The sequence below is a fragment of the Sander vitreus genome, chromosome 9 (genome assembly GCF_031162955.1).
Source record: "Sander vitreus isolate 19-12246 chromosome 9, sanVit1, whole genome shotgun sequence".
Lineage (NCBI taxonomy): Eukaryota > Metazoa > Chordata > Actinopteri > Perciformes > Percidae > Sander > Sander vitreus.
Genome location: NC_135863.1, coordinates 15,768,467 through 15,840,555, shown reverse-complemented (window position 1 = coordinate 15,840,555; position 72,089 = coordinate 15,768,467). Strand labels below are relative to the sequence as shown.

Genomic DNA, 72,089 nt, shown 5'->3' with positions numbered 1-72,089 from the left:
CTATACAAATAAAGCTGCCTTGCCTGTATCCTCAAAATGACAACAAGTTTAGCCAATGAAAAGGGCTAAAATGAAATTATAAACATGTACATTTAGGTAAAACTGACTAAAAATCACACACAAAAACATTTCCTGAATTGACCTTGACAAAGAAAGAGGCAATTGTTCCAGTCTTTATCAAAAATCAGCAGGCAGGTTTCCTGTAACAAATAAATGTCTGGGTGTTTATGTGGATATGAAATGGCCACATAAGTGAAAATGTGTTGCTTATGAAGGCACAGTGCAGGTTGTTTTTCTCAGGAAACTAGTCCTTTGAGATCAGCTGTAAACTCTTAACTGTTTTCTGTCAAAACGTTGTGGCCAGTGCCTTGTTTTATGCTGTGGTACGAAGCTACAATGGATTGGGGTAACAGCATTACTATTAATTAAACGGGAGCAGGATTGCTAAACTGCAGATGGAACACAAAATCTTTTAGCCGTTTTTTTTAATGCAACGAGCTGTGAAAGCTGTTGTTTACGCACAAGTGACCAAACCAGTTTTCCCTCTTAAGGTATCTAAGCTATTCTTTCATCTTCTATCACATCTATCAGCCTTGGCAGGAAGTAAAGACCACACAACAAACACTTAACACAGACACACTCAAAGTTGTCCTTTTGGGAATTGGAACATTACTTTCTACACATCGATTTACAACTTTGGGGTGATGCGCTCCTGTCAAATTTAATTCAATTTTCTTATTTTTTCTTTTTATTGATTAGATTACAGGAAAACTGGGCGGTAATAAGCACAGTGGATATACAAATGCTGACCAAATGTTGACTGAGCCCTTTTGAAGAGTTCAGTGGTTACACAGCAAAGTCAACACTAGTTAAATTACTCTAGCAGACACGTTTCACTGGAAAACAAGTGCATCTAATTTACAGTAAAATTACTTAGTATCATCATAGTTCCCTGTAAAATGACTTGTCCTGCCACAGAGGATGGAGGTCCCCTCTTTCTCATTGTCTGACTTCTCTGGATTTCTGTAGTGCTGCCTTATGCTTCCCATCATCCTCACACAAAAGGAGAAAGTCGATATTGGGAGGAGTTTCAGTGTAATCTCAGTTGTGGCAGTGAACCATTGGAGTTAATTACACCCACATATTTATTTTTCTAAGTTGCTAAGTAGAGAGGACAGAATCGAAAGTAAGTTAAAGTCATGTGGCTTTCTATAATGTCTAAAAATACATTTCTCAAAGGGGACAGCAGCCAACTGATGCTAGTTGAAAAAAGCTCCTCAAACCCAGATCAAGCAAACCCTACATTAGCAAAGCCCATAGACAGTTATGCAACTTGCAAAGTGCTGCTGAAGCTCTTGAGGATGTCGCCATCTAGTGGCCTTTCTGAGCAGAACAACCACCAGGAGCAGGTGTGACTGAGGACACAACTGAAGACACCTGTTACAGACTTCAGTGTCAGTGTAGTAGTTTATAGTTTTGGTCATTTATTTACAACTATATTATTATTTACACAAATAATATATACATGTAGTATCTATTGTATACCGTATGGTATAGATTCTATACCATATTTGCAATACGTATACTGCAATACTTGCAATGTTGTACAAACAGTCAATCAATGTGTAACCAAGTCACTCAAACAAGTAAAGTTTTGACTGTACAGAAACAGCCATTCTTACTCGGTTCTTTTAATTAATGTAGTGACATTATCTCATTCTCACTTGCCAGTAAGCCTTTCTCACATAAGGAAGGTTTGCCTTGTCAAACAATGGTGTAACTAATAACATTAAGGATGGCTACAGTCCAGTAGGTGTTTCAATGCAAACGCTCTGGTACTATATATAGGCTACAGTACACATGGGCATTTCCTGCAAAATCACATCGCCTGGTTTTACAAATATAAACAAGGCAAGTGTTGTTAGTGTGCTTTTGAAATTGTGTAATAGTTTTTACTTTTATTTACTGTGTGGCTGGGTTGGTTCAGTGGGTAGAGCAGGCCCACATATACTTTGAGGCTTATGCCTCGACGCAGCAGTCCAGGGTTTGAATCTGACCTGTAACAATTTCCTGCGTCTGCCCCCTCTCTCTCTCCACTTTCTCACCTAGCTGTCCTGTCAAAATAAAGGTGGAAAAGCCCAAAAAATAATCTTGACTTTTTAAAAAAAAAGTGTATTGACTTTATGTATTTTTTATGCTTGTTGGTTGGTGGGGATTCACTCAGTTCAGGCATTCATAAAATGTGTTACCAGAACAATATTAAAAATACAAACTCACCAGAGGGTAGGCAATCTTCTTAGTGACTTTTAATGCAGAATAAAATGATGTAAGGTGCATGGAAAGTCATGATAAGTTCTGACAGAGAGAGATGTTTTACATTAAACATGTAAAATCAAAGTTGGTGCAGGTTTTTCCTGACCTTAGGGTCCTCTAAGGTCAGGGAAGCAATGTCTTTGAACACAACATTTTCAGCATTTTAACAGCATGTATTGTATGGTCTTTTGCTTAAAACTGCAACTGTACCAGTTGATCAAGAACCGAAAATAAGTTCAGTAGTACTGTGTCCTTTTGTGCAAGCTATAACAAAGCACCCGAGGATTGCCTTGGCAGGCACACAAGGGTGACTCCCTGCGAAGATGGGCCTTGGTGCTTCTCTGAACCAGTCCGATGTCATTCCTGCATCAGGCACAGCACAGAGCGCCTCAGGGCCAACGGCCTGCTTAATTTATACACCTCTCTATGAATGTTTGCTTTTGTCAACATGCCAGCATTCAGGAGCCCCTACCTTTATGCAGCTTTATTTCAACCTTTACAATATGACAACCACTCCTCAAGGGCTGTGAGAGAGTCATTCTACACTTGATTAGGTTCATACAAGAAGTTTTGAGAAGGGGAAAGTTAAAAAGTGTATAGATGAGATGCCCATTATATATGACCACACATATAAGTGTCATGCCTCTTGCATTGATATTATGGGCTACCTCATATCAAGTGATCGGAATTTACTAAATGTATTCACAGACTCATGTTAGACCACAAGCTCTATTCTGCAAATTCGTTTCTGTGATTTACATTTTTAACTGCTGTAATGATTCCCTCCCACTCAAAAAAAAGACAGCTTAGCGTTCCTCTGTTGAGGGTTGGATCAGTTGAGCGTCTGACAAAATAATTCTACCTCAACCGGTTTTTCCTGAAGATGCGCCCCAGGCTTCATCAGGCCGAGAGAGAGAGAGAGAGAGAGAGAGAGAGAGAGAGAGAGAGAGAGAGAGAGAGAGAGAGAGAGAGAGAGAGAGAGAGAGAGAGAGAGAGAGAGAGAGAGAGAGAGAGAGAGAGAGAGAGAGAGAGTGTGCGCACTGAATAAAATGACTAGTGCTTTTTCCTTTAGTCATATCAGTGTGGCGGAAGCGCATGTTTTTTTTTCTCTCTGCGAAGGATTTACATTTAACCTCCAGTAAATATTTATATAATAATATATAATATGTATGACAGAAACCTCCAGTATGTAGGGTAATTGGTAGTAGCTCTCTCTCTCTCTCTCTCTCTCTCTCTCTCTCTCTCTCTCTCTCTCTCTCTCTCTCTCTCTCTCGTAGTGGGTGTGTCTTCGTGTCTCAACACGGCGTGCAGCAGTTGATAGACAGCTGCACTCACCTTTTTACCTGCCAGGTGAGAGACGGAAAAGACATTCAGTTCTCAGAGTTGATTTCACTCGGTGAATGCAGCAGCTCGTTCATCGCTCTCGTGCACCGTGAATGATTGGATGACAGGTGAGTTCAATAACCTGTCAGTACATATTGTTCTATTTTGCAACACTGTTAACAAGCAGTCCTGCTCGTTATGGTGGAAACACCTGTTGGGGCTGCGGAATGAGAGTGTCGGCACACAGCGTTGAGTCAAATGAATAAACTAACATATTAAACGAGTTTGAGAACACGAATCAGTATTTGCTCGCAGTTGTGATCTACAGGATTGTTGTGTGTATTTTGTGATGCAGCCAGTAGGCCAAAAATAAGAGCACGCTCAAACGTGTGGGCCTAATAATGACGCACTAACTGTTGATATACAAAATAATAACTTATTTTTTTCTCTTCGCAGAATTGTTTTACGGCGTTTCTGTTACCCGCACAGCTGGAAACTTTGCCTGGGAATTTGTGCTTAAAAATTTCAGTCATTGTTTCTGGTCGTGTGTGCAATAATGTGCATCCGAGACCAAAGAAGAGAGGTGCCACACTGGAGGTTTGGATGGATTGTTTCTGTTTGAGATTGACTGCAGTTTTCAGGCTGAGGTACAACATTGAGCTCTGCTTTTGATAAGTTTCTTATGTTTGTAAAGAAATTGACAGCCAAACGGATGCCAGCTTGGAAAACTGCTGAGGTCGGCTGTCTGGAAAGCATAGCCAACACCTGCATCGTCATTGTAGAATGTGTCTGTGTTAAAGCTGCATTGGAAATGACAAGCTACCAGCCAAATATTGGTAGACTGTACTCTACCTTTTTGAATACATCAGCTGTCTCATCTGAAGAGCATGTTATTTTAAAAACCCAAATACTAAAGCCACCAGACAATCCTGTCTGATTTCGAAACTTTTTAAGCTCCAAACAGCAGCAGCAACTTTTCTGGTTACGGAGGTATAGCTCCCAGTTGTTTGGTTGTGACATATCCCACTGAAGGCATGGCAGTGGTGTTGCCACATGCAGACAAGGCCTCAGTATGTCAGGTATGTTGGTGAACCAGATCCACTCAGCCGTTCTCAGATGATGGGTGTAACTCTGTACTTTCCTTGACTGGCATGATTTATAAAAAATGTTGACAATAAAAGACTACCCGACACTACGCACACGGAAATTATTTCACTATGACAACACTGAGCACATGATTGAGTATAAGAGTCCAAGATAAAGAGATGAAATAATTGGTCCTGGATCAAGTATTTGTTTCATTTAAAAAAAATAAAACAATGTTGCAAATTACCTTATGCTTTCAGTGAATGTATACTTGTGTATCTGTTCCTACTGAAATAAATGAGAAACAAATGCTTGTACAGCAGTTACTGTGTATGGAACGGTTTTCTTTTCTCAATAGTCTTGAATTAGTGTAGTTAATATTTGCACAAACAGCTGGAGGTCTGTACCCGTAGTTTAAACAGGTTTTTTTTTTTTTTTTTCAATAGGTTCCCTTTTGTTTTGTATTGCTGAGGTGCAGAGTATACTTGTGTGAATATTGACCAGCATTACCTGCGTCAATACTGGGAACAGGTGAGTAAGACAAACATTCAGATGACCCTGGGTGTCAGCCAACTTGGGCTCAATTTAAAATGTAAGTATCTTTTGTTGCTTTTGCTATGTAGATTTGCTCTGGGCCAAAAGTTTCAGCAGGTCAGTGGCTGGAGGAAGAGTATGCAGCTGAAGATAACACAATGTCTTCGTGGCTGCTGTGGGCAGTTTGTCTTTCTTGGAAAAGCTTAAAACCTGCACTACAGGTAGACAGTGTGTCATCTTTATGATTCGGTGACATTCTGAAAGTAAAAGTGGAAAGTGTGGTATATAAATAACAAAGAAGCCTTAAGGTATTTCCTGAAGGTTATTTGAGGCCTGATCCTCTCCGTTTTACTGGTTGAACTCGCTGAGCAGCGTAATGTGTTTCAGTGTCCTAACTGTGACTTAATGAATGAGTCGTATTCGTAAACAGTGGAAATGCTGATAGTTTATTACATTTTGAGATGCTATGAGTAAAAGCAACTTGTTAATTGGTTTTACTTAAAATAAAAAGTTCTGTTACAGCAAATGCCAACATATGCGTCGATTCATGATTGGTAGATTGCATACAAGCCCTGGATTAAAGAAAAATAATGTAGCACTCGATTCAATGTCTGATGCACAACATCCACAAATGTACATCCTGATCAGATCAATTTTGTACATTGTTTTGCCATTGTCAACATGTCCACACGGTGGTGCTCTCACCGAAGAATAAATAAGAAGTCCCACCTTGGTGGGTGTGGTAACTCTGCTACAACCACAACAACTTTAAGTTTTTCCCATTTTCAAGTCCCTGAAAAAATTAAACGTATGGCACAAATCTCATTCTGTCAACAGCAATTAGCACATATAATTTAATAACACCTGCACGTTTGTCCTTGGCAATACAAACATCTCACACTTTCTCTGAACAGGGAGGGAATCATTTTGGAAGCCGATTTATAATTTCAGCAACATTTATTACAACGCAAGAACCTTGAAGCAGCACTAAATGTTCAAAGACTTCACTTTGTGGCCGTCACAAACATTTCAGTAAACTCAAAAGCTTGAATGTGCTCTTCATTTTGCTTATCCTTATTATTCAATATGAACAGAAAACAATGGATCCTGGAGTACTAAAAACTCTAAAATAGGTCCCTTTGAGCAGTAATATATATTTTAGCTGATCCTGGGACTGATTTTCCTGTATCCAGATGCACTTCTATTGTGGGAATGTTTTTTCTTTTCTGTAGGCAGGAAGTGATGTCTGCCTTTGAGCTTGAGACAAAGAAGAGGATTGGAAGCTCGGGGTAATGAAAATAAAGGGAACAATCTTGAGGAAAGACTAACAAAATATTGTATAAAAATAAAATATAAGGCTCCCTTTCTGAACAAAACTAGTGGGACACCAGATAAAGGGACTGAAGAGAGGATCTTGTATCCACGATGGGAAACATAATTTGGTAGCATGAGTGAAAGAAGAAAAAAAAATGGATATTTTACATTTAAATAAAACGAGCAAATATTCAATTGCACGTTTGTGCCATAAGCACACGCACAAATTCAGGTTTGACACGGACAAGCAGTGTACATGCATTTCATTTTGGTACTGGTTCTTTTATGGGCCAGTTTTGGTTTGTAAATGATTAGTGGATATGAAATGGTGGCAGAAAAGTGATATTTTGTACAGCAGTATATGAGCCAACATATACTGTTAATTCACAAAGAGATTATTGGCTTTTTGTGGCTTTAGCCCTTTCTGAGAATAAAGAGGGAGCCAGATAAATTGATATAGAGCTAAAATGCATGTACACAGTTGTACACTTTCAGTAAGCATGCACATAGAAACAGTGAGTCATACACATATCATCATCCATCTACACTTTTAAAGGGTGATGGGGTTAAAAAGTGCCCCCAACAAGCAGAAGATGACAGTCTACAGCCAATTAAATGTCCATGGATCATTACAAAGCTCCACCTCCTCTGCAATGGAACAAGGTGGTAAAACATGTCAAAGCCAAAACTACCAGCATCTTGATAAAGGCTTATACTTTTGTTATTTGAATACAGCAACAAACTCGTATCCCTCCAGAGGCGTATGCTGCGTGGCACATGGATAGGGCCTGTGTGGCCTCGTTGCACAGCATGACAAGAGAACAGAACTGCAGCATGGGTGTACAAAGCAGCTGCCATGTTGGTATCAAAGACACTGTAGCAGCCATGTTGGACCAGACAGGCCCATCCTATAAAGAGTCATGAGGAATTTTGAGATTGCATGGTTATATCCAGCAGAGGCCTTGAGCCCTTGTGATGGCATGGTCCACAGATGGGACGAACATCTGCACATGATGACCACAGACGGTGAGGAGCCGGTTCCTCTATTTCAACAGCTAAGAATCAAGGGGAGTTTATGTTTATATTACAAGACTGCTATTTTGGCTTATCTTGATGTTGAGTTGAAAGAAATAATATTAAATCACAATTTAAAAAAAATATATAAAAAAGAGGAAAAGATGAGTGTGGTTCCAGCACTCACAGACCCACTTCTTTAAACTCTGGGCCAACTTTGGAGGGTATAAAAAAAAAAAAATTCCACTGCCAACTCATCAGATTGTCCCAAGGCTTCTGGTCAACAGAGTGCAAATGATTGAAAACCAAAAGATAAATAAAAAAAAAAAAAAATGAAAAGGACGAAGGAGGACTGACAGCATGTCTGGACATGGTAGAGAGCCTGAGTCACCGCTTGTAATAGGCACCTGGAAAGGATGGAAGAGACAGAGATTTATCAGCAGCTTTATACGTCACACTGGAAGCTAAGTTGTATAGTAGTTGTAGTGTTTTTTGTTGTTGTTTTTTTTCAATTTTCATACATCAGTTTGTCTTCTTTGAGATCTGGAACATATTTCTGCTGTTGGGTTTCTTCACATAACTCTTCTACTTATCTAACTGTTTAAGAATCGAATCAATAAAAATAATAGTGTGTTGCACACCTAGTTTTTAGCACATGAAATGAATGAGGATTTTTATTTTAACACCACCAGCACCCTAAATAATCAAAAAGCATGATCTGAAAGCCACAACTCACTTATTGAGATAGTATTGTCATTACATTATGGAAAGGGTGTGCGGGTTGAGTAAATGTATTTGCAGATTTTTAACTTTATGTGCATTTAGGACAGTCAGTCATTCTCGCTACAGCCAAGAGTGCCAAATTAAACCAATCACATAAAGAAGTCCAAAAGAATAAACATTTGATATGCTATATAAAAATAGTAAGCAGTAATGGTAAAAATGCAACTAGAAAGTTCTGCAATTTTTTTTGACAGTGTGCCTACTACTTGGTGCAAATCCCAATAACACTGGCTAACAGTAAATCTGCTGTTTAACATATCCTGATAAGAGAGGACAACACGGCCTACAGTAAAGAGTCTCCATTATAGGAGGAGTATGTGTTTGATTATTCAGAACTTTAGAGAAACTCCATTCAAATTTTAAAATGTTCCACATCTTAGTATTCAGTAGTGTAGTATTCAACTTCACATTAATACTTTTTAAAATATTCAACATTGTTTGAGGCTTAGAAAAATGCCCTTCTGACATCTGTATATTAGTATGTATTGGATGGAATGTTAAGACTCTGAGTGGGGGGGTCCAACTGACAGAGTGAGGAGCATTAGACATATAGACGCTGCACTGACTGTGTCAGCCTGTTGCTGCTATACGTCAGCGGCACCGCTATTTTGGACCGGGCACGACGAGCCTGTTCTCACATAAAAATAAACAGTGGAGCTGTGGTTTTTCTTGATAAAAATCTATATTTCTCTGTCATGGGAAATTTGATTATATCGATTTTCTTCTCAGCCTTCAAAGCTAGCTAGCGTTATCGCTAACTTAACGTTAGCTAAAAGCGTAAAGAGGCTATTGCTTATAATGTAAGTCTGACTGGCTCTATAACATTAACGGCCAACTAGTTAGCTCTCAACATAATGGTATAATGACTCAATACAACTAAAAACAACAAAACAGTCTAACCTGGGAAAAGTAATCGATTGTGCGACGATGTCGATGACGGCTATGGACAAGTTGCCCGGTCTAACATGGCTGCGACGTTGACGTACATTCCAGAGGCCAATGCGACGTCTATGTATAAATGTATAGGGTGAGGAGCAGCAGATGCAAATTTTTTTTACTTTGCTATACCATCCACAATTTTAACTCCTCATACATTAATTCTACATAAAGAATGTAGGGAATGTTGTGCCCTTTCTAACAATTTACTTAGGGAGGCAAACAGACTTTCACATGAGGCACAGTGAGCTTCCAAGTGAAGCGGTGTCCACCAACTGCCACACTACCTCCTGTATTAAAAATCATACAAGAAATACCAGGAGGAGAACAGAAACAGGCCCTTTTCGGACAGCTACTGTCCTCACATTTCTTACACAACATTCTTGCACAGGATGATCAGCAGGGTGTCATATCTCTCACAGTATTAAACATTAAGCAATAGGAGTTAGGGTTTTCGAGCTAGAAACAGGACTATCAAAGATGCACCAGAGCCTCGTCTCTGTGAAAACACCTGTTGGTGTTGAGACCTGAAGTCAGTTAGGAGTCAGTCAGTTGGTCAGTTAGTCCATCATGACATTGTGTTAGCTGACAAACAACAGCTCTTCTCCTTTCTTCATCTCCTCTCCTCTTCCTCTCCTCCTGTGTGTGTGTGTGTGTGTGTGTGTGTGTTAGTACTTGTTGCTAAAGTGATTTGTGCAGTGAGGGAGTAGACATGTGCAACACATGCACACATAGCTGCATGTGTTGGCACCACTGCGTGACTAGTAGCGGGACGAAAATATGGCGGAAGATGAAGAATATTATTAAGTATGACGAATAATAGTCATTGTGCCGATTGCTGCTCCTGCAGCACACCGGCACACTGAATAATGAAGAAAAAAAAAAAGTGTGGTCCTTAAATACAGGGTCCATCCTTATTTAGTTAGAAAGCACTTTGTTAGGATTAAGTAAATACAGCCATTCTGTTACAGAATGGACATCATACCTTTGTAAGCAGCCTCAGGTCTGGTGGGAGCGCGAGGGGGAGCAGGGTGGTCCGAGTAGCCATAGCCAGAGTTCACATTCTCATAGTCGTGTGCACGAGGCTGAGGAGGCCTGAGACAGAGAGATAAAAACAGAGACAGAGAATTAATGAAATACTTGAGTTTCTACTTCTTGACTCAAGTAAGAAGCAATGAGTCTTGTACCTGGCAGGCTTGTTGTGGTTCCTCTGCCTCTCGTACTCATCTCGTGTTCTGGGTCGGACTACTTCCTCCGAGTTTGGCTGGAAACCAACAAAAATGATGGTTTCTTAAATATTACGGTTCTAGTACCACAGTGGAAATACACTTTTACATAAAATAAAGTCATTGGTTGCAAAAAATATTTCACCCCAAAGCACCCGTTCTAAAATGAGTATGGTTAGGGCAAATTACCCTGTGGTCTCCCTCTAGCCGCCTTCTTTCCATTGCCATCCTATCCATGGCCAACCTCTCCCCCTTCTCTTTCTCCCGCTCTCTCTCCTTCTCCCGTTCTCGATTCTTCCTGTACTCCTTCTTCTCTTGTTCCATCAGCAGTCGGGCGATTTCCTGCCAGAGCGAGACATCAGACACATCAACTGGATAATTAACACAACCACAGAAAAACTGGTGTGATTCGTGTGCGACACGTCGATTGTGATTCGTGTCAGTACATAATTGCATTATCAACTGTATATATGAGGAAACACCCTGTTCACAGCCATATATGTAATTAAAAGCGCATAAAATAACTGTCACTAGACATGGATTTATATACTCAGGGGTATATGACAATAAAGCTGATTTAATTGGGTCAGCTCAAGAAATGTAAGGATATAAGGACGACAGACAGTATATAAAGTTTCCAGACTTCATTCCCACTCACCTCATCCTGCGCCACTTGGGCTGCACGCACATGCATCTTGCTGGCCTGAAACCAGAGAAAAAAAAAAAAAGAAGTCACATTTCCACAGAGTGTAACACATGTTCCAAGGTTATATAACAGGAAATGGCATAGAGTATATCGCTTTATCACAGCGTACCATTCCAGTGCTTTGTTCATACAGTTTTAGCTCCAGATCCTGAAGCTGTTGCAATGTTTATTCAAGCATACCAAATGAAAAGTAGACTTCAACTATAATTTGAATAATCTAAACCAGAGATCTTCAACAGGGAGTCACTGAGTAACTTTAGAGTAACTGCAGGGGGCCACCAAATTATTGATCACTTTTTGAAAGTTTCTTCTTTTCAAAAATGAAAATGTCTGAAAATATACATTAACATGAATCCAACATATTATTAGTAACAATAAATCAACCTTTTGTGAAAACAAAAAAAAACTAATTTACACAACAATGCTTACTATAGGCAAGGTAGCCATCCACAGATACAATTTAGTTTAAAAGAACTAAATGTGGCTTCCACATGTTTAACATTAAAATAGGATTTATAAATAATAAATATAAATCCATCCATTGTCATCCATCTGGCCCAGTTTAATATGCAACTCAATGTTATACAATATATGTAGGAGGGGGTCCTTGCTCCGTCTCTCTCTCAGCTTAGGGATCCTTGGTTTAAAAGAAGATAAAGAGCCCTGATCTAGACCAAAACCTAACACATTTTTCTTTTAAAATTAGTCTTAAAAAATATGCCCCCAAAACCTCATTCTATAGAAATCTTTATAACCCCAACAAGTCCAATGGTGTGAAGAACTGACATTGTACTAGTTACACTGAGCCTAACATTTTGATACCACACTTATTATAAGCCTACTGTCAGACTTTTTATATTATCAGCTCAATACCTTCAAGGACTGACTTCACCTTCAAGGCTTATCCAGAAGATGGGAGTTGCTCTTTGTGGGCTTCAGTAAACCAAGTTTAAGTGTTTTGAGGTTGGTCATGGGCTTAAAGAATTTATGACCGTATTAATGTCTGCACAGTTTGGAATTTTGAAATGTTTCAGAAGAACACAGCAGTGTTGGGGACGAGTTGTTAAATGTAAAAACCTGGTGTATAAAAACATATCTTCAACATATCCAGTTTCTATGTTTTTCAGGTTGTTGGATTTGATTTCAATCTCTCAAATAAAACTGTTCACCTTTTATTTGCAAAAATAAACTAAATCTAATACTTGTCTGGTTTCCATCTTCACCTTGACTTCCTCCTCTTGCAGTTTCCTGGCCACCTCCATGTCCTTGAGCTCCTGCTCACGGATATCGAGCTTTGCCAACCCCTTGGTGGCCTCGCTCACTCCATACTCCGTTTCTGCTACTACTACTGCTCCACTCCCTCGGTGCACAATACGACCTGCGGATGTTGGCACATTATATTAATAACAGAAATGGCCTGCAACTCACTTTTTCATTAACGAATAATGAGTTTTTAATTTCTTTATCTTTACTCGTTTAGTCTTGAAGACATCAGAAAATTGTGAAAAAAAATTAAGATCACAACTTCCCTGAGCCCAGGGCTATGTCTTCAAAATGTCTTGTTTTGCCTAATTTCTTTGGTTGCCATTTTCTTGATAAATGACAAAATAAATGATTAAAATTATCAAAATAATTGTCGGATCAAGTTATCGTTTCAACACTACAATGGATACAATTGAAGTTGGATTAAAGCCATGAGGCACCTAAAGGACTGCAGTGCATCTCTACTGGTGTTTATGACTGCGTTTTCTCCATTTACATTACAGCTTCGGGATAAGATAACACAACCAGCTCACCAGCCCTGAAACCCTTTGTGAATGCCAAAGTTTAGCTTATCCAAATCCAGGAGGCTATTTCACTAGAAAAATCACAGCACACATTTCAGTGTAATCTTTTCCTTGCTTAATGCAACAACCCAGCAGACAATACAAGAATGAGCAAACCCCAGAGCACAACAGCAACAAATCCAATTATTTCAAACCATCAAAATCTGAATTACAGTCATCAGAAACTACTGTGGACATGTCGTCATCCTCATGAAAACAGAGAGGAAATTAGTGTCTTCATTAGTGATTGCAATGTTAGAACAACCCACCACCTGAGATTGCCAAAGCAAAAAAAGCAACTCCAGCACACCACACGAACACCCCCGCAGAGCCCAGAGGTGGGCTCACTGGGTGGTACCTGTCTCTCCGTTGGCGTGAGAATGACTGCGTTCCCTGCCAGGAACCCCGCCCTGCTCTTCCGGATCATCAAACACCTCTTCGGGGCCGGACTGGACACGCTGCCGGGCCCCGGCCCTCCGCTCCCTCTCACCATCATCCCCATGCTCCTCGCAAGAAGCCCTGCCCTCCCTCGGCCAGTCCCTGCTCCGCCCTGGCTCCTCTTCAAGTCCCCTCTCCGTGCTCCTGGTTCTTACTCGTCCATCTTTGTCTTTCTGTATCTGCCGGTCTCTCTCTCTCTGTCTGTCCCCACTCCATCCTCTTTCTCTGGATCTTTCCCCGTCTATTCCTCCTGCTCTCGCCCCCCTGAAGTCCTGCTCCCTGTCTCTCCTCTGCTCTTTTCCCATATGCCTCTCCAAATCCAGGTCTCTGCCTCTGTCTCGGTCATGCTGCCTGTCCCTTTTTCTGTCCCAGGTCTTGTCTCTCTCTATGAGACTCTGTGGTAGAGGTGGTCTGGCTGGTCTCTCCTTGCTTCTCAACACTCTCTCTGTGTCCCCCCCCTCTGGGCCCCTGGCTCTTCCAGTCTCTGTGGGCTCATAATCTGGGTACCTGTCCCCATGCTTGCCTCTAGAAGCCAGCAGGTGCTCTGGATATGGATCTGCATGCTTGCCTCGCCCTCCTTCTGCCACTAGGCAGTGCTCAGGGTATCTGAAGTGGCTGTGGGGTGCTGCTGGGTCCTGCCTTGGGTACCTGCTCCTTTTGGGCTCAATTGAGCTATAATCTGGGGAGTAATCACGATGTGAGATCACTGGAGCATGTGCATCACGGGGGCTTGGGGAAGTGGATTGGTGACGGGTGTGTTTGTCCAAATCAAGGGGTCTTCTTGCAGCTGAACAGGGCAGAGGAGAAGGAGTGAGGGTGGGAGGAGGGCGGCGTGGATAGAATGATGGTTGATGACAACATGGAAATGTGGGGGGAAAAAACACAACAGGAATGATATAAGCTAAGATGGTTAGTAAGCTAGAGTAAGACGCAGCACCTGTGAGGAGGACAGTGATGATGAAAAGACAAAGTACATGCTATAGATGTACAGTAAAGAGTGTAGGAATTAGCTGCACCCAAAATGTCCAGAGACTGAGAACACTTACATCTACTAAGTAAATCAAACTATACAAAACTTTGAATTAAAACAAATGACTGTAAAAGCAAATTGAGGAAGCACACAGCAGAAGCCAGTACTCAGTCAGCTCAATGGAATTCAAGTTCTATAACCAGCTGGTTGACATCTAATGGACAGGGCTTTGTTGGCGTTCAAACCTTTGAAAAAGGAGGCAGGTACAAAGACATCCTGACTAGTACATGCTCAGAGCGACTAGGCTAGTTTAAGTGTTTGCTCTCTTCTGTCCAGCCTTACAATTTTTTCCACATTTGTGTATCTGTCAAGCGGAGACGGGTTCTGACCCCATGTTGGTTTGTGTGCAACTGTAATCCTCATTTCCTGGGAAGAGCAGCCAATTACACAGCCAGATGAAAAGCATGACATCTTCAGTGAAACATGACTTCACTAAAGTGAAATATATATATATATATATATATATATATATATATATATATATATATATATATATATATATATATATATATATATATATGATACAAAAACCAGTGGTATGGAGATTTAAAATAAAACACCCACAGACACAAGATGTTGAAATTGCTCAGATTGAGTCTCAAAGTAAAAAACTCCTAACCTGTCTGTTTACTCACTGTGATGTCAGGCCCTCACAGCGTTAGAGGCAGTGTAAACAAAGGACCTGAATATTTGTTCTACTGCACGCACGCACATCTTGCAGACAATAACCAACACAACAGCGCCCTGGGTGCAAATGTAAATAATATTGTGTCTCTGAAATATATTTGCATTGCAGAGAATGGAAAGGTGCTGGCAACAAAAAAAAAAAACAAAGCAGAGAAAATGGAAACTTTTTTTGGTATTATTAATTATCATCATCGATAAGTTGACTAAAAAATTATTTTCCTCACGAGCATCCTGGCTCAAGAACTATACTGAACTGCATTCAGACCTAACCACACTACTGTCAGATAGCTTCTACATTTCAGCAGCAGCAACATTTCTAACGCTGACAAACCGATAGTGCTTTAATATAAAGAATTGTATTGAACCCCTAAACTTGAGGTGAATTTCCTGGACAAGTTACTCGACACAGGGCAACAATTTACAAAGTAAAAAAGGAAGACTAAAATGCTCCACTGTTTCTCGTTCAGTAGAAAATGAACAGACCTCCAGTGGGATGAATCATGCAGTCGGGTGATGTGTGCATGAAAAGACTTGAAACAGATTCCAATATGTGACACTAAAACGCTCACCAATAGCTTATAAAAGAAGCAGAACAAAAACACATTTGTGGGTGTGTGACATTAGTTCGTAAATCTAAATCCTTTTTTTAATGCATTCATTACCCACTAACTGGATATTCATTTAATATATGAAAAAAAATCTGCTATCGAAGCACATTTAAGCTGTATCCTGAAACTGGAGCACTGTTAAACCAATTTACAGCGGTGTTTGCTCTTGAATGGGAGCAAAATGACAAATGATTTCCCTGTAGGAACATGCAAGCCTCCCTTCAAGGTTAATTATGTGCTTATAAATGCATTCCAAAATCTTTGCCTCGAGTCAGTCTCAACAATCTCCAGCGCTGTGCAGCATCAAAAGCACAGCCTCACATATCCTGAGCTGAAACAGAGGAGGTATATCTTCTCTCATGTCCTCACAGACAGGAGATATGCACACACAGACGCAGGAACAGCCACACATTAACATGAGTCAGTGGTGCTCGCCCTACCTCCGCGATCCTCAAAGTACTCCTCCTCAAAGTTTGCTTCCAGCTGCTTCTGTCTCCTCCTTTCCTCTTTCATCTCCTTCTCCTGCAGCTTACGAGCTATAGCCTACAAACAAACAAGGCCACAGTAAACATGTTGTCCCACATGAATACGAAAAAGTCCCCGTTTGGGCCGATCTGTAACAAATATGTCACTTTGTTTTGGGTTGTAGTTTTAATCTTTTGACAGTGAATGTAGCTTCAAACATATCAGATTACAGTGGATCATTCCCTGATGTTCTCCAGAACTATGAAGCAATGAGACCCATCTCTCCCTCAACTTAGAAGCAAGAAATAATCCGTAGCATCTGAGATAGTTTGCAAGATTTGCAGACAATTTTACAAACCACCCTTTAAGACAATAAGTGTATAATAAATATAAAACAGCGGCAGTTCATGATTGATGGATCACTACTGAACCACAGCCCAATCTCATTGTGGGGGGAAAACACAGACACACACTGTCTCGTTATCAACAATTACGAAAACATCCTGATACTGTAGCATCAGAACTTCCTTAAATCTCTGGACTTTATGTAGGGCATAAATATTGTGATTAACACCTTGAGAAAAAATACAGGTCAGGTCACTATAACTGTCATTCGATTATCACAATGGAGAGGCACAAACAAGGTGATTATTTAGGTGGAATGACCCACCCAGTACAGTACATCAATACCAGAAGTCAAGTCATTAATGGCTGGATGTGAACGTTGTGCTTGAATGGGCAAAAATGTCTGCACGTGTGTTTGCATGTTTCTTACCGCATCCTTCTCTTCCTGACGTCGCTGTAGTTCTGCCTGTCGGACCAGTTGTTCCTGAATCTCATATGCGATCTCATTGTCTTGACGCTCACTGAGGTTCCCAAAGGTTCATGTGTATATGGGGAGAGGTTTGGAACATATTAAAAACAGGCACAACTGTTAATCTAAAATGTTTGTGATTGTACAATTAAGGATGCGGATGGCCAAGATTTTAGCAAGTTTAAATCTATTATGCGTCTCTTACCAGGAACCAGTGTTTATACTTGTAATACAAGCATATCATGTACAGTAAAAATGTTTTTTTTTTTTTTTTTTTGCCTCTATCTCTCATACACATTTGTTTAATACTTCATTGTCTCCCTTTTTGAGCACTCTCTGCTGATGCTTCTGTTGGCATTCTTCTGACCATTAAGATTTTTATCTCACTCTCCGAGAGTAGATACATTTTCCACTGACTTGCCATGAGATTGTGGCAATTATCAACGATGAAAACATAAATTCACTATGTATTATATATGACTAAATGCACAGTGAACCAAAAGCTGCACAAAAGTTTAACTGATCAAGTTACACTGGAAAAACACAGAGCAATGAACTCACTACATGATCAGCAGTGAAGTTATCCAACATGTTGTAAAAGGTAGCGCGTGCACTTCAGGCATTAGACGTATTCTTGCCTGTTGCGATGTTGATCTCAACAGCTCACTTTGGCTAACTCGCATCTTTAAACAATTTTTAAAACAACACCATCTGCCTGGAGGTCTGGTATGCAAAGATATTTTTTGCGTTTGTATGTGTAGACATACACAGGTGTAATGTTTTACTTTAAGAGCAACAGTAACAGTTTTACTCCATTGCGCTTCTCCTGTATTTGACCCGAGCAGGAGGACTTTAGATGGCAAAAGTAAAAAAACAGAATGTAGCACCTTAATATCCCCTTTATCGGGACGTATGAAGAAACAAGTGATGCTGCATTCCCCTGTGTGTGTGTTTAGTCAAACGAGAGTGTGTGTCTGTTTAGTCACACAGGAGTGGGTGTATATGAAATGGCATTGGCAAGTGTGGGGTGGATGGCAGTGTGAGGCACTTTTTACACCAAGTGGACTTTGTTGCATCTCCTGGTCTGGACCGTAGCACAGGCGACACTCCCCTATGTAGGAGCTGTCAGCCAACTTTGTGTGGAAGCTGCATAACTTTGTACTTGCAGCTGGAGCTGACCCAAACCCCTTAGAAAATATAATTATACTTCAGGGATATGGAGATACCAAACAGAGACCAAAACCAAAAGCTGCTTGGGCCGCTTGTAGCAAAGACGTTAGCAGCACTTCTCCACACAGTTGCTCTTTAGAACAGTGCGAGTGTAGAAATGTAAAGGCAATTACATCTTAATTATACTGAATGCATGACTCAGCAATCCTCTTCAGTAATCAGAAAAATAAGTATTTCTGACCTGCAAAACATTCGCATTTTTGCCCTCTAGCACAAACTGAACGAAAGAGCATAAATACGCTAGTAATGAATGCAAGACATCATCTATTTATTTTATGAAAATAAAAGTGCCAAACCTACACTAAGCAATAAATCATTTGAGTTATCTATGCAGGAGTAATGGATCACCTCGCTGGTGGAACATAAATCTGTCTAGGTATACGGTTTGAAATAATTACTCCAGATTACAGTAATCTGAAACAGATGCCATCAACAAAGCTACAAATACTGTACACAGCAGCCATTTTCAAAACCGCATACTATTACTAGCAGTGCATACTGATTTGGCCAAAATGTAGCATGTAGTATGCCAACAAAAGCAAAATCTGCAGTATGCCAAAAATAACCAGATTTCGTACGGATTCGGAGAAAATCTCCAGTATGCCTTGGACCAGTCTATCTCGCCTACTGTATCCCACAATGCAAAGCGCCGCAATAATCACAACATCCCCATCTTGCCGTTGTGGCCAACAACTGGAAACTTTTCACAAGTTTCCTCTGCTATTTCATCACTAAATTCACTTCCAAGACTTTTTTTTATGTGAGAAATCAACTGTGTAGAGCTCCAATTTGGGCAGTTCTATGAAAATTGATGCCTGGCCGCCCGGCCTGTCCACCTTCACAGACCAGCTGACAGACCCCGAATTTAAGAAAATAAGTTTCAGTTTGTACGGTAGACAAATAAACAGTTGTAGCAACAAAGTGGTAACATGCTATGGCATATATTATGTAGACTTAAGGGGACACACCAAAGCATATTATTTTTATTCATTTATTGGAGAGGCATTATCAGATGACATGACTTTTCAACATAAGTTTTAAACTGACTAGACCTGTTTTGTTCATGTAACTGAAAAAGTTTGAGCAAATGTTGTCGAGCAATGCTTTATATAACAGTCTATAATATCTTGTTTGTCTTAGGTCACCATGAGCTGTTAGAAAAGTTTAAGGGGTGGGGGAGCTAAACCATGCAGCATCTTATAAAGTAAACAAAACAAAATTAAAAGCTCAAAAGGTTTTATTTTTCATTTGCAATAGTTTTGTTGTCCGGTGCTTTTAAGAGCTTGTTCAAAGGCTCAGCCTGGCCTAGCATTCTGCAGAATAAAATTATTTAACGGTTTCCTACACGACGTTTCCTACTACGACAAATGCAGTATGCAGTAGGTACTGCATACTGCATTTGTCTGTAGTAGGCCATTTCAAAACGGCCAGCTATTATTGCAAAGTATAATTCGAAATTACACCAATACAGTTTTGTATTTCTGCTATTAAAAAGGATAGCTACAGCTAGATGATTATACTGTGTATAATTATAAATGCATTAACTAATATAGTCAGTAACATTACTAATTAATTTATAAAATGTACAAGGTAATCACATAGGTTGCCTTCTCTACATCCACCTACTTCTGTGTGTATGGTTGTATTGTCAATTTCTCATATTGGGATTATGTTTTGATATAATCAAATTGAGAGTGTGTGTGTGTGTGTGTGTGTGTGTGTGTGTGTGTGTGTGTGTGTGTGTGTGTGTGTGTGTCACCCACATGTCAACATGCTGTTTCTGGGCCTGGCCCTTGGCCCTCTGATCCTCCTCCTCCTGCAGCTTCTTGGCCACCTGCAGGTCCTTCTGTACCAGACGGCTCTTGTTGACGTTAGACGCCAAGTGGCTCTCAACTGTTAGACACAAACACATAAAACCTGCTCTTAAAACTTGTGTACACACAAAGCAGGATTACGTCAGCCAATTGCTGGACTGCACTATGATGAGGAATAACGGTAGATGAATGATGAGCAGCAGAGCACTGAGGAGTCTCTTTAAAGATCCACACATTCTTGATGGTTTCCTCTATGAGGAGCAGTAGTGTTGTTTATATGTTCCGAAAAGAAGAAGATAAACGCAGAGGGCACAGACGCTTCAGTCTCTGGTAATAAACGGAGAGCACTCTTATTCGCTGAGAAATTAATGTTCGCAGCTGAGGTGCCATCCCAAGGTTGTTTGATGGCACGTTGTCTGCCATAACAGATGATAAATCCTGCTTGCTGACGCACTCCAAGCACTTGGTAAGCATGGAGAGCATCACTTACTCACTCAGCTCTGTTTCACCTAGCTATCGATCTGTTCCGAGCTTTCATGTGAAAAGGACCAAATTACGTTTGGCAATTTACCCCGTGAGAGGCTCCATAAAGTTTCTGCTTTCTGACTGGTGGGATTAAAAGAGGAAACTGAGTCACAGCTGTGGCGACTTGATAAAAAGTCAAGGGGTTGACATCGATTTGTTTGGATGATGCTGATCCATTGTTTAAGTTGATGACACCTTAGACAAATATATGTGAGGGGCAAAACTCAAGATAAGGCTATCTTTTATTCACTGCCACATCATTTATCCACTGCCACATTCCTCAACAGGAAAATTGATTCACGTTTCAAGACAGCAAAAAAAAACAAAAACAAACATGCCCGGACATTGTGACATTTGTTCATTCAACAAACCCAACCTTGAAAAGGTCTCGCGTCATTCAAGAAAAGGGGAGTCAGGGTAATAATTGTTGGACTAGCTGAACCTCTGACATATCAGTGGGGAGCTGTACACTGAAATAAAGAAAACACATTCCAGAAACAAGCATGCCAAGTGCTGACACAGTCATAAAGAAATGGTTTCCATGCGTGATTTGCTCAACATTTTTGAATGGAAATAAAAGCCAGCTTTAACTACACGTTAACTTGAAGTGAATTTGCTAAAAAGCCAGTTTTGGGATGGCCATCTGTTGATGTGAAAAAAAAAAAAAGAAAGAGTGTCAGGCTATGTCAACCAGCTATCGCCTCAGTGACCTCTGGGGTCAAAGGAAACAAAGATTTTCCCAGCTCAAAGCAGATCAGTTAGTGTGACAACAAAAGGAGCAAAAAGCCATGGATCACTAAAGCTTTAAACGGGTCAATGGCAACACAAAGGCAGGCCAGCCAAAACCGAATTAATCACAGCTAAAACAGAGCCTACGCTGCACTTAGGGTATGGCTGGGTGACATCTGGCCTTCTTTCTTGCAGATCTTGTTGCAAAATTTACCCTTTTATGGTGACACAGAGTGACATATTTATGGAAACAGAAAAAACTATTGTCCAGTGCAGATAAGTAAAAGTGCTCATGTTTCCACTGTCTAAACTCTAAATGTATCCATCCCTTCAAATCAAAAGCTCACCAAAGAAATCTGAACAGTAACTGGCCAATGTCCTGCACAAAATAAAAAGCAGTAGCTCCTTTCTGTTGGTTCCTGTCATTTCTTTATGAAGGATATGAGGAGGTTGGTGGCCATTGTTCATCTGCAGATTTTTTCTGAAAAGGAAGGCCTTGCATGTCTGGGTCAGAAAATGTCCTTTCAACCTGACTCAGCAGGAGATGACCTACAGTGAGGGGACAGCAATGCCTAAGACAATTTCAACATGAAACAATAAAGGAGAAGAAGCTTTTGATAAGAGAATGGAATGTGTAAGAGTTGTAACCACGAGATTTTAGCATTCATAATGCACATACCAAAAAGCAGCAAGGGAACAACCCCTCTTTAGTGAGTCTCCAAAGTGCCTTTTCAAATCATGTGAAAAAGATGCTGGCTAATTACACACATATGAGCTCACATAAAAGCACCAGCTAATCTAATGAGGCATGCAGGGACAAACTCTTCACTTCCACACCCACATACACAGTTAGAGACAATAGTATTTCACAGTGTGTTCCATATAAAAAACCCTTGCTAAGCTGACTGTGCCGTCTAACTTCAGTTCAGATCCAGCTTCTCTGTGCTACAGCTGTAACACAAACTAATTAAATGTGATCCAAACAAAATCACATGCACCAGTCCACTGTAGTCTGCCACAGCCCAGCCCTGATACAGTATTGTTGGAGCATCCTGCACCATTCACACAGTTAACTGTGTGGCCTAAGCAGGGTTTATGTAGGCTTAAGCAGGCAGCAGCCACTGACGCTGCAGTTTGTTACACTTGAAACATTTTCCAGAAGAGAAAAGAGGAGCTATGTGGATTGCATTCATTTTTCTACAGGTACTCTCTAAAAACATCTTATCATAGCTTGTTCTTTTGCATTAAGTGACCTACAGGAGGAATGCAGCAGGGTAGCTTGACAAAAACCATCCACAGTGACGTAATGGGTCTGATGCAGAAAACATTACAATAAATGACCTAAGTCTTCAAACAGACGCCCAGTATTTGTATGAACTCTACTAATGTTTTCTTCTTAATAAAGCAGCGAGCTTTTCTCAGACTGAAGTTGATCACAGATCAGCGATCAGTACCGTTAAAAGCCGCAAAGCAGGAGTCCCCCGTTTGAAACAAAGAGTTCACCATCTCTTAAGGGTAAAGCATGGGAGCTGGGAAGAAGAAATCAAAAAACATGGCTAGTTTGTAGTTTCTTACACTCTTGCTCCTGGAGGTTGTAGGCCAGGCAGTGGTCCTCCAGCACAGCAAAGTCCCGGCACACTGGGGGAAAAAAAGAAAGACTGAAACTGAAAAAGAATACTGAGAAATACAAAGTTCAAAATGAGTTTCAACTCATTCAGCTACGTAGCTATAGTAAAAGTCAAACAAGCCAAGCAGTTGAGATGTGAGATCTCAGACATTCACAGTTTCAGGCGCTTAACATCCGGCCCATCTGCCTACACAGAAAAATTACCTAAAATCTAACTCACAATCAAAAACAAGAGGCCAAGTTTCATGGGTTAACCAGAACACACAATCAGCCAAACGAATCTGCCGTCAACGTAATTTAGGAGAGATTTATTTGATGAGCTGACAGGATGTATGGATTTGCCTTTGGATATGACTATTAATTGATATTGAACCAAAATCAAAAGATCTGTTTAATAATTTATTGAATAGTTTAATATGATATGAGACTGAGAATCTTTCACAGATTAAAAACTGGGCCAAACTGTTTTTCTTAATCTGATAAAAAGTTTGACCATCTGTCAAGTGATGTGTGGTTTGGTTATTTTCGATAACGACATGAAGTGAAACTGTGAATGAGGAACCATCATCCATCCTCAGACAGTAAAGCCTAAATAAAGACTGATGTTGTGGGAGTTTTTTTTGTTGCTTTTTCTTAAAAGTTGTTTAGAGGCGCGAGGGGCATTAAGAAGCGAGAAGTAGGCTTATTACTGACAAGCTGCCGGTTTAAGTCCCTGAACTGACTGACAAAATGTGACAAGCAGGCAAATACAGTACATGAGTAAAACTCCCCCCTATGAAAAACACTGTATCAGTACAGACATAGATACATGGATATTCATGTATTTTACAGTTACAATATGCTTATCACCCACAAAGAATGAATGAGTGAATGAATCTTATCAAAGCTCGAACCTAAAACATTGCAGACAGGATAAGATCTGATAATCTTTTGAACAAACCTATTTACCAGTGAGTCACATTTACTAAAGTTTTTGACAGCAGATTCTAATTTTATTTTCCGGTTTTCTCAGCTGTAAACTCATCAAACTACACATGTAGGGCTAAAGTCATGATCTTAATTATCTGTATACAGAGAGTGAGATATTGTACTGCTCGTTTTCATCTTACATCTTCACAACAAATCTAAACTAGAGCAGACTTTCCATTTATGGTTTCAATAGTACAGATACTGCCAAAACACTGAACATTCATTGTGGAAACAATTGTGCAAACGGTTGGACGAGGGGAGTTTTCCCTCATACAAACCTGATACCAACACACTACGTATCCATCTGAACTGTACTGAAATGAGGCCACTTTTCTTTCTTTGAATATTTCGGATCCACCAGTCTTCCAATGCTGACAGATTCCTGTGTAGGAAACAGTAAAAGCTAAGGGGAAACGTAAGACCTTTCTCACAGCCTCAGCTAACTGTGGATGTGGACTCTATAGCATAGGACGCTTCTACGGTTCAGTCAACATGGATTTATCCACCATCTGTTTATCATATATCTTAAAATACTGCAGTAAGAAACTCTTATTCAGCTGCAAAACTTGTGTAAACATCATTGCATCAAATATAGAAGAACAAAATTAAGCCATGATTTCATCTTGCATCTCTCTCTCTCTCTATATATATATATATATATATATATATATATATATATATATATATATATATATATATATATATATATATATACACATATACACACACACACACTTGGGGTCACAGAATTTTCCATTCCACTCCATTATAGACAGAATACCAGCTGAGATCAGTTGCATTGTTTTTTTTAACCAGAGCAGCAGTTTTCAGATTACATTATGTGCTTACGTAATTGCAAAAGGGTTCTCCAATGTTTTCTCAGTTAGCCTTTTAAAATGATATCAGATTAGTAAACAGAATGTGCCTTTGGAACATTGGATGAATGGTTGCTGATAATGGGCAATGTAGATATTGCATTAAAGATCATCCACTTCTTTCTACAACAGTTGAGAACCCTTTTGCAATTATGTAAGCACATAATGTAATATGAAAACTGCTGCCCTGGTTAAAAAAAAACAATGCAACTGATCTCAGCTGGTTTTCTGTCTGTAAATGAGTGAAAATTTACAAGTGACCACAAACTTTTGACCGGTAGTGAGTGAATAAATAAATATATATATATATAATTTCTTTGACACTAATCTCAAGTTTGCAGCTCTCTTCCTCTCAGCTTTCATTACAGAGCCTAGCCACACTCAATAACCACACACTGCCAGGCTCACAGTCCATCATCTGCTCTCACAAAGATGACCTCATCCACATAAAAAATTAACAACCAGCAACAATCTATGACTATGTGTTAGTGTGCATTATTGACAAGCACAAAAACACCTGGTATTCAAATAAAACATGTTGCGTGGTCCAGATTTTCTGATTTGAAACGATGGGAGGTGACCAGGAGGACTGTTGGATTCAAACAGACGCTGCGAAGAGAAGAGCGAGACCTCCACAAAGCACCCCACTGCCTCCGATCAGTATGGGATTTGATTAATACAGACCAGGCCTTTTTCAACCATATGCTTAATCTTCTAAGCCAAGAAACTTGAGATTTATTCTGGCTTGTATAGCGCAAAACACTAGTCCTTTTAACTACAGTGACAATTTGGGTTTGTGCGACAGTTCCTTAAAAATCTTTTGAAAGTCAACATTTTAGAAAAAAATGCAGTATTGAACTGGGTCTAATTTTCATGACACCAAGCAACAAGTGACGGAAGGATTACATCTGCTACGGTTTTTATTAATGGTTTTTATCATTTGATCATGTTGCGCTGGAAACAGAAAATCTGCCTGACACCACGATGCACAAAGACTCAAGTCTCAGTGCTTCATGTGCAGAGCGAAAAGGACAATTACAAGCCCAGATCATCTGTGATTTACAGTATAGCAGTACAACTAGACAGCTCACTTTCTTTCTTTTTTTTTTTACCATTTTCCTAACACATGAGGGATGAAATTGAAACTTTTCCAGCAGCTTTCCCTCTGCAGACTAGCCAAGCAGTGGGAATGCACAATCCTTCTCTCTCTCTCTCTCTCTGACCAGAATAACAAGCATCCTGCTGAGCAGCTGCTTCACACTAACAGGACGGGTCCTTCCCTCCAGCACAGCATCCCATCCAAAATCTGCTTCAGTGTAAAAGCCACACTCTCCATCTGCTTTTCACCTTCATATCAGTTAACAGCAGAAGAAAGTTTTGAGTGTGTATAAAAGTTATGAGGGATGGGGTTGGCGTTGTTTTTTTTCTTGCTGGTGACAAAGTCTTTCAAGATAATGTTTCAAAGCAGACTTTACAGCCAAAAGCAAAGTGTAACCGGATATGAAAGTCAAAAACAGAGAGGCCACTGCCCATGCTGCTTTCACCATCACAACAGACAATGCATCTTGTACTCCACATACCTCACAACAGGAAAACACCTATATGGGATTAGGTTACAAATCACCTGGTTCCTACACTGTATTTCCACAAACTGGTGTCGTGCCAGATTGTGTAAATCAGAATAAGCTTTAATTAAGTGTGAACAATAGTATTTTGAGTACATACACAGAAATAGACATACGGGTAAAACAAAGACAACAAAGCTCAACATACGACTACTATGTACAGATATAAGTACATACGTACAGATACACATGTAAACAAAGAGTTTTATGGAGGATTGTAAACCGTAATACAATAGGGCAATGCAAAAGTGCAAATGGTGCTGGAATAAATTAAGAATTATTATTATAACAGGTTGCTTATATATCCAAGTTAGGTGGATATGACAGATATTTACATGTTTAAATTATGTGTTTAACACTATTAACGTTACATATATAATCTACTTGAAAGGTATCCATTACATTGTATGTCCCTTTGCCCACAAACCATTTCACCAAACTCCAAACCAATAAACGTTATCTGAAATGTGAAGATACATTATGCCAACCTCCGTGCTAAAATTGTGTTTCGCCTTCTAGCCCTGACTGGAAACACACATCTGGCACGGCGCCTGTAACCGATGTCTAACCAGTGCTGTTCTACCTGACTCCAGCATTAAGACTACTGACTTAGCATCAACTAGCAAGCTGTGCTAACAACATCACAACCATAATACCAAAAAGAAACACCTGTGTTCACTCATTAGCCTCGCTAGTGTCACCATGCTAAACAGCTAGCTTACTTCACATTTAGCCAGCAAATATCTTATGGACGTTACCCTCTTTCACTCCAGGTAGTTTATTCTTGTCGATGCTAACGTTACATTCAGCCATGTTGTCACCGATAATAAGTCAAAAGAAACCGTTGACGTTGAATTACACTCCCGCGTTTCACCGAAGGTTAACCGCAGGCAGATTGATCGCCTTTACTCATAAACCCGATTGATGGTTCAGGTGCTGGACGGCCCTTTTGATTAGTTTCGGAGGCCACCCTCTCTCGATTCGTCGCTGCTGTAATTGCCTAGCAGCTACTATGTTGAAGAGCTACAGTGCCAGGTTGTCTACGAGCGTCCGTCCGTCCCTCCCTGAACCTTCATTCAACCAACTAACCAACCCACCAAGTCAGTCACGACGACTTAACATACGACTTCCGCTAGAAATGTCAAAATAAAAGACGTGAAATTGTAAAGCCCTTGGAAATGTAGCTTTAGTTTTAAATGTTTATGTATAACAATAAAAATGCACGGTCAAATAAACGACAATTAAAGTGAAACAAAACAAACAAAAATAGTAGGTATTACTTATCAAGATTGTTACACTAAAACTCAGCTAACCTGCTTCATCAGGACAGTGTGGGTGTGTATGTGATTGTCAGTGGCTGATGTCAGTTAAAATACTGTCAGTACAGTACATTGCATCATATTTTTCCAATAAGCCCTGTAACTTCCAACCAGTGAGAAGATCACAGAAAAAAATAGACATACATTACATTTTCATGTTAAAATGTATTAAATGTAAATGAAAGATTAAGAAAAAATAGTTAGCTCATGTAGGATCTCTTCACTCTTAGAGAGAAGCTTATAAAGAAAACAAGTTTTCAAGGCCTGTGATTAATCCAAACATTACAACTAAGCATCAGGATTTGACACCCCTACATACATTTCTGTTTAAAATAATTGACAAAAGTTCTATAGCCTGTATAGCACCAGAGCAACTTATATTTGCTCAAGTAAGTAGTGAGATATTAGTCAAAACGCTAATAGTGTAGGTAATAGTAGTGCTGCAGTTTGTTAAAAACAATAATGGCTAACATACAAAAAAATGTCAACACTTATTGCATATTGAGTATTAATAGCATCCAAAATAAACAAACTGTAAAATTCACAATTCATAGAATAGCTGCGAGAACATTTCTTACACTACCTAAATCCAAGGATATTCATAACATTTTAGAAAGGCCTACCAGCAGCCATGCTTGCAACTTTCGATTATTTTTTAAGACCGAATTATCACACTTCCGGTATAGTTCCAGCTACAGCAGGTTGTCTTGACGCAGCTCTCTCCTCAAGGGACTTAGACATCTGCAGCTACAGGAAGTCTTCATCACCTCCCTGGGCTATATCTATCGTCCAAATTAATAAGCACGCACGCACGCACGCACACACACACACACACACACACACACACACACACACACACACACACACACACACACACACACACACACACACACACACACACACAGCAGTTGGTATTATGATTGCGTTAATGTAATTGCTCCCTCTAGTGTTCAGCATTTCAACTTGCAGGTGTCAGCCACACCTGCATAACACCTGTTTGTTTCCAATTCATTTTCTTTACTGAACGTAAATTATAATCACCTGGTATTAGTGGTCCATGTTCTGGCCTGTCAGTAACACCATTAGACATCCAGGAACTGTGTCCATACTTAATGCTAAATTAGTCTTGCGGTTTATTTTTCAGTGACATAATATGAGGCCAACGTGGCCCTGGCCTCTTTCATTAGTGATGCAGTGGACTTGCTGGGAGCAGAAACAGGATTGATTACTACATGACTTCGGCCCACACATTTCTCACACATGAATAGAAACGTGGTTCAATTGTTGGTAAAAGCTTTGAACAATGCTTTATCATTTAGAGAAAAAATAAGGCCTTGGTGCATGCAGCTGACATTGACTTGATTTGAACAAAAGGCTAAGCCCTCCCTTTATTTATTCCCCATGTTAATTATGTCTAGTTTGTCTGTATTTGTGACATAACTGTTTCAGGTCATCAATCCATTTCATTTTACTTTATATGACTTAAACTACTGGTTCGATCCCTAAGACTCTTTCAGGTTGTTCCACATTGCTGGATTTAGTCTTCATCAGGTCCTTGAGCTGCTCTGTATTCAAAAGATGCGTGGCTAAAGTGATGGATTCATGTAAGGATCTTGGATGCGAGACACCACACGTCACCAGGCTCCTAAATCAAGTCTGAAGGGGTGCATGGCAGCTTTTATGAGACCCTCACAAGCCAAATTCAGTAGGTGGCAGCTAGCTCATTTCCCTAACACTGCACAAGCACAGTGCCTGCTTCTCTGGCAGAGGTATGAGATGTGATTTCCTTCAAGGAGCTCATCTCCGACTATGATGCACTTCAATTTATTTTCGCCCTTGCTCCCCAGACCAACACACTCCCAAGTATCTATTTAAAGACGCAATTAATGTAAAAGAAAAATATTTGAAAGTGCCAAGAACATCTGATTCTGGTCTCTCATAACCAACAGGCTGATTGATACCTTCCTCTCTTGGTTTTGATTTGCCCATGTCAGAGTGATGTAGGGTTACTGACCTCACCGTCAGATTACCATATTTTACTCAGACTCTCCATGGTCCATGTAAAAGGTGGTAAAGGTATTGACGAAACCCACGATGACTAGCTATTGATTTAGTACGCAAGGGGCTGACTGGCCCCTCCTCCTGGCCCCTGAGAGGATAAATATATTGACGGGATGGACCCAAGGCAGTCTTGCTTAAAGGAGTGCTCGTAGTGCATCAATAGTTTGGGACCTTACAATGAGTACAATGGATAGGGTTACAGTTGTGAACTACTGCTTAGGACTGCTGGGTTTGTTACTACTGCAGGGAGTGCTAAATGTGGAGGGACGGAGCATATTTAACCCTGGTAAGTGTGCAAAACTATCATTGTTTTACATCTATATATAATGAAAATGCTGCTAGGGGATGCTGTAAGCTGCATCCATTAAATTTGTGCCATTGTTGGTGTAATTGTTCAGTTTTGCCAAAATGCAACAACTTAGGATATGATGCCTAACTATGAAATGGGATGGATGTGACATTTTCTGTTTCATGTTTTGTGATATTCAAGGTTCACTTTTATTTGCTTTGTATGTGCAGGGAACAATGTTTTTAATCCAAAAGAAGACACAAATCATCAGAGCAAGATTCTAGCACTGTTACTGCACAATAGCTTAGTTCCTATTGAAAAGGATGATCCTCAAGGTGAGAGATAAAAAAAATAATTGTGAAACTAATATGAATGACACAAGTGCATCCTTTGCTTTGATGATGACTGAATTTGTTATCTGCAGGTCTGCAGCTGGCCAATAAATTAGCTCAATTAGAGGAGGTAAGAATATTTACAGATTTACCTTGAAGCAACTTTGGAAAAAATTGAAATTGGAACATGGTTTAACCACAGTGTTAATATATTGTGTTTGTGTATATATGGAGTGTTTGCATCTTATTTTCTAAAGAAAAAAAAAACACACGAGTACACATGAGGCTCTGAATGAAAATGCGTCAAACTATACTTCCTTACAAAAGTCATTGAATAGATGGTGTATTGATACTGTGATGTCGTGGTGCGTTTCATTACTCTGATCTCTGCTTGTAGCTGCAGGCGCTGAGGGAGGACCTGGAGCTGGAGAGGGAGATCACAGCCAATTTGGCAGAAGGAAAATCCATAACAAGGAAGAGGGGGGAACGTGAGTTAAATTTGGTACTTCTGGATTAAAATGTATCATACATACTCATTAATATTTATAGTTAATTCTAACCATTGCAGTATTAATATTCTGCATGTAAGATGTCTTTGTCTCCTTTCATCTGCAGCTTGCTTCTGGAAGTACTGCGTCTGATAGGATGCAAGAGCAGGAGGACCACTAGCTGCAAAGCCCAACATAGCCTTAAGACTCAAAACACCAGTAATATCACACTGTATTTATCCCAGCAATATAGAGTTGTACCATATTCAAAGTCATCAATAAACATTTCCACTGCACTGAGGTGCTCTCATGAGAGATCTAAGGACTGCGGCTGTACATCTTTAATCTGTCAATAATCAGCTACTCCCTAGAAATACTTGAGGGTCAGATATGACTAAATGTACTTGACTGCAAAGACATATTATTTTTGCAGGGATTTTATTTGCCTACTGCTTATGTTTATGTCGCTCTCTTGTGGCAGTATTGGGCATAACCTTTTGTACCGCTGCCAACAAACATATCTGTCACTGCTTTTAGAAATGCACTGCTGTTCATTTTACAAAATAAATACAATTATATCTAAATCTGTACTTTTTTCTTTTTTTCTTTTAATGTTAAGAGAAAATGACTGAATATGACCTGGTCACTGAATGGACTCTGTTTAGAGGTTTGTAAACGGAGACAATTATTTGCATGATCACTTTCCCATCATACTCTTAACCATTATACCTACTTTTATTATTTATTTCCTTCAGATATCAACTAAACAGTGGAAATAAACGCCTATGTAAAGGAATGTGGCACATGTTGCACATCTGCGGTGAGCGTGTGAATTACTGCACAGTGAAGTTCAGGGTGACAAAGCTGAATCACAGGCTTAGTCTAAATAATGGGAGACCTGCTGTGAAAAGATCTGAATCACACAGAGAATGATGAACAGAAGAGGTTTCAGGGAAACCAGACTGAATGTGACGCTCAGCTGCATTCACAGCAGCATCAAAGAAAGTGTTGACTTTTGCTTGCGCACACAAATAGCCACATGTACACGAGTAAACATGGGAAATATGGTATGACAAAATATCTACAGTAAAGGGATGATAACACATTCTTCTGTGTAAGAAGGCAAAAATAATTTTATCAGTGAACACTTCTGAAGTAAATGTCCAAATAGTCATTTTTTTATTTCAAATAGTGAAGGGAAAGAAACAAAGAACCAATCCATGGTACAATAGATTACTATGCATGTTTTTTTATCCCAGTTCAGCAGCTTACAGCAACACAAATTCACTCATTGTCTCCATCATCACTATCAGCTCTCGGAGGACTTTTGAGCTTCTGAAAAGAAACGAGAAAAACATAACTTGATCAAACTAATCCGCAATTAATTGCAAATTACTCTGATTGAAAAATCTTTCCCAAGTTAACAATTCAGTTTATGTTTTGCACATTGCTGACATGATTATTTTGCCCCTAAATTCAAGGGGGTGTAAGCATGCATCTGTTGGTATCAGAGTAACTCAGCAGTACATCATCACTGCCTGGAACTCAGTTTAACTGTGACTGCCAGTGAGAGGCCAATCAATCACAAACACTAGCAGAGCACTTTCTTTCTCTCTCTACACATACGCAACATTTTGAGAGGTGACACACTGAAGAAGAACCTGTATGTGTCAAATTCATACACATCTAAAACAAAAGTCACAAAAGTGACTGCCCTGTCACACTACAGGCATAAGACACAAAACAACCTAACTGACTCAATACAGAAATTGGTGTTATCTGTTTCAGTTCAGTCCATAAAATGGAGCGCAGCCAGAGTGGAGTTAACCCATACTGTTGAGATAAGTCTACAGGAAATGAGACAGCATCCTCTGTGTCACTCACACAATAGTGAATAATACTATGTACCAAAGGCTTAACCATTTCTGACATAGACTCTTTCCTTATGTGCTATGTTTTTGGAGGTGTTTTTTTCCTTCTTAGGCTATGTGAAAGGCAATTCAGAATTAAAGTAAAATATGGGTCCAGTGAAATAAGCCAAACTAAATACAGTCATGTGAAAAAATTAGGACACCCATGCTTAAGTTGACTACAAAGAGGAATAAAAAAATCATCTTTTGCAAATTGATCTTAATGCCTTAATTAAAAAAATGAGGAAAAATCCAACCTTTAAGGACACAAATTTTCTTTGTGAATGAATAATGTATCCTAAATAAATAAATGTTCTTCCTTAAAATACAGGGGGCATAAGTAAGTACACCCCTATGTTAAATTCCCATAGAGGCAGGCAGATTTTTATTTTTAAAGACCAGTTATTTCATGGATCCAGGATACTATGCATCCTGATAAAGTTCCCTTGGCATTTGGAATTAAAATAGCCCCACATAATCACATACCCTTCACCATACCTAGAGACTGGCATGGGGTACTTTTCATAAAATCATCTCTCAATGCAAATCAAACCAGCTATTAAGCTAACTGAAATAAAACCATAAAACCTTGACAATGGATGATTTTTGGGCGGGCTCTGCTCTACTAAAATGCCCGCCCAAAAATCATCCATTGATAGACAGGGTGCCCAGCTCTTTAAGATAGCCCTGAAAGAGCAGCACAGATCACAGCAACATGATCATAACATCAAACAGACAATGATGGATTCTCACTTCAGAGGTTGGTAGAATATTTAACTTGTTTTGGTTTTTATCCCAAGTCAGGATAGGATCAGGTATTTTACTGTTATTAAAGGGAAGAGAACATATCCTAAATGTTTTTTTTTTATTGTTTCATAATTATCCTTTGAAAATGTGTCAAGAATGTCAAGAATTGATTTCCAGGGTACCCGGATAGCTCAGTTGGTAGAGCGGGCACCCATATACATAGGTTTACTCCTCGACGCAGCGGTGCTGGTTTGACTCTGACCTGCAGCCCTTTGCTGCATGTCATTCCCATTCATGACTTCAGCTGTCCTGTCAAAATAAATGCCCAAAAAAGAAGAAAAAAAGAATTGAATTTGATTGGAAAATGGATCAAATCTGAGTTGAAGAAAAATCTTTGGCCTTTTTAATAAACAGTGAAAGACCTTTACTACAGTATATACTGCTATTTGAGGGTGGTTTAATGAGACTTCATTTTAGATTTAATCTCATTTGTCAAATCTGTCTTTATTTCAACTTTGCAGGCACCTTGTGCACGATAGTTGTCTTCTTCACACTGCCACACCTCAGCTGCAATATGCTCTGCCCCAGCAGTTGCCAGTGTAATTTTAAAGGTTCAGTCAGGTGTGTTGGAGACACCATCACAGATATACCAAAGCAGCTGCCTGTCCACACATACCTGCTGATGCTTAATGGCACAAACATGAACGTCATAAATGAGCAGAGCTTGGCAAACATGGACCTCCTGTTGCGTTTCAGTCTGACTCACAGCCATTTGCACACTATCCATCCCAGCGCCTTCCATGTTGCTCCACAGCTTAAGTCTGTCAAGCTGTCGTCCAATGATCTCTCTACCCTCCCTGCTCGGGTTTTCAGTCCACTGACCACTCTGGAGCAGCTGCATTTAGATGGGAACCAGTTGGAGACCATTGCTCCGGATATGTTTGAAGGACTTGTCAGGTTGCTGGATCTGAACCTGAGCTGGAACAAACTCAGTAGTCCTCCTTCAAATGTTTTCAATGGACTGACCCAACTTAAATTTCTGAACCTTGCCAGGAACTCCATAAAAAAACTTCCACCAACTATCTTTCACACCTTGACTAATCTTCACAAGCTTATGATCTATAACAATGAGCTAGAAGTGCTAGAAGCTGGGATTTTTGATGAACTTGTCAACCTTGTGGAGCTAAAAATCTATCATAACCAGATCACCAGCCTTCCACCTCAAGTGTTCTGGTCACTGAGGAACTTAACAATCCTGAACCTTTCCTCTAACCGGCTTCAAGCTATCCCGGCAAAGAGCTTCTACAACATGCCAAAGCTGAGCAAGCTTACCATTTACAACAACCCGTTATTATCTCTACCAGACCAGCTGATGGGTCACATGCCTGACATGACAGAGATTTATCTGTATGCCACTAACCTCACCACTGTTCCTGGGAATTTGTTTGCAAACATGTCTGGGCTCCGGAGCCTTAACCTTCATTTTAATGACAAGCTGAGGGAGTTGCCCTCAGACCTCTTCTGCTGCATTCCCAAGCTTGAGAAGCTCTCATTGAAATTCAACGACCTCCGTTATCTACATCCTCAACTGTTTTCCGGACTAACCACACTGGGCATGCTGCTTCTTAATGACAATAAGCTGCAGAGCCTACCGGAAAACATCTTTCAGGGCCTCGGAGGGGTTTTGTCAGTTGATTTGAAGAATAACCACCTTAAGACTCTACCAGGAGATATTTTGTTGTCAAATACAGCTTTGAAGGCTCTTACTCTGAGTGGCAACCCCTGGGACTGTACTTGTAGTATCAGAGGTATTGCAAAATGGATAAGACATAATGAGCATGTGGTTCTTGACAGACAGGATGTGATATGTCATAGTCCAGTGTACCAACTGCGCCGTACCATTGATTCCCTGCGTGATGAGGAGTTCAACTTTTGCGATGCTAGGATAGTCAAATCAAGATATTTTTCTATACATGAGCCAATGAAATCATTCCACACTATTACAAACAGCAGACAAACATCAGTTGTAGCTTCAGTAACCACACCGCATACAACAACATCAACCCCCACTCAAGGAGCTACCCAACAAGTCACAACACCAACAACCACTCCAACTATAAAACCATCTACCTTACATACCACCATCCTACCAACAACTCTCCAAACCACCACCATCACCCGGCCTAACGACAAGTTTCATCTCATCAATGAGATTGCCTTGTCTGATCACATGTCTCGTCCTTTCTATGACACATTGGTGGTTGAACAGGGGCCCGAGTTTGTTCACCACAAACTTCAAAACGGCTGGGTGTACGTATGGTTTCTGCCCTCAGATGAGGCCTTGACTGGGCTCCTAATGTTTAGTCACATCCTTCTTGTGGCCGCAGGCTTGTTCCTCATTCTTGCTGCCATGTTTTGCATATGTCGCCTCAACAAGACTATGGATGAGCTGAAGGCGGAGTGTGCACATCCTCCAGGGTAACAAAACATGTTATCAGGCTTGGTGCACAAGAGACCAAGATAACAGTCCTTTTCCAGGGGTTGCACTTCATAAAAGATCCCTATTAGGTGTAGGTTTTCTAGACGTGGTTGTATCTTCAAGTGTTTCTTTAAGGCAGTCAGACTTGGAATATGGAATTTTAAATATTGTGACAAAATTTAAGATGAAGGTATTTTAAGATAGCAAAGAATCACAGTACGATAATACAGTTTTTAATATTATATAATACAGTACAGTATATATAATACAGCATGCAAGCTTCAAAAACAGGTTTGCTGATGTAAGTTCATATTTTTTATTTGTTCATAATTGTATATAATTATGTAAAGCTGTAAGGAATGGTTACTTCATCGATCAATTATCCAATCAAAAGAAAATTTATCAGGAACTATTTTGAGAATTGATCAATTAGTTTCTCTATCAGCTTGTCAAATGTAAAGATTTTCTGCTTTTCTTTGTCTTATATGATAGTACATTGTGTGTTTTGTACTGTTGGTCGGACAAACCAGGCAATTGGAAGATGTCACTTTTGGAGGTTGTCATGAGCATTTTTCACTTCTTTTTCATAGACCAAACATTTAATCTTTAAAATAAAAATATGAAATAAAACTTTCTTTCAGTCATCCTTTATTTGCTATCTCCTTAAGATTGCATGCTAAATGTGATATACATACTAATGTCTAACAGTATTTGTAAGTTTTACACATTTTATTTTTCTGTTTTCCTATGTATAGTGAAATGTTAATCTTCATTGAGCAAAGCTCAAGCCAATGTAGTCAAAAGTGATCACAAGTCATTTGTTTTCCTCTAGTGGTGAAAGCTTCAAACTGCATGAAGAGACATCAAATGTGCAAATGTCTTTCTTTCATATTTTTTTTTACATCATATGTATTATATATACATATATATATATATATATATATACTGTATTTAATATTATATAATACAGTACAGAATTTATAATACAGTATGTAAGCTTCAAAAACAGCTATGCTATGATGTAAGTTTATATATATATATATATGATATAATTGAATCAGTCAAATTAAAAGTAATTAAAGTATATTCAAGAAACCTTTCTCTTATGCAACCTGGTCGAACATTGCAGTGTGTGTTCTGGTCCACTCCTATGATCACATAGCTGAATATATGCACCAATCAAGTGTCAAAGCATATTTGAAATGTGTTGTTTCCAGTGTTGTAATGTAACGAAGTACAAATACTTTGTTACTGTACTTCAGTAGAATTTTCACATTAACAGTACTTTACTTCATTATTTATATTTCTAGGAACTTTTACTCCATTACATGATGTTTAAGAAGGCGAAGAAACCCTGAATGTTATGCTTTACTAAGGAAGCCACAATAAAGTTCATAATCAAAGTTTTTTTTTTACTTTTACTTCTAATACTTAAGCACATTTAAAAATCAGAAAATTACTTTTGATACTTAAGTACAGGAAATAAAGACAAGAAGAAAAACTTAGTATTTAGTAATATTCTAAAAGGTGACTTTAACTTCTACCAACGTTTTTTTCTGGTAAGATACTTGTACTTTTACTCAAGTATTGCTTTCAAGTACTTACAAGATGTTTAGTTGTTTCATAAACCTGTGCCAGGGCCCTAGTTGTATTTGAGAAAGCTGCTTATAAAAACATCCCTTATCTGAGTTGTTTGGGTGGGAACAAGGGAGGAAGGTCCAAAATTACTCATATCTCGGACACCGGGAAGTACAACACCATCATATTCGTCAGTCTTTCAGATTTCACAAGGTCGTGGAGCAGAACAACTGTTGAGATGACTAAACAGTGCCCCTGTAATTTCACAAGCCTCCATTATGAAAACAGAACCACTACAACGTGCAATGTGCAGTTATGATTCCCTTTTTTGGAGTGGTCCCTGATCACTTAAAATAACTTACAATATAGCCTAGAAAAGGACTGAAAAAACATAGTTGCTCTATAATTGTATCATTAAGTTTTCATACAAATGTTTTTAATGATAATAATAATATTATTCTTTTGAGGTGAAATGATCAACTGCTGGTCAAAAAAGCTTTCAAAGCTTTTAAACCTGCACAAAATGACAATGGATGCCACAAATTCCACAAGAAGTGATTGGACTTTAAACAAACCACAAACAAAAGAGGACGAATTGATGAACGGCACCCAAGTTCATTGCTATGGCAACGGGTGAATAGGCCCTTTCAGTATGCTGAGCTCACACAACAGTGGACACACACACACACACACACACACACACACACACACACACACACACACACACACACACACACACACACACACACACACACACACAGGATAAGCATGGGAAGAGGAACTCATATTGCAGGGGTCACAGGGAATGTTTGAGCACAGTGGAAAACCAGTGGAGTATTTATATTCCACAGCCCATTTGTAGCTCTGGTCTTAGCCGACTCTTGGTTGTAGAGTAGAGCAATACTGCTCGAAGTCCAATAATTAACAGTTAGAAATGCATTTTGACATTAACAAAATATGATTTTAGCCTAACATTTAGCCCAAGACAGCTATCACAACATTGAAATGTGTTTCTCTTTTATCTCCAACTTGCTCATCTAAATGGAGTTGTTATGTCATAAAACCTCTAACTTTAATCATGCCTGATTTAGCTATGTAATTATTCATTTTTCAAATATTTTGGGGAAAACATACACTCATTATTACCAGGTAGAGTTTTTACTATAAGTCTTGTAAACTCATCTAATTGCAAATTCAATGAATTTTAACTCTTTTTTTGTCAAACAGGGAGAAATAAAGTACTTTATACTGCCATATTATTTTATATATTCATTCATCTGTGTGCTAACTGCTGACCTTTTGATCTCACCCCCTTTGTATTTCACTGTTTCACCATCAATGTAATAGCTAACAGTGCATATGGTGTAACTCCTGCATCCCAGAATGTTACTTCTACTATACAGTGAGTAACGTGTGCCAGCTTAATGATAACAAGAGTTCACAATGACTTTGTTGATGAATATATATGACTAGTATGCCCTTTTTTTTTAGCATGTAATACATTCCCTTCTATGCATCTTCCAGTATCTTAACAGTAAACCTTAAAACCACCATGTGTCCAGTGTGATTTTTGGGTGCTGCAGCAACTGACTTCTATACGTTAACTCCACCCTCACTATCTGTTTTCTGTGGTGAGGAGTTCATTTGTTAGTTTAATTTTACAAACAGATGGATTCACTAAGGCCGCTCAGGAATGTTAAATGCAGCAGGACACTCAGTAAACAAACAGTAAAACTCTGTTTCCTTAACAAATTCCTATTCATTCTCACATGCTGTATATGCACACAAACAGAAGCTCTCTGCAACCGCAGGGGAAGTTTAAATTCATCATTTCATCCAGAAGTATATACAGAAGTAAGACGGAACAGATATTTGCAAGTTGTTTTTTTTGTTTTTTTCTTTTATCATCTTGCAATCTGTAATTATCAATTATAACCCTAGATTTGTGAATGTCTAAAAACTGCCAAGTGCCTAAACCATCTTCTTACAAGCATACCAGGGAAGTCATACCAAAGATATGTGCAGCTGATACTTAAATTTGCACACCCAAAACAAAAAGGCACGTATGCAGAAAACAATGTCACAAACAAACCCACAAAACCAGCTCCCTTGTCTTTAACCACACCAAATTCTCCAACACAAATTCCTGGTTTAAAAACATGTGGATCCACTAAGATGAAGCATAGCTCACACCTCCCATCAGATGGAATCAATCAAACACAGGCCCTATACTATAAAGACAAATCACCAGAGGGTCGGGCTTCCCTGTGCTTGCTTGATGAAGCGTGTGTGTGTGTGTGTGTGTGTGTGTGTGTGTGTGAGAGAAACAGAGGAGGCAGGGGGTACAGCTGGGACGCTGAACAGTGCCACTGGGCTACTGAAGCCTCAGAAAAAAAGACCTGCAGATTTTGTGAGCTCAGGGCAAAAACCAAAAACTGGATGGTGAGGGGAATCGAGTGATGACGAAGAACAGGAACATGTGATGGTGTGAGAGTTCAGACGGTGGTGGAAACTTTCATCAGAGGATTTGTGAAGCTAAGGAGGAAGGGAGGACGTACATAAAAGACAACCACACCAACTCGCTGTCTCTGATCATTCAATCGTCAAACATTACAGGAGGTAAGTAATGGCAAAATTGCATGCTGTCCTGATTAACAGAATACTGGTCTTATACTTATAACATACTTGTCAAGAATACTGAGGCAGGAAGATTACATGATGAAATCAATCTGAGCCTAAATAAAATAAGGATAACAAACAATAAGTTATAATGGCAATAAGTTTGTGTAATCTTTTTTACTTGTATATTTAAAATACAACCTTCTGTACATAATTCATTCAAGCCTTACTTTTGTTACATCATGTGTGTATTCACGTGTAAAGTACAATACTCCCTTTAAGATTCTTAGTTTGCACTGAATTTGATGACATTTTCATTTTTTGAAAATTTGGTTTATGTTAGATAACTTAAGTCTTAATAATATAGTATGTTAGATAAATATGTGATAATCAAAACCTTTTATACAAAACATGAATTAAGTTCTGTGGCTTGCATTCTGTACTCTGGCGGTACAGTTACCCACTTTGCTAGATCAGTATTTTAATGAAAGAGACAAAGTGCTGATCCTTCAGCTGTGGCAAGGAGAAAAAAAAATCAAAGCAATTAATGGTGAACTGGAAATGCTTTAGTCATTACACTGTACTGCAGGGCATTCCAGGTTCTCCCAGTCGGGAGCAGACATTGGTTTTGGTTGGACTGGGATGTTATAATACCCAAGAGGAAACATGGTCTAGCTGTCAGGTTTAGTTGATTTTGTGATGAAACCAGTGGGAGTTGACCCACAAAATCTCATTCGAACAAATATGAAGGAAATCTATAAGTAATTTTACTAAGGGTTAGGGTTATTGATAGTAGCAGTAAAAGTAATGAGTACTGTTAAAGTAGGAGTACTGGGGTGCTCGGATAGCTCAGTTGGTAGAGCAGGAGCCTATATATGGAGGTTTACTCCTCGACGCAGCGGGCCAGGGTTCAACTGCGACCTGCAGCCCTTTGCTGTATGTCATTCCAGAGATGTTCACAAGTCATTTTTTGGAAGGTCGAGTCTCAAGTCTTTGAGCTTGAGTCCAAGTCAAGTCTCAAGTCTCTGGGCATCTGATCTGTCCCTAACACTGTATTGTTAAATCTTATGAATTCAAATTGAAATATTAACCTAAGTAACATCACATGGATACAACTATAAAGATACAATGCGCCTGTTCCCAGCATTAGCACAACACTTTGCGATGGTTAGCTTGTTACCTGTGGTGATATATGCTAAATGTAACGTCTCTTTCACTCAAAAAAATGTCTAATGGTGAAGTGGAAATCAAGAGAATAGTGGCAGCGCCACACCAGTTACAGAACAACATGCATCTCAGTGTCAGTCCAAATTACGCACAATAAGCAGTTTGAAGTTTGAAGTGTTAGTACGCTCAGTGAAACTGAGTCCAGCGCGAGGGGGATCCGACTCAGAGGAGGAGAGGTTAGTGAGGCCAGCGTCTCCACGGCAGGTGACAGTGCGCACGGATCCGCTGCGTCACGCATGGATGAAATAATAAAAATTGTAAATAGGACTACAGTAACAGAAATATGAGCAGAATTAAGACAGTGAAGACGGCTCAGTGTTTGGTGGACCGGGTACACCTTGTTCACTTAATAGCCTACAAATCATCCGTACGGGATTAATTACGCATCACATGAGTTTGCCCACCCGACACAGCGTTTGTTCCTGGGGAGATGGATCCGTGCGTCCCGCCTCCTGTGCGCCATGGATGTCTGAGCCTCAGCAACTACTAACTATAAAGATACAATGTGTCTGTTCCCAGCATTAGCACAACACTTTGCGATGGTTAGCTTGTTACCTGTGACGATATATGCTAAATGTAACGTCTCTTTCACATTAGCGTGACTGACCTATCTGGGTGCGTTTTGAGATGCCTGTTAAGATCGATGTTGTTGATCTGGCATCATTTATCTTGGTGCCACACACCTTGCATATAGCTGTTCGCTTACTGCTACTATTTACTAAGATATTGAAAGCAAAACTAATGACAAAGGCACAACTCCGGGAGGACTTGGTGTCGCCATCGTCAATGTATTTTTTTTTTTATGTGAGTGCGCGCACATAAGGCATAACGCATGCGTTCCGTTGCACATTATGGCAAAGGGCAGGGGACATATGGCTCGTCATACATTTCCCCAAAGTATATGCGCCAATAAAAGAAAATACAAATACATGAATACATTTAGATTTAAAAAACAATAATTGCATGAAAATAGGTTGTTGAGGAGTCTCGAAGCTCGAGTCTGAAGTCTTTTGGGTTGAAGTCTGAAGTCAGCTGTTTGTGCGACTTAAGTGCGACTCGAGTCCGAGTCTAAAGACTCGAGTCCCCATCTCTGTGTCATTCCCCCTCTCTCTCCTCTTTCATGTCTTCAGCTGTCCTGTCAAAAAGAAAGAAAAAAAGAAAAGTAGGAGTACTAGTAGGGTTGGGAATAAAGAATGGCATTTTTTTCTCTCACAGCAGGGACCAAAGCACCACACCGCTTGAATTCAAGCATACATGAGTACATGTATTGAAAATGGAAACAGCTGTATTTCATGACTCTCTATCTTTGATGTGAAAAACAAAACAAAACAAAAAGAAAGAAAGAAAGAAAGAAAGAAAGAAAGAAAATAAATAAATCTGGTACATCTGTGGCTGAGCTCATTTAAGGGACGTACTGGCCTCTTTAGAAAGTTATTTCCTCGGAAAGACTCTCTGCACCCTAATAGAGGTGTATTAGGGTGCCAGTGAGAAACAACTCATGCTTGCCAACCTTAAGTTGCAGAACTTTAAATGGATTTGTATGGAGAAGCAGGTCATTGTGTTGGCACAGCTTTGCCTTTGGAGCCTCCTGTGCCATAACAAACAGCGAGCACAGCTTCCAACACAGCCTCAAACGTGCAGGCAGTCACGTGTCATGTTTAAATGCACTGTAGACACAACACAAACACCATGTCCACATTCAATGAAGATATCATCTGCAGTTTGGGGATTTACTTCTAAAAAACATGATGCAGCTAAATGTATATGTGAGCTCCAAAATTGCTGTTGAACAAAATTGAGTAAATGGTTTTGATGCCAAAAGACTGCTTAGCATGGTGATTTTACCAGCCAACCATGTTGGCAATGTTGACGGCCAACGCCACTAGCAACAGGCAACAAAGTACAACACTGGATCAATTTATGCAAATGTTTCATGTTTGGTTTAAACAAGAATGCTAAGGGTGAAACATGTAGGCACTGTTACTAATTAGAATTGCCTTATTATGGCGGCGATAATTAAAGTGCAGAGAATCCCCTTTGTGGTTGTTCTTTCAGTGAGAGGAGACACAGTAAAAGTCACCTCTTTTACTGTCCTGGAAACTGACAACTTTTGTACATCAAATCTCAGAGAGCAGTGCAGAGAAGTGAAAATACAACAAATGCGAAAGTGCTATAGCATATACAATTTCAACATAGGCCTACAAAAGACAGATTTGAAAAAGAACGGACAAAATAAAAGCAGATGGGCCAACAAGACCTGACTTTTGTTCGCTAGTGCTCCAAAGACACAGGACATTTCCCCTTAATGCCAATCGGGTATGGCTGCAGCCTGGAGACCTCCCGTCTCATGCACTCCCAGCTGTTGCCTTCTCCGAGCTTCGACTTTTCAAAATAAAAGCTTGCGTCTGGTCCGCTATGTCTTCGTACTTTGGTGTTGGATGTTTTTGAACTAAACAGTCAGGGGCGCCGCCAGGAATTTTGGGCCCCATGACAAAAAATCTAATTGGGCCCCCCTCTGCACAGCTTTTGTCACCACATCTCTAGGACCTAACTGTCCCATCAAAAGCTTTACATAACTCTAATTAAAGGCTTGCAACTGTCTTGCTTCTTGTAGTTCAATACTAGAACTAGAATTTGACAAAATGGAAAATTCACAATTTTTCACAAAATTATTATTATTATTATTATTATTATTATTAATGAAAGACAGATAAATGCCCACAGACTCCTTGCAATGATGCTAACTGGCATGTCATTGAACACAATGTTGCTCATCTTCTTCACTGGGACAGGGAGGGGCACAGTTAGGGGGAGACTGGCTGACTGCTGACTCATCTGTTGTTAGTCTGCTAAAAGGGGCAGGGACAATGATTTAATATGAATATCTTGCTAAACGTTTCCCTGCACTGATTAAATGGTGATTACATGTAGGCTAACACTAGTCTGTAGCTAGCTAGCTTATTTCACTATGGACATTAAGCCAACAGGTTAATACCACTCACAGACTATAGGCTACCCACCTTTCTTGGTGAAAAACTGGGTTACAGTTTGACACCCTTTCCTTTGTCTTTCCTCTCACTCTTTTCTCTCTTTCCTTTTTTGAAAACCAGATTTTGATTTAACGTTACTTGGCAACACTGTGGTCACTGTAGTTCTGCCGCATCTACTGACTGCAACTCACTGAGTGTGCTAAGGCAGGACCAAACCATTTCATGCAGATAGGTGGTGGTATATGGATGTTTACTTTTTGGTCAATGGGGATATTTAACTTTTACTGCCAAAAACAAGTAAAAACAAAGAGATCATTATTTTTATTATTATATTTAAACTATAGATACTGAATCATGATGGTTTAATAATTTTATATTAGTTTTTACCTATTTTTGGGGCCCCTGTCAGTCATGGGCCCTTGAAATTGTCCTAACTTTCGGCACCCCTGTAAACCATAGACATATATAGACTGTGCTGTAAACAGTACAGCAATCATGCTAATGAATATAATTATTTTTTCAGTAGATGTCTTAGTTACAACACAGCTAGCAAAGCAGTTTTTTGTTTATTTATTCATATTTATTTATTTTGTTTGGGAAATCCCACGGTCTCTACAAAGCAATAGCTCAAATTGTCTGGCTGACTACTGTACAGGGAGGGACTAGAAATCCTGTCTGGTTTTTTTGTACTTCAAGAGAGAATTGCGCCACAATATGAATTGATTATCTGCATCAGGGAGACAACATTAACATCCACAAATCTGCCAACTATAGCTATGTATGGCTATCGATAATTTGATCGATCGATAACATGAATTAATTGCATCATGCTCCACTTACTTAACCGTGACTTTATTTAGAAAATAATTCACGATTTCATATTCTGAACATCTGAATTTACCGTGGGACACGCCCTGGCATGAGACGGGAGGTCTCCAGGCTGCAGCCATACACTCTTGCTTAACGCGGCTAGATAGCATCTTTTGCTACGCCCTTCCTTTCTGGTAAATGCACTTTCAAACACCCCACCTCCATTTGTAACTGGCATTCTTTTAAAAAAGTTAAGTAATGTAATTTGAGTATCTTTTCTGGACTTGACTCCAGTCCTCCAGAGCCACAGAGGGCATTAAAAAACTTTCAGTGTGTAGGCTACTCTCTGTAGTAGGGGACAGTAGAGTGCCCCTTAAGGACAAAAAAAGGGTATTCAGTATGTAATGACCACGCATGTTCACAAGAGCCTTTGCTGTCCATGTTTATCTGATACAATATGCATAACCAACCTTGACTGTAACATAGCCATTTCTTTTGTTCTAGGTTAAATAATGGACCTGCCTCTGACCCTACATGTGCTCCTACTTCTCTGTTTTCTCAACACTTCTGCTTGGACATGTCCAGATGGGTGTAAATGTCAAGGAACCAAAATCATCTGCATTGGCCTCTCTGACTTCCCTACAACTGTACCCTCTGCTACCAATGCCCTCTACTTCTTCAATTGCAGTATCAACTTCCTGAAACCAGAGGACCTGACTGATTTCTCTAATTCCTTTAGCACATTTGTTATCAAAGACACTGTTTTGAGGGAAGTGCGCACTGGTACATTTGATTATACTCCGAACCTAGTTGCCCTACTCTTTAGTGCCACCGAACTGAATGATCTCCCTGAGGCCTTGTTCCAAAATCTTCATAAGCTCGAGAATCTGAATCTGAAGAGCAACAAGCTCTCTGTACTCCGCCCTAACTGGTTTTCCACGTTGGCAGTGCTGAAAGTCCTTGACCTCAGTAAGAACCTTTACACATCTGTACCTGTGGAAACATTTCATCCTCTTACTGAGCTGCAGTACCTTTTGCTTTCTGGAAACAATATCAGTCAATTACAGAGAGAGACTTTCAAGGGTCTTTCTAAGCTTAAAACCTTACGGCTTAACAAAAACTTGCTACAGGAACTCCCCCTTGGCAGTTTGGATGACCTTAAAGACCTGGAGGAACTATCTCTACATGACAATCTAATTACTCATATCCACCACGACCTGTTCTCCAAGACATTGAAACTCCAGAAACTGTTCCTCTCCCACAACAGGCTCACATCTCTTCCACAAGGGATCTTCTTAAACCTGCCCCTCCTTTCCCAGATCTCCCTGTATGAAAATCAACTGGAGAGTCTGAGACCAGGAGTGTTTGGGCCCATGGCCCTGAAGGAGTTGTGGCTGTATGACAACAAGCTGAGCCGTTTGGAGGATGACACATTCAGGAACTTGACTCAGTTGCATCTCCTGGTAATCAGTCGCAACCAGATCAGCTCTGTATCCAAAAGGGCCTTTGGAGGGTTGGAGCAGCTGGGAGAGGTATCCCTTCACACCAATCTGCTCACAACCCTGCAAGCTGGGACTTTCCAAGGTCTGCCCAGTCTGGTCAACATTTCCTTGGAGCACAACGACATCAGCTCCCTCCCTACGGGTTTTCTCCAGGGCCTGAGCAACCTGGGACAGATAGACCTGCGAAATAACTCCCTTCCCAACCTGCCACAGGAGATTCTAGATGCCCTTACTGCAGCAAAGGAAGTTCTCCTGCAGCAGAACCCCTGGAGGTGTGACAAGGATATTTTGCCACTTAGAGACTGGATGTTACAGCACCCATCCAAGGCCAACCAAACTCTTGTGGTCTGTGAAACACCTTTCAGTCGGAATGGTGAGGTAATTGCTCTGCTGGCAGATGAGAACTTCCTGCCTCTCAGCTCTACAGAGCAGCCTGTGTTGACCTCAACAGAGAAGAGGAGGAAACCCCACACTCCTCCAACTAGACGAAGCACTTCCTCTCCTGCTGTCAAGACTACCCCCACCTCAGAGCACGAGGAGGTCACGAGCGGTGGACAAGGGGAGAAGGAAACAGTTTCAAATGATACTTCTATCATTCTCATCGTCATTGCAGTAGTGGCCACCGTCATCATCAGCACTGTGATCATCAGCTGTTTGCGCTGGAAGCGATACAAGAGAGGCAGGGGAAATATAGCCGGCAGAAATAAGACCTCTGTGCTGTAGATTAGACCACCCAATATTCGCAAACCAAGAACTTTTAAAGCCAAGGGGAAAATGCTCTGATTGCTGTGGTTTACTTGGAAATGTGCAGCCCAGAGTGAATTTTAGAGCCTAAAAGACAACAGAAAGAACCACTTCAGCTTCATTCAGATGTACCAGCTAGAACAGACAAGTTACTTTTTGAATTCATTAGTTTTTAATTTTTAATGATCAAAATTACCAGCCAGTATTCCTCTTCATTTGTGCTGTAAAAACAGACGTTGTATGAACTAATGGTAAAAACACCCACATTGCCATCTTGTGGACAAACACAAGAGTGCACAGAAACAGTGACATCTTCTAGTAGAATTAAGACTGAATTCAGTAATTGTCGTTCAAACTATTTTACAGTATTAATAATTGCAGTTTGACTATTGCTTTTGTGCTAACAACAATACGTTGAGGAGACAGTTTTACTTTCTTTAGCAAAATGGTATCCATGAAAAGTCATTTTGACTCCACTGTAACACAATTCATCCTATAGTTTACACACTTGCAATGCCAAATGCTACTATACAATGAATAAATGCACTATTTTAGTGGGAGAAATCGTACATAGTGTAAATCATTTACTGAACTAAGTGGTATTACATGCAAGCTTCCCTTCCTGAATCTATAGCAAGTTATTCGTTATCGACCCATTTTTTTAGGAGCGTAGAGGAGGATAAAACTCTCCAAATGCTTCTGAAAATGAGTTTACCTACACATACAGGTTAAGTTATAAAAATTGGAAGTAACATTACAATGACATACTGTGTTGTACATTACATGAGGAAAAAAATACATGAACACATCTAAAAGTATTTAAGATTATGTTATTTGTCAGTATGCTGTGGTCTACGTTTTGCAGGACGTTGTGTTCACAACATTTTTAATCAACTGTATGTTTCTGATTATGTTGATGATACCAAATCATTTTGTGGGATTTTCAGAATAACAAAGAGAAGTTCAAACTGAGTAAGTTTAAAAATGGTCATGGTGAAGGGAAGAAGGAACAGCATGATACTGCACCAGAAACTTGTTGCTTGGTGGCATTCACAGCAATCTGTATTTATTTTGCAATGTAGTGATGGTGTACATATATCACTGGTAATAACTACAGCCACATATCTGACTTATGTCTACTTTCCTCTCCATTTAATCAATTATACACAAAAGACTGCCATCTAATGGAAGAAAGTCAGAAAAAGTTTGAAACATTTGGACAAAAGCCAAGTATTCCACCCTTTGCTTTGCCTGCAGTTACTGATGCCTGCCAAATCAAATCAGTAACAAATGCCGTAATGTATGTCTAATTGTTGCCTGACAATAACAATGTTCGAGGAAGGAAGTTAAAACTAAACATAATCAACAAACATGTACATAAAGGCATGTAAAATAGAGATTTTGGCATTTCCTGATGTGGGAACAGATACATATTTTCAAAATGTTTACATAACATAAAGTATGTTTAGAGTGTGTGCATAAATGATGAATAATAATCAAGCTTTTATCTGTTTATGCCACTGTCCGTGGTGAATAACCTAACACACCTAACACGTCAAATGGTAGGTAGTGCAGTCTTAGAGTCAGCGTTGAAAGCTTAATCATCCATCAAATTTAAAATTAACATTCATTAAATTTGTACCTAGTGATGGCAGAGGGCTCTGTTTTGAACGCTACTTTAATCTAGAATATTCAGACTAAAGAAAACAAAAGTTTGTGGATGCTGTTGAAATGTCAGTAATTATAAGAAATAATAATAATAAAAAAAATATAGAGCAGCAACCTTCCATCCTTGCTCTTATCTCAAGCTGCAGAAGTGTGTTAGACCACGCCTCACATGTGATGCAAACTTTTCAGAGGCCGGCTGGCCAGCATTGATACAGAAGATAACTAATGTGACTGAGCTTGTTTGTGTCTCCTCACTGCTGCAACAGCCTGTTTCATTCTTGGAAAGGAAATAATAAGGTAGGTTTTGGCATTTGACTGCAACATCACATGTAATAATAACTTGACATAGAAAAGCTTTTTATGATGTTACCGATGCATGACCACAGGAAAGATATATTATATATTAAACTAACTTATAAACTGTATTCAAGGTCCAAGTTACATCTACTCAATTTTATATAACGTTGAATTTATCACTTTTTTCTTTTCATAGTGAATAAGCATGTCAAGAGGAGAAATCATTGTTCTTTGCCTGTTATTACTGTTTGAGTCTTCATTGTCTCAAAACCAACCATGTGAAAAGGAGACAGACTGCCCCAAAGAAAACCAGGATGTTTTCAGTAAATCTGTGACGGAAATCCCACGCTCCCTGAGACAAGGTGTGACAGAGGTTTTCTTTGTGGGTAGCCAGATTAAAACAATCCCCAAAGCAGCCTTTGTTGCAAACCCACAGCTCGAAAATGTGGAGTTCATGAACACCAACACAACATCTATTGAGCCAGGAGCTTTTGAAGGTTTGGTAAACCTCAAGTCCATTGAGATCTCCAGCACTCCATTAACGTTGATCCCAGTGGGAGTCTTTAAAGACCTCAGCAACCTGGAGAGGGTTGTACTAAAGTTTAACAAGCTCCGTAGTCTGCAGAAAGGCTTGTTTGATGGCCTTGACAAATTAAAAGACCTTGTGTTATATACAAATGAGATTGAATCAATTGAAGACGGGACCTTTGATGATCTCAAGAACCTTTCAGCGCTCCATTTAGCTAAAAACAATCTCTCCGCTGTATCTTCAGACTGGTTCTCAAACTTAAACAAGCTGCAGACACTACGGCTTTACGAGAATCAACTGACCACCATTCCTGATGAGATTTTTCAGAATTTGCCAAACTTGAAGGAAATTGGCTTGCAGGGAAACCAAATAACAGAATTGTCACCTAATCTATTTCCCCATAAAGACAAGCTAAGTAAGCTGCTTTTGGATAGTAACCTTCTGACTGGTTTACCTCAAGGATTCTTCGTTGGCTTCCCTCAGCTCAAAACACTGACCCTACAAAAAAATAAACTGACTAGTCTACCAGCTGTGCTCTTTGGAGAAATGCCTAAATTGACAGAATTAAGCCTCAGTCAAAATGATCTTAGCACTCTTCCTAAAGAAATATTCAGTCCTTTGAAGAAACTCACGAAGTTAGATCTGTCTAAAAATCACTTTGTCACCTTGTATGCTGAGTACTTTGAAGGCCCTGAGAAGCTAATAGAGCTGAATCTACTGAATAACAAGATAAAGTTGCTGGACGCAGATGTGTTCGAAAAGCTACAATCACTGAGCACACTCAAGCTAGCTCACAACAACCTCCAGACGCTTCCTGAGGACATTTTTCAGCCTTTAACGAAACTGAAAAAACTTCACCTCAATGACAACCCTTGGAGCTGTGACTGTAATCTGATACATCTTCATCTCTGGATGAAGGCAAACTCTGACAAGATTGTGTCTTCTGCTGTCTGTGAGTATCCAGAAGCTCTAAAAGGGCAGGAAATCAAATCATTAACAGAGGATCAATTTATCTGCCCCACTCTTCGCCCCACAACCACAACTCCCACAACTACACAACCAACCACCACCCTTACTACTACAACACCACTTCCTACAACACCAACCACCACAACCCCAACAACCAACACACCCATTACTACACTCCCAACCACAGAACTAACTACCACCATCCTTACTACCATAACACCAACAACCACAACTCCCACAACTACACAACCAACAACCACCACCCTTACTACTACAACACCACTTCCTACAACACCAACCACCACAACCCCAACAACCAACACACCCATTACTACACTCCCAACCACAGAACTAACTACCACCATCCTTACTACCATAACACCAACAACCACAACTCCCACAACTACACAACCAACAACCACCACCCTTACTACTACAACACCACTTCCTACAACACCAACCACCACAACCCCAACAACCAACACACCCATTACTACACTCCCAACCACAGAACTAACTACCACCATCCTTACTACCATAACACCAACAACCACTTTGCTAACTACAACCACCCCTGTCTCCACCACACCACTAGCCACAACCACAACAATACTAACTACTGTTCTGCAAACAACCACAACCACTATAACAACAACCACACCCACAACCACTATAACAACAACCACACCAACAACAACCACACCCACAACTACTCTAACAACACCCACAACTACTCTAACAACAACCACACTAACAACCACCATGACCACAACTACACCTTCAATAACTATACCTTATACAACTATGCCCACAACCACCACACTCATGACTACCCAACCAACCACTCCCCAAACAATGACGGCTCCTCCACAGACTACTCCATTGATCTTTACCTGTCCCATGGAGCTGGTCACTCAGGAGCCATCGCCTTCCTTCACGTATCAGTATAGAAACAAAGTTCAGGGGTGCAAATCTCAGATGACGATCTACACCGTGCTGCTACTGGTAGAGATCACCTGCACACTGGCGCTGGCTAAGTTCACCCTGTCTCTTTACCGCCTGCTGCAGCGCAGGGAGAGGATTTACCAGACGGTCAAACTCACACGCTTCTCCTACAGGAAAGAGGTCATCCTCAGGCCTCTAAGAGAGGCAGAGACTGAAGGACTTTAAACAACAGCAGCACTTTAGCCATTTGATCTTCCAAAGCATCCCTAGGTAAGATGTTAAACCCCTTTGCTTGTATAAAAGCTAACATGTAATATTAGCGGCTATAATCAATATTCTTATCTTAACAATGTATCAAATGATAATGTGACTATAAAAAGGGGTCGCTCGTAGCAATGAATCTAAAGAATATCACCTCTATTTGTAGCTATACCCTCAGCATTATGGAGCTTAATAGCAAGTTTCACTCATTGTTAAGCTGTCCAACAGGAATAAATACGTACGTATAAGATCTGAAATTGTAAATGTTGATGGATCTATACAGGGACTACAACTCTTCTATAACCTGCATGAACTGATTTTCTGGCTAACTGGGGGCAGTAGAAATGAGTTGTGAGCACATTGACATATTATCACCTTAAAGGATGACGTTGCAAACTTGTCAGCAAACAGTTGCCTATTTACACATCCAGCAGATACAGAGAAAGACTGTCATTTATTTGGAGATTGTGAACACCTGATGAATATAAGACCAATATTTATTCTCCTTTTTGCTCTGTTTTTTTTTATCTCTACCAACTCCTGAGGGAAATATCTGTCTCTTTAGCTGCTAAATGCTCCACTGTGTTTACAGGCTAGTTAACTGTTAACTGTGTCTATTTGCTGTTTGGTGCTGAGCAGGTAGTTAGTGTACACTGGGTTTTTAGTACTTTTTTTTTTTGAAAACAGCTGCCGAAAATATTGTTTTTAATGCATAATGCATTGTAAAATGATTGAAAGGTCTTCCAGGAAATCTTTTTGTCTTTTTATGACTGAAATCCAGGCACCTTGCCACAACAAACACACTCTTACAGCAGGGGGAGACAGAGATCCACAACACGTAAGTCTCATTCACAGAAAACAAGGAGAGATCATAAGAAAACTTTATCTAACACAATCTAGAATTGGTTAACACGTGTCTGCAATTTAGATCATCAGACATTCTAGCAGTTAAATATTACTGCTTTATTTATTTTTTCATCAGTGGCCGTTAATTAAAGAAACAACCTTATGATGTTATTACTAAAAACTGAATCATTGCTCTCTTTCCACAAGGTCAAAATGGATCTGTAGAGCTACAAAAATAAATCGCACAGGTCAGTTCATGAAGATGTTGAGTGGAAAACACTGAGGAGGGGTCTGGGACTGGGATGCCTGCTAATTAATAAAGGTTAATGCATTAACGGTTTCACTTCGTAAAAATGTTCCCAGTGGTGTTTCTATTGTCAGTCAAACTGTTTCTCCTGGAACAGGTTTACATGCTTTAATGTTCAAAAAATATTATTTTTCTCATACTATCTAAATAGTCTTAAAGCCCCCCTCCTGAAAAAGCCCATTTTTCTGCTCTGATTGGTCAGTGCTTCCTGGTCTTCTGTAACTGTGCTCTTTGCGTCTCTGCACCGTGATTGCAGCAGGGGAATGACTGTAACAGCATTGTAGCAGCACTTTCTACACCGTTCTTTCAACACGTAACTTTGGGTTCAACATTGGTGGGGTTGAGATCTCCACTTTTGAGCAAAATTGAAAAAGAGTTTTTCAGCAACAATTCACACCTTTTCTGCATCAAGTTATAGTGCAAATGTCTTTATTTATGTAAAGGAAATTATAATAGGTTTTTGGGGGGGTTGCACTGGCCAGTTTTGATTATTAGGGGGGTGGGGGGGGGGACACCAACATATTATATAACTGAAGTGAAGAGGTGTGCTGCTAAATATTTCATCCCGCTCTGAATTGCAGCTGTGTTGCACATTTAGCTATTGTTAAGTCGTTTTCTGTGATGTTGCATCACAAAGCTATTTTCGTCTTCAAATGAAGTAAGCAGTCTGATGTATTTATTATTTATCCAGATTTGAGTAACTGATGTATTTTAGTCCTTTCCTGTGTCTCAGTGATTGCAGATAAAGACGTTGCAGTTTTTGGGACTTTGATTGTCTGAAAGGGGAAAAAAGGAGACGCGGTTTAAATCATCCAGTTCATTACAGAACTTAAGCTAAAACCTTTATTGATATATTGGCCTTAAAGTAGTCAAATTTAAATATGACACAACCAGCTCATAAATACCCCAATTTGTAAATAAACAATAAAAAAACTGAAATACAGATGACATGACATTAGTGTCCTCAATGATATATAGCTACGACCCTGCAGAGCTTGTGGAAGCACCTCAGCATATGAGTTAGAAATATATTACAAACTGCTGAAATGTACCTTTCTTAAACAAAAACAGTTATGATCTGATTGCATCTGTACTGATTCAAAATACATCTTTTAATCCATGCATCCTATAAACAACAGCATTCCTACCTGGGATGTTTGGCATAAGTCTCCAGAGGTTTTGGTATATCCTAAACATCTCTCCTGCATTGGTGTAAAAACAATCACATCATCATGAAGCTTTGGGAAACGTTCAATACGGAAGAGCTTTTCCTTCACTTTCTGCCTTTATGCGTTAACTTCTGCTATTTTCTCCTGTTCCAATATTGCACAACCCACCACCATCACCACCATCCCCACCAAAACCTCCAGGATGTTCAAAGAGATTTACAGTTTTTTTCGATTGCTAAACGACACTGGTCACAACTGAAGCCGTGCTGATGTGAAAAACTTTAACCACAGTCTGCATTACCGACAGTCACCTGAGCTAAACAGTTCACTTAACCTGCAAACTCATTCGAAAGCAACACAACTCTTCATACGTCCCAAAACAGGCTCAGTGCAGCCAAACAATCCTCATCGAGACAACACACACTGTCACTCAGAACACACTGACAGTAAAATCACTAACATCAAACACCAAGACAGAAAATTAGAAACATTTTTAATCTTTACAGTTGAATTATTTCAGTGACTTCACACAAATCAATATTTTCTTTAAAGAAAAGAGTGAAATTCTTTCACATGATTTATTTTATTTTATAACTGTTTCATTCTTATTTGGTGTTTTTTGATTTAAAAAAGTCTTTCTGAGCTTTCTCTATACTATATATATATATAGTATGTGTTCACTAACAAGTCTAAAACAAACGACACCTGCTCAGGCTTTCAGCTGAAATTACAATCAGCAGCATTTGAAATGCACCAGGTTGAATTGAAATGCACCATTCTGTTTTGAATGTGTGGTTAAGAGCTTTGACAGCAGTGTGTTAGCATTTGAAAAAAGTGCTGTAGATTCATAGTGTTGTGCAGGTTGTGGTTAAAGCCATGGGATAAGTGTGTAGAATTTTGAAAACTGTGTTCAAGCAATGAAAAATGAACTAGAGCTTGGTTCACATGAACTGCTACTGTGCAGATTGTGGTTAGAGCTTTGCACATGTGGCTCCAGTTGTGCCTACTGTCGTTTAGCAATACATTTCCATCATCCTACCTGCTGACTTCACGCCACCATCTCCTGCATCTCAACTCATCTTGTCCTATCTCTTATCTTACATCAGATCCAGAAGTCTTTGCCAGCTACAGGCCCATCTCAAATCTTCAATTCCTTTCCAAGGTGCTGGAAAAAGTTGTTGCCACACAGCTTCAGGACCATCTAACCCAAAACAACCTGTATGAGAAGTTCCAGTCTGGTTTCCGCCAAGGCCACAGCACGGAAACAGCTCTGGTCAGGGTTACAAATGACCTACTGATGACGGCAGACGCTGGCTCCCCATGTCTTCTCATTCACCTGGACTTAACTGCTGCGTTTGACACCGTGGACCACAACATCCATTGTCCATGGCTTTGTCTCATCCAGGTTCGACTACTGCAATGCGCTCCTCATTGGGATCTCTGGAAAAGCCTCCTGAAGCTGCAGTACATCCAGAACAGCGCTGCCATGATCTTAATGAGGGTGCGCAAACATGACCACATCACCCCCATCCTCAAATCACTCCACTGGCTTCCGGTCTCACTCAGGATTGAGTACAATGTTTCCCTTCTTACCCACCAGTGCATCCATGGTGATGCTCCCCTCTACCTCAAGGAACTCCTCGGCCCACAAACCTCCACACGTTCCCTCCGCTCTGGTTCAGCATATCTCCTGAAACACCCCAGAACCAAGCTCCGTACTATGGGCGATGGGGCATTTTGCTCAGCTGCTCCCAGGCTGTGGAATGCTCTCCCCGACCACCTGAGGACACCACAGACTGTGGACGCTTTTAAACGTGGCCTTAAGACCCACCTTTTCAGCAGAGCTTTTGGCTGATTACCTACCCGTTTCCTTGTCTTTTTGTTGTTTCTTTTAGTTTTAATACTTTTTTCTTCTTAGCATTTCTATGTAGCACTTTGAGATTTGCTTAAATATAAAGTGTGTTACAAATAAAACGTATTATTATTATTATTATTATTATTATTATTATTATTATTATTATTATCTTCATATGGGCCTCGGCTTAGTGTAGTCGACTACAGTAAATGCCAAAGACTTTCTCTGTTGCTAACCTGTTGCTAATAAATATTGTCATACACTTCCAATTAATATCTCCTTATTAAACTGGCTTTAGTGTACTGGCAGCTCCAGTTGCGGATTCAAAACTATGTATCTGACTTTCACTTGCATCCACCGAAATGTCCTACTTTACTGAACTTCAAAAACAATCATTAATTTCCTCGGGTCAAGCAACATCCTGACAGCCAAAGCCTGGGAACAAAGCTCCAAATGTGAACCGCCTGACCATCTCAAACTCTCTGCACTTTGAAAACATTTCTCTAAAGAATGTTACTACTGGCAAATTTGCGTTTCATTTTAAATTTAAAAACATCCTGGAGCAGATTTTCTCATAATGTTACAAAATATGACTTATTATTAAATTTTTCTTAAACCTCACAGTGCAGATGTCCAAGAGACAAAACAATTTATTTGCCAAAAAAAACCTGTTCTCAAAAGGTCAGTTATATCTAACAAACTGGCAGGTGACCTCGCCATGAGGCAATGTCACTCTAATGACTATGATAATACATGGCTGGAGCTACGTATTTGCTGACTATAGTGTTTTATGCCCTGCTCTGAAGGTTATCTAATCTTCCCAAGGCAATGCAATTGAGCTTCTGCTACATGGGCTTACACTTTACAATAAGCAGCTGACCCTCTTTTATCCACACAAACACACAATGAGGTAGAGAGCAGAGGATTAGATTATTTCTCATAAAAACCGTTAAAGGTTGCATGGTTGTTGGTGGGATCAAACCTCTTTTGCAGTTTCTGATGGACTATCCCAAGGTGATTTTTAAAAAAGCATGGAGGAATCTCCAGCAGAAATCCTTAGTGCTAATACAATACAGTGTCAGTAGTCAAAGTGATGAAACTATCACTCAATATCATTTCAAACTTGCGTTTATCTTCCCTCAGTGATCCTTTCTATTATGAGAAAAAATGCTCACTTTAGCTTCTCATTTTGAAATTCAATGGCTTTACAGTTCTACAGTTTTAGATGAGCTAAAAGATTCTCTTCCAGAAGCAGAAGAACTTGTCATATCCCTTGAATCCTGCTGCTTTTAGGGAGAGATAAGCCTGCAAGTCCTGCTAATGAGCCTGAAATAGAGCTGAGGGGGTAATTGCGTGTGAAAAGGGCAATGTGGTGAAGAACATAAGAGGCCATAAAATGAGGAGGAGCCCATTACAGCCAAACTAAGACATTTCAACTGGAAAATAGCTTGCAGTAACCAGGCGGATTTTCAGCTGGGATGGTACACCTGATTACCTGGGGTTAATGACCAACAGAGGCCTGCTATAAAGAATAAGTGGAACATACGACAGAGATGTGGCTGACTGATTTTTTAGCACTCAAGCCCCCATTCTATTTTTTGGTTCATGAAGTCATTAGAAAAGCTGAGCGAAAGATATTGGGGGAGATTCAATTCATGATCACCTGTGACTACAGAATAGAAATCTTAAAGGTCCCATATTGTAAAAAGTGTCATTTGCATGTATCAAAACGCTTAATCCACAATCAGAGCAGTCTGGGCTTTTTTCTCAGAACTTGGGAGGACCAGACCAGGGATAAAAAAGCAAGTGAATACTGAACTTACATTTGAAAGGTTGTGACTGTACCTGCTGGAGTCTTGTCAAGGCTCTGTTGCTATGAGGTTACTTAACCCATAATGGTCAAATGCATAAGCATCACCTGCTGTGGGCACATAGAAAATAAAATAGTGACTTCAAAGCTGCAAAACTTGTTTTTTCTTTCTGTGTTACTCACAGAATACATACTTTCTTTGTTTTTGCATTCAAAAACTATGCTATTATTTATGCATTAAGCTTTCAATGACTGTGTAGTTCCTCATGTCTGACACAAAGACAAACAGACATCTTCTCTTGGCTCAGTGGACTCCAGCAGCTGCCCTCCAGAAGCATCCTATTGGTGCATCTGCAACCTGCTTGTGTGAACACACACACATACAAATGTCAACAGTCTATACATTCAGTTTGTTTTACATTCAGAGTAATTTGCTATGTAAATGGCCTAAAAGCACAGAGGAGATTAAATATATAAAATATAAATATAACTATAGCTGACGACAATTCCACAAATGATAAATGTTCCCTCAACATCTCCCTTAAGTAATAGGTAAAAGCCCCCTGGGACTTGTTTGGTTCCCTGTGCACAGCGGGAACAAAGAGAGCCTGGAACAAACTGTTCAATCGTGAGGTTCATCAGATAGTTTAGATTACTATCTTCCTGATATTGGGCCCAGGGTTGTAATAATTTAAATTTGATCTGTTTACTCCATATCACATTTCAAAATGACACAGAACACCTGCCATCCCTTAAATCACCTTCTGGTGTCATGCTTTGACTTTTAATCCTCTATTTTTTACTTATCATCAGGAAGCTGTATACTGGATTAATCAAAATGAAAACAATTTGAATATAAACTTAGCACAAAAAGTAAGGAAATTTGTGTTTGGTAGATAATTTCTCTGTGGTAACAATGCTTTTTGGCAATAAATCTTATACCGTTGGAAAGCCTGTTTAGTTCCCTTTCATGCATTTGTGGGATGAGCAGCAGCGCTGAGTATGTGAGTTGCGCCCATGAAAAAGTTACCAAATCTTCTCTGTCAATGCCAAACAGCTCATTCTGTCATTGACGGTGGATTGGATCGTAGAGTCAAAGTGTGGAGAAGAAGTGGAGAACACTATGCTGATTGCTGCACCGAGTAACACCTTTTGGTGGAGGCAGTGTGATGGTGTGGGACGGCATCTCCCTCACTGGAAAAACAAGGCTTATCATCATTGGAGGCAATCTCAATGCAGAGAGCTTTAGAGATGAGATTCTGCAACCAGTGGCAATCCCATATCTCCACAGTCTGGGACCGAACTCTATCCTCCAAGATGACAATGCTCGCCCCCACAGGGCGGGGTTTATCAGAGACTACCTCCAAAATGTGGGAGTGGAGAGGATGGAATGGCCTGCCAGCAGTCCTGACCTCAACCCCATTGAACACCTGTGGGATCAACTTGGGCGTGCTGTTTGTGCCAGAGTGACCAACCAACTCAACCACGTTGTCTGACTTGCGACAAATGCTGGTTGAAGAATGGGATGCCATCCCACAGCAGTGTGTGACCAGGCTGGTGACCAGCATGAGGAGCAGGTGCCAGGCTGTTGTGGCTGTGTATGGTTCTTCCACACGCTACTAAGGCTCCTGTTTGTGAAATGAATAAATTGTTCAATTGCCAATATGTCTTGTTTCTTCAAACTTCAATCATCCAATCCACCAAACACCAAACAAGTCAATGGCAGAATAAACTGTTTGACATTGGCAGAGAAGATCTGGCAAATTTTTCATGGGTGCAACCCACATACTCAGCGCTGCTGCTCATCCCACAAATGCATGTTCCTTACAAATGGGGCACCATTTGAAATGGAACTAAACAGGCTTCCCAACGGTATAAAATGTATTGCCAAAAAGCATTGTTACCACAGAGAAATAATCTACCAAACACAAATTTCCTTACTTTTTGTGCTAAGTTGACATTATTATTGATTTTTTTCAAATACAAAATCTCTGTTTGCATTTCTCATTTTTCAGTTTAGGTGTGCAAATTGTCATGAGAATTATAGAGCATAATTTCACATAACTTAAAGTGCTCATATTATGCTCATTTTCAGGTTCCTAATTGTTTTTAGAGGTTATATCAGAATAGGTTTACATGGTTTAATTTTCAAAAAACACCATATTTTTGTTGTACTGCGCATTGCTGCAGCTCCTCTTTTCACCCTGTGTGTTGAGCTCTCTGTTTTAGCTACAGTGTGATGCCTCACTCTCTCTAGCTAGGTAAGGACTACAAGCTAGTCAGAAGCAGAGTATGAGGGCGTGCCACGCTAGCAGCTAGTTGAGCATTATAACGTGTGTTACAAAGTGATGCACGTTCGTCATGGAAGTAAAGGCTGGACTAGGGCTGTTTGGAGTAGTTTATGAACAGTGTTTTCTGTTGGAGATGGTAAGTCCCTTTGGGGTGAACTTTTTCACTTTGTAAACCTATAACATGCACAAAAAAGATATATAATACAATAAAGGAAAAAGAAAAAGCCAAAAAGCATAATATGAGCACTTTAATGTGATTAATAAAATAAAAAAACACAATTTAGTGTATTTAGTGTATTTCATTAACATGTTGCCACAAGCATACACACACACGCACGCACACGCACGCACGCACACACATACACACACACACACACACACACACACACACACACACACACACACACACACACACACACACACACACACACACACACACACACACACACACACACACACACACACACACATACCTTTACTCTATAAGTGTTTTTATTCTTTAACTCCAAGTTCTAACTGTAACATTTAACCTTGAACCTATCTAATACTAAATTTGATACTAACCTCAAGTCTTTAAAAGAGTGAGGACCAGCACATTGTTAATACCTGCAGAGCAGCTTTAGCTCGTCCTTGTATTGTTTTGAGGCAATGGTCTTCATAAGTATAGAGAAAAAAGAGCACATATAGACAAGCAGCCTCAGCTCTGAGGGGCAGTCCTGGCCTTTGGCGCTGGAAAACACAGCGCCCCCCTCTCCTGGAAGAGTCTCCAGCAGTGCCAGCTGAGCCCAATCTCAGTCTGCCAGCTGCACCCCCCTCAGGCGGGCTGCAGGAACATGGAGCTGGGGTCACTACGTCACCTCCTCACTCGCTGCTAAAAATGGAATCTGTCAGGTACTGACTGGTACTATTTTTAATACCATTTCTTTCCATGAAATACTTTGCTCAAGACAGTATACAAGTTCTGTATACAAATGGTATAGTCCCTCAGTGAATGAATAGATTATCAATCTGTCTCCAGAGATGCAAACGCATGTCTTTTCCAGGAAACATTTATACGATGCATGGAATACTTCTGCATTTTCATGCAGCAGTTTGTTCAGAAAAAAATAAATGGACATGGTTGTTAACGATATGGTAGTTAGGGGTGATCACTGTGTTTGCAACCATGGCTAAACTAAAAAAGTCTAACAGTGCCACCTGTAGAAACTGTATCAAATGCATGAAATCTTATGAAAACCATCACACTTTTGTCCATGATTTAGTTGTGCATTAAGAAAATATCACATAATAGAAACAATCTTTAGCTATATCAACATATGAATGTATTAATGATTATTGTTAAAAGCGCCAACAGCCTTCTTTTCACATATACCAGAATATCACCATAAATCCCAAAATAAGAATTAAACAATATATAAGCACTTTGAAACTTCAAACTCTGTAGCTCAAATAAAATGTGAAATAAAATGACACTTTTTAGGGCTACAGAGGGAGTATTCATTATTTTTTGCATGTGTTAAGTACTGCTACAATACAATCGACTCTAAAGATTTTACTGTCTAATATGAAGATATGTAATTATTGGACTGTCAAGCAGGATATACGTGTCAGGGATTCAGTAATTAAAGGGTTGTCAATATGTTACAAGATTTGAGATAGGAAAGTGGGCTGAGGGAGCTGTTGAGAAAATGTTTAAGATAAGAACACAAAATTATCAACATAGTAAAATATGCAAAAAAACATTTAAACTGTGCCTTGGGAAAATGTTAACTCAAAAACAGCTAATGTGACATGTATAGTCACGCTTTAAAAATGATTGAAAAGTGATCAAATCTAAGTCATAGTTTTAACCTTTAACTACAGTGATCTCAGCATTAGTAACTACAGTATATTTTAACAGTCCCTGGAGAAAAAAAGAAGTGCCTGAGCTGATGGGAAGATGAATCCTGGATGACACTTTGAATAACGATGCCAATGACCCAGCTGCCAAAACAAGAAGAAATAATGGCTTCAAATAATGACTTGTCAGGATTTGTATGAGGAAATGAGACAGAAATAGCTCTGCTTGAAAAAAAAAAGATGTGCCTATTTTTTATCCCTGTACTCTTCTCCTTTGTCTAATTTTAGTTAAGAATTACTCTTGCTGGCTGCCCAGGCAGAGGTCTCATCTGCACAAGGGTGTTAAATAGGAAATTTGGAAGAACAACTCTGCCTTCCAAATAAAAACAAAGTCACATACTGGAGTCACATACACAAAAATTCTGAGTTCTCAAAGTCACAACATTTTGTTCATTTAGAGGTCAGTTTGAGTCACTATTAGATAAAGTTTGAGATGTTTTGGGATCTATGATGTCATTTTAAAACACACCAGTGATGATGGTGTCATTGACGTAATGAGCTGTTTCACCTTCACTTTACAACAAGTAGATAGTGCAGCATTAGCCCAGCGTACAGGACACCAGAGAACACTTTGCCATTTAACTTCCAGATTCATGGGCAAAGCATTTGGCTCTTAATTGGCCATTTGCAATTAGAGCGATTCTTGTCTCTTTAGTTCTCATACCCCCACAGGACTGCTCTGTGGGTCAAAAAGTAAAGGTTTGGGGTTTAATTAGAAGGAAATTAACTGTATTGCCGTTTTTAACATGACCTGTAGATAATTCTATTTCAAAGTATGACTGACATTATCTTTCTATACTGTGCTGCACTCGTACTCAAAGTCACTCTCTTTTATAAAATAAGAAACGCAAAGGCTGAGTAGAGGGGCTGCTGGTATACAAATAGGTTCTGTAATGAAAAATGTTTTGCAGTTTTATATGTTTTCATTACTTGTGTGTTTTGGTAGGTGGATTCTTCACACTATGTTGTTTGTGGGTGGGACACATGGACTTTAATCTTCCCGTGTCGGCAAAGATAAAAATGAAGGACTCAAATCAATGCCAACAGAAACATAATTGATTATTATTATGTAAACTGACCAAGAAACTGAGAAACGCAGCATTAAACTCTGACATGAAAGTCATTATACATCTTAATTAATGCATGTGTTTCGGAAGGAATATGTATTCTTTAACAACAGAACACCTGCCACTTGAATCAATGTAATATCTTGAAACTACGTTTGGATATAAACATTAAATCAAATGGCCCTGTAATGTGAAAGAATTACCACTCCACAGCTCTACAGTGATATTAAGCCTCTTTTAGCTCATTTGTTTTGGTTTTTACAGCTCAAATATTTGCTTTTTGGTTGAATCACTGTATGCTCCATAGCAAGGATGCATCTAGCTCGTGGAGAAAGTCAAATATCTTGAAGCTAAAAACCCAGATATTTTATGGAGAGCAAACCAGGCCTAAAAAGGGTGAATATTCAGGTGGACTGAGACACATCTCCAAATCAATGTCCGCTGGAATTGAAACTGTTAACACTTTAGCCCTGACAACTGTATAAGCTGGAGATGTGGTGGCTGTGTATTTTGATATTTTCTGCCCCCTGGTGGCCAAAATAGTAATACTATATATCGCTATGTTATTATAAGTGCTGTATGTGGCATCTACATAAGAAAGCAAACTAGCAGTTTAATGAAACTAACTTGTCTTTATGACAATCAAACTCTTTTGCCATGCAAAAGGCCTCAAAGCAATATCTGTGTTAAAAAAAGAACCAACATTGCACACATTTTAAATGTCAGAAAAGTAATGCTGATGAGGGATCGTACAATTTTCAGCCTGCAGACGCTCCCTATGTATCACCCCAACAACAACAACAACAACAACACACTGAAGGTACACCCATTTTTCACACTGATGAGGCAGACAATTTGAGAGACGGCCAACAGAATCACACCACACACAAACACACACACACACACACACACACACACACACACACACACACACACACACACACACACACACACACACACACACACACACACATTTTGTTTTAGTCTGGTTTAGTCTCATGTTCAAACGGAAAGTTGGATATTTTTAGATAGAGTATCACCATTCTGTCAAATTAGAATCAAATGTTATGAGACAGCCAATGAACTCTTCCAAACAATCCAACAACAAAGTCTCATCAGCTGAACTGCCTTGGATAGGACAGCCAGTGCAGCTGATTATATCACACTGCGCAAATCTCTCTCTCACACACACACACACACACACACACAAAAACTTTTTGCTGGAGATTTGCCTTTTACTCGTTTCCAAAATTCATCAAATATAACAGCAAAGATAGCACAAAAGGAACAAAGAGGAGGTTGCTACACACCAACGTGTGACTGCTAAAACTTGGACTTTGACCTTATGATTATTTTCTCAATTAATCGATTAATCATTTGATCTATAACATGTCAGAAGAGAGTTAAAAAATGCCAATATAACCCAACGTTTAAAGTTGATGTAATCAGATTACTTGTTTTGTCTGACCAACAGTGTATTCAGTTTGCTATTAAATGACTGAAACAATTATTTGATTATCGAAAAAGTTGCTGATTAATTGTGAAGCCAGCTATGCCACCTGAAAATGCTAAATGTATTTTCTCTGTTGTTGTTTTATTAAATGTATCCACTTTTAGGCACCTATACGTTAAAAGGAGCATTTATCTTAGATAAACAATGGCATCAGCACTAGAGAGAAGGTGCCTTTAACGTTATACATAAGGCCTGATGATGCAGCAGGCTGGATCACAACATCCTCACTGTGAATGCATTCGTGTGGATGTGGTGAAGTGTCACCTCAGCCAGAAATCAATTGTAATCTCCCTCCACTCTAGTCTCCCAGGAGCTGGTTGTTCCTTCACCCTGCAGTCCCACGCTGCACGAGCAGCACTGAGGATGGTTCCTGCTGTATCTGGAAGTCTCTATTAGTGATGCTTCACAGAATATAAATGAATATAAAAGGTATAGAATATCATACAAAGGAGTAAATATTGCATCTCTCTTGGCAACACAACAGCACTTGTAATGGTGAAGAAATCCAGTTTGTTGTGTGTAGTTCACAGTGCCTCCGTCATTGTGAAGTCATACTGCAGGGTGAGATGGAACAGCAGGTGATTTGGAGTCAAGCGGGCGGCCGTCATCAGACAGATTTACACTTTGGACAAAAACAGCATCCACATGATTTGTCTCTGCACACAATATTCTCAGTCAAATGTACAGATAAATTGAGTGTGATTTCAGATGATCTGTAAGAGGGGAAAAAGATGTTTCATTTCAGACGTCATCTCAAAACATCAGCGTGAGTAATAATCTAATTTTCCTTTAGCCAAGTTCACTCAAAGAACAAAACAGCCAGTAGTACATTTAGTTAGGACTTGATTGCAGTGTCATTATAGGCCTTTGTCTGTCTACATTTGAGAACATCTTCAACAATTTGAAAAGATTCAGCTGTTTGTTTTTTTACAGGAACCCAATCTATTTAAAATAATGCCTGTGCCATATTTTACATACTAAATAAAAGCATTGATGTAATTGTAATTGTATATATTGCAAAGAGATAATGGTAATGAATCCGTGAACTTTTCTTGTACTCTTGACATTTTTTTTCTCTTCAATGCATTTTTATTTTTGCAAAGTTGAATGAATGGTGGTGTTTTATGAAACTTTTTGAAGCTGAATGCTGTAGTTTGTTTTGTTAGGTATGATGCTCACATTGAGCATTTAGTAAATGTATATCTATTACCAATGTCATGTCAAAACATTAATTTGGATGATACGTTTACTCTAGTTTTTTAAATTTGTTCAAATAATGATTAATTCATTACTAATTCATACTTAATTCTGGTGCTAAATGTCAGCTCCTCAGGAAACTGTGAAGAGATCTGATAAACGCTGACATAATGTTCTTTGACAGAAAAGCTCTGATAATCTGTTATGGACTTAAACCTATAACCTATAAACAAACTTAAAAAAAGTCAAGCTTACGGCTCAATTTGTATCAGTTTGTATCAATTACATCAATTAGTTTCAGATCTAAATATTAACTGCATGTACTCCAGTTGTTTTTATTAATTCAATAATCAGGCAGTTGTTTTACTCCCATGTCACTGCTTTTCAGTATTCTCAAGAGTTGTCAACCAATCACTTACTGTATACAAACTAAACATGCACACATTAAATACATAACTATCACATTCATTCTCTCTCTTCTACCATCTTTGAAGACACACACACACACACGCACACACGCACACACACGCACACACACACACACACACACACACACACACACACACACACACACACACACACACACACACACACACACACACACACACACGCACACTTACTCTCTACTCAACCCTTCTAACTGACATACAGTAGACCCACGAGGAGTATTCTCTGTACACATATCGGTAGTATTGGCCTAGCGTGAGGCCTGTCTGCTGTTTAGGGAACACCCAGAGCATTAAGTAGCAATATAAATGGAGATTAGGTCCTCCAATGTAGAGAAGAGCGCAAGGAAACAATACACATTTCCAGATAAGTAACAATGATAAAGAAGCCATGGAAATGACTGGATTACTTGCTTTATAGGAGGGCATAATCCTCAAAGTGAATGCCTCTTTTGAGATGTACATAGTTATTTCTTGATTTGTGTTTCTACTGGAAGGACTCTATACTTTCATACTGTACTGATTGATCCAAATAAATAAAACAATTTGAGGTTGTTGCAAACTCACTCAAACACAGACAGAATGTTGCTGAATCTGCTGGATGTGGAAAAGGAAAAGCTCTTTTCTGATTGTCAGGGAGGTGATGGTTTACAAGCAACAACCAAGAGACAGTTTAAACTTCTTGCTAAAATACTCTGTCCTAACTATTCTATAAAGTGAGAGGAAACGTCACTACTTCAAACTGTGAGACAGATGCAGCTGTGCTGGATCAAGGGACTTAAAATGTCAAAGTTTGATGGTTCCATCAGTCAGGGATCTGTCAAAATGGTCTTTTCAGACACAGAAAAAAAGTTCAACCATCACTGATTCAGACAGCAGTGGCAAGTAGCTGTGTGAGTTCACGTAAGCTACCCTCTCTCCTTGCTGATGCTGCTGACCTCAAGGTGTGGCTGCTGTTTACATTAGAATGGAGGCAGTGGCAGCAGCTACTTTCTGCCTGAAAGCACCTTTAGACACAAAGGTAACAATTAACTAAACAAGATATGGTGTTAGCAGATACAGGACAGCCTGTAGTTATGTAGTCTAGGTACAGTTGTAATGTCTCTTTAACATAATATCTACTTTATTTAACTTATTTCAACGTGGTTTATCTATTTGTGTTTTGAAATACATGTGTTGTCTATCAAGTCCTTTGTGAACATACAGGTACACAATATAAACCAAATTTAGTTAACTGTGTATTGCATCATGATAAGACAAGATGTGTCTTTGAGACATATTTCCTTTCTTGACATTTTGAGTTTATTTTGTTAACTAAAAAAGCTAAGCAAAGTCGGCTCTTGCGCACAATGCATCCTGGTACATGCAGGCACAGCTGCCACAGCTGCGCGAGCGGGAGAACTCGCTATTCAATATAGCACAAACTGGGAAATGTATTTCTTCAATAGAATACAGATAGCACCAGTACTGATTGGACATCCACATTAAAGGTGGCACATTTTCAATGTCAATATGAAACATACATTTATTAGCATTAATAAACTGTTTTGGAATAAAGAATATGATTTATAATAATAAGTGACCCCAACAATGGGTGTGAATGGGTGTTAGTCTTGTGATAGACTGTCAACCTGCCAAGGTTGAAACTCGCCTCTTGCCCAGTGTATGCTGGGATATGCTCCAGCCCTCTGTGACCCTGCACAGGATAAGCAGGTATAGAAAATAGATGGATGGATGTTTGCTGTTGTTTGTGTGGAGAGGGAGCATGACTCAGCGGTCAAACAATGGGACCGGCAGGTTAGAGGGGAATAGTCTTCTAGTTTTCTCAGAGCTCTCAAACGTCACATGACAATCTCAGCCCGTCTGAACCTGCCACATTTCATTTGATGTTTGTTTATCAGACTGGGGTCGTACTCCTTTACCTCCTCAATCAAAAAACAAGACTTTTATTTTTCATGACAAGGTACTTTGAACAATACATAGTTTCAACAAATGTTTGCAATTCAAAACAAAAAGGAATCATGCAAATGCAGCTTGCAGATTTATGCAAATCATTCATCACAGCGAGGCCCGGGAACAAAGCAAATAAATAAATTTAAATAAAACAAAAGTGCTCATAGACTGAGAGAGATTTAGATAAAGAAAATGGTTGTGAGTGTTTATACAATGCCCAACAATTCCTTATACTATATAGTATACTGTAACATTTGAATATGCACAAAATCAAACCTGCATGTAAATCTACACATTCTAATAATTACAAAACTATAATGTACTGTATATACGTAGAATGTGCAGAATTAGATACACGTGTGTCCACGCTTGTCCTACTAAAACTCAAAATGTGGTAATGACTTAAGAAGAGTGCATAAATCATGCAGTGGTCCATTAGAAGCATTTAAATATATGAGTCAGTATTCTCTGCTTTCCCTTGTGCTGCGTCTTGTGTTGACAGAGCAGTTTTTGTATACAGTACATCTTTGTTACATATTTCAAAGTTGTCTTGTTCCATTCAAATCTACCTCAACCTGTCCCTCCTCTCACTACTGTCACTGATGTACCGAACAATACTCTACATGCATGTCATGTAGACAAGGGCAACATTTGTGGCCGGTGAAATTACCTGATAACCCTTTTAATTTCAAAAGAAAATGAAGAAAACTCCTGCAGACTTTTTCGCTCGCTGCTAGTATATTTATTCATTTAGCGCTTCTGTCTGTTGGACCTACAGCAGGTAACATTCTAGATGCATAAATTAATAAATATACCAGCAGTAAACGAGACACTGTGTGGCAGTGTTTTTATCTAAGTTGTGCTTTCCACAATGTTATTAATTATTGTTTCGTTTATTTTCATAAAAATAATCATTTACGTTGCAGCCACATGCCACCTAATTTGGCTTATTTCCTTCACATTTCTTTTAGATTTGCGTCTTAACAATCCCACAGTGAGACTAATTACCGAAATGATTCGTAAAAAAAATACAGGCTGCTGTCAGAGCACCAACTGAGGTGTTACACAGAGTGATGGTAATGTGACAGAGAAGTCTTCATGGATGAGGAGTATTTAATGCCGTGATGCAGAAAACTACAGCCTGATTATATTTGAATTCAGTTTGAACTCTTCCATCAACCTGAAACTCAATCACTGGGGACCACGCCCATGTTAGGCTTGATTATCCTTCAACTCAAATTCATACCGAATACCAAATTAATTTTTTTAGTTGTAACTGTTTCCTACGAGTTTCTGATTGAGACACTTGCGTCACAACTTTAACCAGTGGTCAAGATTTCCTTCAGCATTTTGTGGGCTGCATTTATCTCCAGAGGAAAGAAAAATGCAAATAAAGTGCAGCAACATCTCGGGGCCTTTCAGGCAAGTGGTCTCAAGGTCACACTTACTGGTGGTAAGTGGCCTACTTGAATTTTCATGAAGTGAACACATTACTGATATGAGGTCAGAAGCATTACGTACATGTAGGCACATCATCTGCTTGCTGCTGGCTGTAAAACCTTCACAGATCACATAAATGTATCCAGAATAGCTGTGCGTGTGTTTGTTGTTGCTCACACACATGAGACTTGTTCGAAATAAAGAGAGAACTGTGAACTCCCTTGGAGGCAATACAGCGGACTTGCCAGTGTTATGTAAGGTAGTGATTGCTCCTTTTAAAGACACTGGTACCTGCTGGCTAACATTTTTCTATATTGGCAAAGATTGGATTTATTACATGCTGAGATGTCAGGCTTTGAATTGAAATAGTGTAAAAACAATGGAATGAATGGGCCAAATTTATCACAGATTTGTCTCAGTTCTTAAGGAAAGTAGGACATTTGCTTTAAATCTGTAAGAGGCTTAACCCCTCTACTGCGAGAGAAAGTAATGTTTATAATCCCTAAAGACATAAGTTTATCAAAGTTTATCAAAGTTGTAGCTATGAAGCATCCTCACAGCACTGTCCATCATAATCAGTTTGAAAGAAAACCCACCCTCGGATGACAAACAGTTAATAATGACAGAATCAATTCGGGATCTTTTATACAGAAAATACTGGTTTTTGGGTACCTGCTTTCTCTTGATTTATCTCATCCGCTTGAACTTGTTCTAGCCTCTTCTTAAATTCTAGTTTTTTCCAGATTGAAGATTTTTCATAGTATTTTCTGCTTTCTTATGGACTCCACTGTTGTGAGCAGAGTCAAACGTCCCTCTAAAACTCATATCAGAACCATGACTACACCAAACCCAAACCACCTTCAACCATAAAAAAAATTATTATCCTCAACCTGATCATCTTAAAGTTTATATCCAATCATTTTTTATCTTATGCCTAAAACCTTCAGGTTGGTCTGGACGTTCACAGTGCTTCTTCTCATAATAATGGTAGGTTTTCCAGTTGAGCAAACTGAGAGGGGGCAGACAATGATGTTGTGGTGTGTGAAGCCTGATTTATACTGAAACACATCTCGATACTGTATATGTTTTCCTTCAGTGACATTGTTAACATACTCAAATATGCTGTGCTGCGACAGAGTTGTTTAATACTACTGGCATAACTCGAGTAGTAGTGAATTCAAACCTTCTGATGTATGGCAGTGGGGCTTAACACCATTAAAGATAATGATACCGGACCACATTTGGTTTCACCACATTTTAAGTCCATGTACTTGAAATGAAGAGGACAATAGTAACTCATCACACTGATACTTTTTCTTAGATCCCTTCTAGCCAGTGGCGCAACTTCCCAGTGTCAGAGGGGTATGCAGCAACAATTTTGGCTGCATACCAAAAAAAAAGAAATAAATAAATAAAAGTGCCAGACATCATCATGTATGGGCTTTAAATAATAAAGGTTTATTTTCAAGTATATTAGCCCTTGGCAACCAAATTGTGACAATTGGCAACCTAATCATCACCCCTGGTTGATGTGATCTGAGTGGTGAGTGGCTTTCCATCTCTGTCTGCACTATTTTTCCCCCAAAAAGGACACAGTGAATAGGTTGGTCAACAGAGCTTCAGACCATACTGGACATTTAGTGTTGTGTGGTCAAACTAATAGAACTCCTACCTGATGTCATCACTGGTCTCATCTCTACGTGATGCCATCGCCGACCTCTTTGTCTCATTCACTCCTTGTCTGTGTTCTTCTCCACTGAGACATATTGTCAAACAAACATTATGTAATAGACTTTTCATTAGTTTTTCCATGTCAATAATATTAAGAAATTAATCTGTTGGTGTCAAGTGGCTCCCCCTACACTTCCACCTAATGTTAGACCTACCTGTTGCCTTCCCCTGCCTTTCCTGATCCACCATCCTCACACCTGAATGAAATGAGCTCACTGTTAAATAAAGCAGCCTAAATTCAATTCTTAAATCAGCCTAGTGATAGCATCAGATAAGACACCTATTATGCAGTAAGGTTGTGCTG

At 39.5% G+C, this 72,089-nt stretch overlaps 5 protein-coding genes and 1 long non-coding RNA gene across 8 annotated transcripts; 5 read left to right on the top strand and 1 right to left on the bottom strand.

Annotated features, from left to right (window-relative positions):
• Positions 1-3,676: 3,676 nt before the first annotated feature.
• Positions 3,677-4,831, top strand: LOC144523384 (uncharacterized). Its single transcript, XR_013502495.1, has 2 exons — positions 3,677-3,764; positions 4,093-4,831. It is a non-coding gene; the product is annotated as an uncharacterized LOC144523384 (long non-coding RNA).
• An 852-nt stretch (positions 4,832-5,683) lies between these two features.
• On the bottom strand, positions 5,684-27,587 carry ccdc50a (coiled-coil domain containing 50a). 3 transcript variants are annotated; one of them, XM_078258905.1, is made up of 12 exons: positions 27,256-27,586; positions 22,977-23,039; positions 20,097-20,226; positions 17,065-17,155; positions 16,265-16,367; positions 13,420-14,286; positions 12,438-12,613; positions 11,188-11,232; positions 10,719-10,871; positions 10,491-10,567; positions 10,289-10,398; positions 5,684-7,991 (listed from the first exon to the last, which is right to left on the bottom strand). In XM_078258905.1, the coding sequence occupies exons 1-12, from the start codon at positions 27,308-27,310 to the stop codon at positions 7,972-7,974; spliced, it is 1,890 nt and encodes a 629-aa protein (XP_078115031.1). In that variant the 5' UTR covers positions 27,311-27,586; the 3' UTR covers positions 5,684-7,971. The 3 variants fall into 3 exon arrangements, with proteins under 3 accessions (XP_078115031.1, XP_078115029.1, XP_078115030.1); XM_078258903.1 differs by lacking the exon at positions 5,684-7,991 and adding an exon at positions 8,008-9,375 and having other exon boundaries at positions 27,256-27,587; XM_078258904.1 differs by lacking the exon at positions 5,684-7,991 and adding an exon at positions 8,009-9,375 and having other exon boundaries at positions 12,459-12,613.
• Positions 27,588-30,063: 2,476 nt separating this feature from the next.
• uts2d (urotensin 2 domain containing) lies at positions 30,064-31,139 on the top strand. Its single transcript, XM_078258860.1, has 5 exons — positions 30,064-30,163; positions 30,397-30,501; positions 30,591-30,628; positions 30,896-30,986; positions 31,114-31,139. The coding sequence occupies exons 1-5, from the start codon at positions 30,064-30,066 to the stop codon at positions 31,137-31,139; spliced, it is 360 nt and encodes a 119-aa protein (XP_078114986.1).
• A 2,424-nt stretch (positions 31,140-33,563) lies between these two features.
• Positions 33,564-36,210, top strand: LOC144523381 (uncharacterized). Its single transcript, XM_078258902.1, has 2 exons — positions 33,564-33,656; positions 34,165-36,210. Exons 1-2 carry the CDS (start codon positions 33,635-33,637, stop codon positions 36,123-36,125), a joined length of 1,983 nt encoding a protein of 660 aa, XP_078115028.1. The 5' UTR covers positions 33,564-33,634; the 3' UTR covers positions 36,126-36,210.
• A 3,793-nt stretch (positions 36,211-40,003) lies between these two features.
• Positions 40,004-48,161, top strand: lrrc15 (leucine rich repeat containing 15). Its single transcript, XM_078258900.1, has 2 exons — positions 40,004-40,319; positions 45,851-48,161. The coding sequence occupies exon 2, from the start codon at positions 45,859-45,861 to the stop codon at positions 47,569-47,571; it is 1,713 nt and encodes a 570-aa protein (XP_078115026.1). The 5' UTR covers positions 40,004-40,319; positions 45,851-45,858; the 3' UTR covers positions 47,572-48,161.
• A 4,072-nt stretch (positions 48,162-52,233) lies between these two features.
• Positions 52,234-56,707, top strand: LOC144523380 (uncharacterized). The gene is made up of 4 exons (XM_078258901.1): positions 52,234-52,270; positions 53,043-53,099; positions 53,315-53,355; positions 55,690-56,707. Exon 4 carries the CDS (start codon positions 55,881-55,883, stop codon positions 56,436-56,438), a length of 558 nt encoding a protein of 185 aa, XP_078115027.1. The 5' UTR covers positions 52,234-52,270; positions 53,043-53,099; positions 53,315-53,355; positions 55,690-55,880; the 3' UTR covers positions 56,439-56,707.
• The last annotated feature ends 15,382 nt before the right edge of the window (positions 56,708-72,089 follow it).

Bases quoted from the DNA above. Each gene is read 5' to 3' on its own strand.
- ccdc50a (XM_078258903.1), bottom strand. From the start codon at position 27,310: ATGGCTGAATGTAACGTTAGCATCGACAAGAATAAACTACCTGGAGTG. The intron at 23,040-27,255 runs GTAACGTCCATA...TTTTTCCCCCAG, and splicing joins ACTACCTGGAGTGAAAGAGG to TGTGCCGGGACTTTGCTGTG. The intron at 12,614-13,419 runs GTACCACCCAGT...CAACATCCGCAG, and splicing joins TCACGCCAACGGAGAGACAG to GTCGTATTGTGCACCGAGGG.
- uts2d (XM_078258860.1), top strand. From the start codon at position 30,064: ATGGATAGGGTTACAGTTGTGAACTACTGCTTAGGACTGCTGGGTTTG. The intron at 30,164-30,396 runs GTAAGTGTGCAA...TTGTATGTGCAG, and splicing joins ACGGAGCATATTTAACCCTG to GGAACAATGTTTTTAATCCA. The intron at 30,629-30,895 runs GTAAGAATATTT...CTCTGCTTGTAG, and splicing joins AATTAGCTCAATTAGAGGAG to CTGCAGGCGCTGAGGGAGGA.
- LOC144523381 (XM_078258902.1), top strand. From the start codon at position 33,635: ATGATGGATTCTCACTTCAGAG. The intron at 33,657-34,164 runs GTTGGTAGAATA...TCAACTTTGCAG, and splicing joins GATGGATTCTCACTTCAGAG to GCACCTTGTGCACGATAGTT.
- lrrc15 (XM_078258900.1), top strand. From the start codon at position 45,859: ATGGACCTGCCTCTGACCCTACATGTGCTCCTACTTCTCTGTTTTCTC.
- LOC144523380 (XM_078258901.1), top strand. From the start codon at position 55,881: ATGACGGCAGACGCTGGCTCCCCATGTCTTCTCATTCACCTGGACTTA.